The sequence below is a fragment of the Rhinatrema bivittatum genome, chromosome 8 (assembly GCF_901001135.1).
Source record: "Rhinatrema bivittatum chromosome 8, aRhiBiv1.1, whole genome shotgun sequence".
Lineage (NCBI taxonomy): Eukaryota > Metazoa > Chordata > Amphibia > Gymnophiona > Rhinatrematidae > Rhinatrema > Rhinatrema bivittatum.
The window spans coordinates 94,996,771-95,068,859 of record NC_042622.1 but is presented as its reverse complement, the minus strand read 5'-3'; the positions used below and the strand labels follow the sequence as shown (position 1 = coordinate 95,068,859).

Genomic DNA, 72,089 nt, shown 5'->3' with positions numbered 1-72,089 from the left:
CTTTCTTTCAACCATAGATTCTGATTTTATAAGGTTAGTCTGTACTTCTTTAATCTGTTTAATTTCTTTTTCATTTTCTACCAGCGATTTTTCAACAGCTAAAATTTTTGACTCCAAAGAATTAGTCTTTCCCATATTTTCTTTAACAACATTTGTCAAATCGATTATGGCCATATTCATTGTAGTCAGGGCCTTCCAAATTTCTTCAATTGTTATTTTTTCAGGCACTCTTAAGGGGTAATTCAACATTACTTGTATGCCTTTCCCCTCTCCTCCTTTATCTAGAAGACCCTTAACGCTCGGCTCAACGAGCCTAGATTCTGCCTCTCCCTCCCTAGAGTCTGAATTAACAGAACTCACCGAAGCAGGTCTGGAATCCATACCTCTTCTCTGGGAGTCTTCTAGTTTTACAGCTGGCAGAGTCGGCGTCTCCTGTATCTGCTGTTCCACCCCCCCTTCATTCAGGGGTCTACAGGGCATAGAGGCAGTTGTCGGCTCGCCGGGGCTGAGAGATATTTCTTCAGCCAGGGTGTATGGTGGCGGCTCTCCGCCATTTTCACCAGCGGCCCCGCTCTCCAGCACAGACTGCACTACTTGAAAAGCTTCCTCGATTCGCGTCTGACAGTAGGAACTCTCTGGCGTAGAAGCAAGAACCTCTCGGATCCTTGCTTTTCGTTTTGTATGTGGCATCAGTAGATAAGAAAAGAGTCAGAGGAAAAACTTATAATAGATTTTAAGGAAAGATGAGGAGCTCAGTTGCTTCCGTGCTCACGGTGCGGCGGCCATCTTGGGTCTCCCCTCTGCTCAGCAGTGCCTTATTGTGCTGTGTTTACATCCACAAAGCATGGTGGATGGCTGTTCGTGTGTTACATTGGAAATGTCACAGCAGCCACCAATAGATCCAGGTCAGGGTCTGTCTGCATGGAGCTATCAGTCTCCCTCTGTTGGGCCCATTCACAATGTTCCTCTTTTTGTTTTATTTTCTTGTCCAGAACCAGAGTATTTTTCATTGCTCATTTCTTCTGAAAGAAAATCTCTTCCTCCAGAGGTCACGCTTCAGACATGCTTGCTATATTTTTAATTCCATCTGTTGCACTAGCTGTAGTGAGCATCAGTTGGCGAGATACCATTAAAGGGCCAGTGCACTAAAGTGTGTCAATTCAACTGGTAATGCATATAAATGTGGTGATTATCAGGTGTACATCAGGTGTACGAATGGCTGATGTTAATGAAATGCTAATGAGTTACACGTTGCCATGTACAATAAAGTACATGTATACATACGAATTGTAATGGAAGAACTTAATTAAGAACATAATTAAGAATTGTGTAGTTATGTTTTATACATTAATGCACATGTGAATAATTTTGCATACATAGTGTGCTAATAGGTAATGAGCATTTTTGCATATTTTTGTATCTCATTATCCAATTAGCAAAGAGTTCACATTAACACTATCGCAAGTTAGTTTAAACATGTTGAATGAATTAATGATAACCTAAGTGTTATTGTGCTTGCGTCATATAAATAAATAAATAAATGAATAATGGTTGCAATAGTGTTAATGTGCTGTAGGACAATGGTCCCTGTAGAGAGAATCCAAAGTGGCTCACACTGAAATGAACTGAGGCAGCTGTAAAAATCTGGATTTGGATCTGAACTGGTTCCCTTCCCAATGACTCTAAAACAGAGAGAAAAATCCAAGTCAAGGAGTAGCCCCTATAGCCAGAAGCCAAAGTAAGTCACAGCCAGCATGGCCCATCTATATACTATTTTTTTTTACCCATTTTCTTCTTGCTCTTTCCAGCTCACTCAGAACTGGGGCTGGAAACTGGCACCACGAGCCTTTACCCACAACTACTCCTTGTTTTCCCACTTCCCAGTACACCTAGCAAGACGCCTGGGCCCTGAATGTAGCCACTAGGTGTCACCCTTGACTGATGACCAAGACATGAGGGGATGTGAATGCTTCCATCATAGTATCCCCAGCCCCAGCTGAACTAGACAGCAGAAGACCCAATTCAGGGACTGCACCGGGGACTTTTCACTTGCATTGCAAAACACAGCCAATGAGCCAGCTTGGTTCATTCCTATTCTAACTAAAAGCATGCAGTGAATTGTGCTAGAAAGAAGCTGTACTACCTCCAGATAACTCCTCAAAAGGGACCCTGCGGGCAGACACTCCAGGAAAAGCGACATGTCGTAAGTGCATTCACAGAAGCTGGTGTAATAATAATAACAACAGCAACTCCCACTGGAAACCCACATCACAGACACACAGAAGGAAAAGGCTTGGACAGCTGCAGGTCCTGACCTGAGCATTACCTTGAGAAAAGGAGAATGTTATTTTGCCAGCAGGCATGTGAGACTCAGACTGGGAATCCCATGTAGAGCTTTCAGTCCACCTCACTAGGCGGGGAGTTTCCAGGCTTGGTCAGGAAATGGAGCAGGTCCCCACTGTTCCCTGCCCCCCACCCCCAAACTCTGACATGTTTCAGCGGGTGACAGTGACATATCTTATTCTTTTCCTCCCTCCACGACTCCTTCCAGCAAGCACACTGTTTTACCCATGCCCTGCACATGCCACACGGCTGCCAAATGTCCCATGCACAGCTGCAAGTCCATGCAATGCATCCTGGAACCCTGCAGCCTAGCCCTGAGAGCGCACTGGCAGGATGGCACAGCCTGTATATGCCAGCGAGGAGCCATGGGGGACTGGGGATTTTGTCATTTTCCCCCTTGATTTTAGCAGACTGTATATTCAGCATGAGCGATCTTAATCTGGTAAATCCTTGTCTGCGGGAACTCCCCTGGATTACAGGCAGGATCTAGGATCACAATTCTTTGGGCCCATCAATAGTATATACAAAGTTAAAATAAGGAGAAAATGAAAAGTTCCAGTGCTTGCTGTCTTTTGTTACTGTGTTATCCTACTCTTTGCATGCCCTCTGCTTTTGGAGGCTTACAATTATTTATATATATATATATATATATATAAAGGCATTTTTTTCCTTTAGTTATATGAAAATGTATTTTTGCTGCAGTCCAGCATTTTCATCTCCAAGTTCCTGAATTTCAAATCTGTTCATTTACAAACAAGCAAAAAAAGAGGAAGCTGCAGAATGTCAGTGTAATTATCATGGTCATTTATGATCAGCTATGGGGGCCATATAATTTCAATATTGTAGCTGCATTGCTGGGAGGAAATTTAACATACACTACGATTAAATAAATCTAAAGCATTGTCTCTGTCAAGCCTTTGATGAGTTTATAGCTCCAGCTAAATATACTTTGTTAAAAAAAACAACTGCATAACTGGTCTTTTTACAATGCCAAACTTTCTCAGCTTTCCCCCCGCAACTCCCTTTTCCCACACACATACCTGAGATTAAGGCACTGCCTAGCTCTGTTTAGGTTAAAAGATAACAGGATTAAATTGAACAATGAGTTTTAAGAGTGGGATGTAATAAGGTGTGACTTAAAACTGTGTGCTGAAATGCAGAGCACAGTTTCCAAACACACACACACACACACATACACACACACACACACACACACACTAAAAAAAAAAAAAGGACTCCCAATGCAGTAAGCTAATGCTACGCAACTGCACGGGAAATTTAAAAAGTATGATGACTTGAAAACGTGCGCACAAACCCAAGTTAAACTGTGCACCCAGCACAGGCTGAATGTGCATTTTAACTCGGGGGAGTAGGGGAGTCTTTTGGACATGGTTTAAGTGCCCAAAACATGATTTGTGTTTGCTTTATGTGCATAAAATATGATTTATTCATACAAAAATGCTTTCAGTGCAGAAGTCATTTTTTGAGCACATAAATCCTGACACATAAATCCTGACACCAGAACCGCAGATTCTGACACTAGCGTTGGAAACTTTACTCCACTTTTGACCAGGAGTAACATTTTCAGTGTTAAGACAGCAGGAGTTAAGCCAGCGCACCTCTCTGCATTGGGGATAATAGCTGATGCCGTCGTTTGCATGGGATTTCCGTGCAAGAGCGCTAAGCAGTGCATACAGTTCTGTGCACATAATTTTTGTGTAGAGAACTCCTTGTTGCATCAGAAATAAAGTTTGCGCGCAAAACATGTGCACACAACTGCAGGTAAAACTGCGCTCTGCTGAGTGCACCTTATTACACCGGGCCCTACATTTGGAGATCATTGATCTAGCAGCTCTTCAGGTTAACTCACATTGGGAGTTATAGAAATTCCAAATGGTATTTAAACTCAGTTACTTCACACTTTTGAGTGATTGCCCAAAAGCTTGTACTTGCATGCAAAAGCTGGCACTGAACACGGATAGTGGCTTTTCTGCATGAAAGACTGAGAATTGCTTCAGAGGCGAGTTTCAGCTGAGAGCTGGTAAGACCTTCAGCCCTATTCCTGGCTCATGTTCATGGCTAATTCTTAGGCTGGTCTGATAAAAAGGTATCCCAGCTTGCAAAAGGTCCAAGGTTCCCGAGGACCAGTAAGGCTGCTGGAACTCTGACCATAGAAACAGAGAATATAATGCCAGGTAAGCGTTCTGAGGTCCATCTGATCTGCCCTATTTCCTTCCTGGGGTAATGCCATACACCCCATTTTATCTCCAGTTTTCCTCTCATTCTTTCACAATGAAGAATTCTCGATGCTTACTTCAGCCTGTCTTGAATTCTTGTTTTCTGCTTATTATTTTAAACTTGATAAACCCGTCTTTTCACAAAATGGGGTACAATTACAAAATACTTAGAACAAATGTACAAAACATAACTAATCCAATAAAAACCAGATCAATGAAAATGCAGAATGAATACGTCAGAAAAATTGCACAAGAATGCAGCATCAATATATTTACTGTTGTTCTTTTTGTCTCTATCACCTCCTCGTGAGGAAATATTTTCTAACGTTACTCCTGAGCCTTCCCAGGGCCGGGGTATAGGGTAGGAGGCTTCCTAGACCTAGGCAAACCTTCAGCCTTGTGACCACCCTATTATCTTTGAGTTAGAGAAGCCCCTTTTCCCCTTGAGATTTTGATACTGAAACGTAACAATCTTCATGCTCCCCCCCCCCCCATCCCCCACTTCCCCTGTCAGAACAATCCTGTAGTAACACAAAAAATCATTGCTATGGATAAATACCAATTTACTGAGGGAAAGGAACTTTTTGAAAATTACCCACCCTAAACGTAAGCTGATGCCTTCCCTTTCAGAGCAGTGCAAATCCCAGGAGTAAAAGTACCTACGGACTTTGCACCCAAAAAAACCCGATTTGAAACCTGCCACATGCTTTCAAATATTAAACGGTTTTGTGCGTATTATCATACATAACACAGGGATGTTGCAGAAACCATGTTGCAGTGTCTGATGAATGTCATCTGTGATTTTTGGGGTAGAATGCAAAAAAATCCCCTGAACATCAGGAAATACATAGGATTTGTAAATGATAAGAAATCCATACCGCATTGGCTGAAGGTAGTCGCTGGCATGGCCCGCTGGTCTGAATTAGGATGTTTCCCCTTACTACTCAAAACCTTTTGTCACCTTGGTAACATTGACACAAAACCCTACCAAAACGTCACTCAAACCTTATAGGTAAGGGCACTGACATTGTTTTTTCATTTTGATTTTTTTGTTTCATTTTGTTCATTCAAAATAAAAAAAACAAACAAAAAAAAAAATCTTACAACAAAAACAATTATCAGGTCCCAGGCCTGCAGCAAACCCTCCCTACCCCCCCCCCCCAAAAAAAAAAAAAAGAAAGAAAATGCAAGGCCTTATCTGATGCCCCCAGCCTCCCCTGGGCACTTTTACTCCATGAAGTCTTTAAAATCTGTTTTAACCTTCACGGGGCAGGAGCGATTCCACCTTTGTCGGTATTTCAAGTGGTGCTGGCAGAGCGAGACGGGCACCATTATTACTTTCTTCCATTCAAATGGCACCAGACAGACTCATAAGGAACTGCTTTGTGGCAAGCACAGGCTTTCACCTTATCAGAAGGAAAGGAGACTCGGGACCAAGCAACAGGGAAGTTAACGTAAGGACCAAGGCAGCCGCTTTCAAACCCTTCCGTACCTAACAGTGGGCAACAAGGTGGCAGGACAACGTTGGTTTTGCATGAGAATGCCAGGGCGTGTGTTTGTATTTTCTGAGAGCGACCGAAGGCTGGAAACCCTCAGGGTAATTCAATCTTTTTTTTGAAACCCGTGTTCTAGTTCTGGCGCCATGATTATGTACACAGGACACACTTATTTATATGTTTACAATATGTGGAAAGATCTTTCCATCAATCACTTTCTCAAGATTCAAGCACACCCACTGCATGCATTTTCTGTTATTTCCAAACGAAATGGCTCCTCTTCTTTGCTGGTGTGGTTTTGGTTTGAATTGTATTTTTGTAGCCATGTAGAAACCATGCAGAAAAAAGGGTTTCCATTAAAAAACAAACACCGTGTCCCCTCCCCCTCCCCAAAAAAAATAACACACAACATAAAACTCGATTTCCTTCATGCTGTAGTGTACACCTGCCCTGAAGACATGTAACTTTAAAGGCACTTCCTCGCAGGGCTGCGTCAGTTCGTTTTATGTATCACTGTAGCCACGGTTTTGAAACATATCTCCCAGAGACAGGGAGTGTACAGCAGGCAAAGAAACACACCCCAAATAAACAAAACAAAAATAAATACAATCCACTCCTACTATACCCTAATTTCATGCTCCAGAAAAGCATCGTTGTTCTACCATCAACAAGGAACACCCAAAACCAGGTGGAGGGAAGGGGTGGCAGGTCTACTCCATGCAAACATATTTTTCCAGCACTGAAGGGTACAAAGGTCTGACTAAAGGTAGGACATGGGTCCTAGCGGCCTTCTGTGGATTTATATGTGTAATATCTACCCTAGGAGCATCCTGTGCTCTGGAACAGGGGCAGAGAGGAGTTCTCTCTGCTTGCATATAGTCCCTGTGTCTCCTGTGAGTAGGCATATCCTGTTACCAAAGATAGCATATCACCCAGAGGTTTCTGCATCTCCCTCACTGAAATGTTTGCTAAAACTCTGCTCGGGCCAAGGGTAACACAAACCGTTGGTTTTCAGCCTGCTGACTGATTGCTGTTATCGGTTCATTCCTGTGAGAGATAAGGTCTCACTATCTTGAGATATACAGTGAGAACCTCAGGGGCAAACGCTCACAGGCTCTTGGCAGGACTGTGCTCCGTTCATTCTGTCGTTGAGAGGCTTCTGAGCTCCCGTTGTCATTTTCCCAATGTGGTTTCTGCTTGTTTGGGCACAAACTCGAGAAAACAGGGCAAAATTGCCAGAGGCTGGCTTGCACGCCTCTCTGCTCCTGCACACTATTAAATAGTCAGGGAGAAGAGGAGAAGGGTACATTTACTGTACAACCCTTATGATCCACACACTCAACAATGTGTTTATGAGCAAATTCGAGCATCATTATTATTTGTAACATATTCCGTGAATGAGATATATAAATAATGCACATGAAGCAAACCATCTTGGCTAGAAAGGAAGCTCTTGAAAGAGGTCATGGTATGAGGCTCCAAAAAGGTAGACTGAGGAGTAAAATTAGAAAATATTTCTTCATGGAAAGGGTGCTGGACACATGGAATAGCTTCCCAGAGGAGATAGTGGAGGTAAACACAGTAACAGAATTCAAGAAAGCCTGGGATAAGCACAGAAAAGTGACGGGCACTATACCAAAAGGAAATTGGGCAGATGCTACACAAGCCTGATCCAGAGTAATGTTCTCTGCTTCAAGAACCCTGATCAGTGTCAGTGGCTTAGAGCTGCGTTGAGGCCTTTCTGGCCCTGACCCTTAAATGCAACTTAATCACTGTACAACTGAGCAAATTACTTACCCTCCCTGTGCTCAACCGTTTTGCTGCTTGGACATTTCTTTTCCCTTCACCGGAGTGACCCTCTGTTCCCTAAGAGTTGGTTCTTGCCCTTTTTACATCACCAGAGTTGGGGGGAAATTCAGAGTACCTTTATGAATATCTCTAATTGGTCTGTTGGAGGAGTGGAGTTTGAAGGGGATTTCGAGGTCGAGTTGGAGTTGGAGTTGATGATGGATGGATTTGTGTATTAGGGTGATTGATTTGTAAAGGATTCTAAAATTCACTGGTAACCAATGTAGGTTTCCAGTGAATTTTAGAATCCTTTACAAATTTATTTATTTATTTTATTTAGAAACTTTTATATACCGGTATTTGTGGGGACATCATACCGGTTCACATAGTAACTGAAAAGATTGGAAAATACATTGCAACAGGGGAATGTAACTGGGCGGGGGGAAGACCAGAAAGGCAGTAGGAAGGATAGGAGAACAAGAAGGTAATAACCAAAACAATTTACAATGAAAGTCTCCTTAATATAAGGAGGTCACCTGAAAGGGGACTGCGAGGGGGAGTGGAAGGAGTTATTCCGTGTAAGCATGGTTGAACAGGAGAGTTTTTAATTTCTTTTTGAATTTAAATGCACAGGGTTCAAGTCAATCACCCTAATACACAAATCCATCCATCATCAACTCCAACTCGACCTTGAAATCCCCTTCAAACTACACTCCTCCAACAGACCAATTAGAGATATTCATAAAGGTACTCTGAATTTCCCCCCAACTAAAGCCACACGCCTTTCCTCTACCAAACACCGAGCGTTTTCAATAGCAGGTCCATCTATTTGGAATAACATCCCCTCAAGCCTCAGATTGGAACCCTGCCTCTTAACTTTCAGAAAAAAACTTAAGACGTGGCTCTTTCACCAAGCGATTCTCTGATCCTCCAGACAATCACTAGTCGCCATTATTCTCACCTGGTCCAATGGTCTTTTATCCTCTCGAACGATAGACGCTGGCACCTCCAAGTTAAAGCACCTTAAGCTTTAACCCATATTCTTTATTGTATCATGTTACAATTACTTCCTGCCTCTACCTTCTTCCAGCTATTTAAGCTTCCAAGTTTTTACCTCTTGTTAAATGTAACTTTGCCTTATTCAGCTCTATTGTTAATTACTTTAGTTTTTGCTTCAGTTATACCCTTGTTCTATGTAAACTGATCCGATATGGTTATTACTATGAAGGTCGGTATAAAAAAAGTGTTAAATAAATAAATAAAACCAGAGATGGCTGGACTTTGTAATCTGGGATTCATAAAGGAATTCTGAACGCTGTTGGTAGGGAAGGCCAAAATGTTTTCCTTATAATAGAAATGTTTTTCTAGTCTGCTGATTGTATTCTTTTGTATTTTGTGTTTCTTTTGGCTTTTTTTCCTGGCTTTTTCTTTGCATTCCCCTCCCTCCAGCCCCTCCGGATTCTTCCTCCCTAGGTCCCAGTTCAGCCTCTCTTCCTCTTGGCCCTGTCCTCCTCCCTTCCTCCCTCCAGCCCCTTCCCCCTTTCAGTGACAAACACTGAGTAATGTAGGAGTATTAGAATAATCTGGGCCAGCTTGAAGGACAGGGCAAAATATAATCCACAAGAATCCTGGGAGTCGTTTTCCTAAATCATGAATACTTTGGTTGTGTTAGAGACTATTACTAGTAGTCCACAAATATGTCACAGATAATAAGCTGCACAATGTTTAAAGCACACAACCTTTGCCTAAGGCCAGGGGTTGGCAACTCCGGTCCTGGAGTGCTACCAACAGGTTTGGTTTTCAGGATATCTACCATGAATATGCATGAGATATTGCCACAGAATGGAGGCAGTATGTATTCAAATATATCATGTCTGTGGCACTCCAAGCCTGGAGTTGCCTACCCCGGCCTATGGTATTAGGCAAAAAAGGGCTTCCCAAACTTGTCCTGGGGACCCGACAGCCAACCGGGTTTTCAGGATATCCCTCCCCCCCCCCCCCGCCATGAATATGCATGAGATAAATCTGCATGTGCGACATCTCCATGATATGCAAATTTATCTCATGCACATTCATGGTGGATATCCTGAAAACCCGACTGGCTGAGGGGTCCCCAGGACAAGTCGTGGAAGCTCTGAGGTAAAGACCTGCAAAAAAATGGCTGAGCCCTGTTAAAAAAGAAACAAAAAGGAAAACTTTATGGAGAGGGCGAGGGTAAGGAGGGGTGGACAAGACATGCTCTGTAGACATGAACATATGGTTAATAGCTCCCTGCTGCTTTTTAACAGGGTACAGGAGGTCTCACAGAAGTTAGCATGTGTGAACTGGCGACCTGCAGACATCTAATAGAAAGTCTTTATTGAGTTCTACACATAGCTGGATTTTTCTATATTTTGACATCTAATAGAAAGCAGTGTGTCTGGGGGGGGGGGACTATTGGAGCTGGCCACTAGTGTTACTGGACATGGATATCGAACACCTAGCTGGTCTCAAAAGCGCATGTGCAGCAATAGGTTTGAACTAATCTGCCCTTGGCGTCAGAGATAAAGGGATAAATAAAGCCAGCATTAATTATAGCTGCTTGCATCACCAGAAACTGGAGTAATTTTGCTTCAGGCCCCAACGTGTAGAATTTTTCAGCCATTCTCACGAGTAATTTCTTTTTCCTGAGAAAAAGGAGATGAAAAAGGAAAAAAAAAAAAAAAGATCTGTGTAAACAGAAAATGTACAGGCATGCCCGAATGAATCAGAGCTTCTTACCTTCTCCTGTTTGAGGTTTTACTGCACCTGTTTCACACAGTGCACTTGGTAAATAAAGTCCTGCCTGCCAATTTCAACTCACAAAGGGCAGAAGGCGAGATGGCGGCCTGGGGTTGGCTTTAGAAAAGCAGCCTTTCAGAGTTGTTTTGTTAGTTGCACACGCTCTTACATTCTCCATGCACAGCCTCTGACATCACAATTTAGAGAGGTTTTTTTTCTTTAACTTTCAAAAATATGGTGGTGGAAAATATGTGACTTCCAGAAATCAGGAGAATGAACGTTCTCTTAGCAAATAGGGGATATATTATATTGACTTCCAAAAAACCGGGATAATGCATCCAAATTTGAAAATATGTTTGTTTGTTTTTTTTATCATGAAAAAGAGAATTAAGTTAAACTCCTGTCTCAGTGCTAAGAGGGCTACTGATAGAAGATCTGAATATTATCCAGACATTCTGTCAAATTCTGCCTCCAGGAATCACAAGATTCCTGAACCAGCCTCCATGGCAGAAAGCTAGCCAGATTAATTAGATTCATAGTTGTACATAGATATTCCCCCAAACTCCCATCCGTGTCAAAATCTTGCAACAAAATCCTTTTTGTGCAGGCAGACACCAGAACTCCTCAGGAAGCCCAGCTAAACCCTGGCTCATCGGAGAAAACTGTGGATCAATAGCAGGTACAGGCTACCAATGTATATGTGCCTTGGCCCCAAAGAGTCAAGGAAGGAGGAAGGATGGAAAGAGAGAGCAAGGGAGGAGCTATATAAGCTTAGTTTGGGCAGGGTGGGGATAGGGATGTCAAGAATCCACTCATCTAAACCTCCCAAGTCATAGCAACATAAGGGCCGATGCAGTAAAGTGTGCTCAGGCTGAGCGCACTGTTAGCCCCCGTTTGGCCACGCGTTTTCTATGCGCTATTTTTACCCCAGTAAGGGATAATAGAGAGTGGAAAACGCGCGGCCAAACCCCCCCCCCCCCCCAAACTAATAGCGCCCGCAACATGCAAATGCATGTTGATGGGCCTATTAGTTATTCCCGCGCGATACAGAAAGGAAAATGTGCGGCAAAGCTGCACATTTTAATTTCAGCCGGCACCGGGAAAGTGTACAGAAAAACAGAAAAAAACTGCTTTTCTGTACACCCTCCCACTTAATATCATAGCGATATTAAGTCGGAGGCCCCAAAAATAAAAAAAAATTAAAAATCTGCCCGTGGCCCGTGGGTTGGAAGACAGGCGCTCAATTTTGCCGGTGTCCGTTTTCCGAACCTGTGGCTGTCAGCGGATTCGAGAACCGATGCCGGTAAAATTGAGCGGTGGCTGTCAAACCCACTGACAGCCGCCGCTCCTGTCAAAAAGGAGGTGCTAGGGTCACGCTAGTGTCCCTAGCGCCCCCTTTTACTGTGGGTCCTAATTTGCATATCTTTCTTTGTTGAATTGCGCGCCCAGGAGAGTGGCCTGGGCGCGCGTCAGGAGAGCTGGCGCTCGCCGGCTCTCCCGCGCATCTTACTGTATCGGCCCGATAGTAAGGAAGGCAGAAAAAGACAAAATGATCCGTCTAGTCTACCCAGCAAGTTTCATAAGGTAGTAAATGCTGCTTTGTGCAGTTACCCCTATGTCTCTGTTTAGGATGTGACTGCCACTCCATGCTGACTACCCCCCCCCCCCCCCAAGCTTTACATCAGTGGTCCCCAAACTTGTCCTGGAGGGCCACCAGCCAGTCGGGTTTTTGGGATATCCTCAATGAATATGCATGAGAGAAAATTTGCAAGCACTGCCTCCATAACGTGTAAATTTTCTCCCATGCATATTCATTGAGGATATCCCAAAAACCCGACTGGCTGGTGGCCCTCCAGGACAGGTTTGGGGACCCCTGCTTTACATTAAGGGTAATAATATTTATAATCAGACATGCTGCTTGAACATGCTTTGCTTTTGGTTTTGGATGCGGAAGCAGTCCTGTGCTTTTTCCCTGATGTCGGCGTATCAATACCCCAGACATAGAAGTTGGGGCCCAGCATTGGCTGTCATCTGAATCCAATTCCCTTTTTTCTCCCCTGCCATTGAAGTGGAGAGCGATGTTGCAGTTGCACCAAAAAAGGCTAATCAGTTAATGGTAGTAATCCTATACCTTCTGATTTAGGCTAGTCGCTGCCACTCCATGCAGGTTACCCCCATGCACCCTTTTCTTCATTTCCAAACTGCAAACTTTAGGGATCCACAGTATTTATCCATGTCCTCTTGAATTAATTTACTATTTTCACCCTCACCACCTCCGAACGGGATTCCAGGCATTCATTACCCCCTCCATGATCTGTTGTCCCCCCTGGAGTTTCATTTTATGAACACCTAGTTCTACTATGTGCTTTCCAACGGAAAAGGTTTGTTGTTGATTGTGTATCATTAAAACCTCTCAGGTATCTGAAGGTTTGTATCATATCTCCCCTGCACCTCCTCTCTTCCAGGGTATGTACATATTCAGATCCTTCAGCCTCTCCTCATAAGTCTTCCAATACAGACCCCACACCATTTTTGGTCACCCTACTTTGGACCACTTCCATCCTATCTCTATCTTTTTTGAGATATGGGCTTCGGACCTGAACACAGTATTCTAGGTGAGGCCTCACCAAAGACCTGTACAAAGGCATTATCACCTCCTTTTTCTTGCTACTTATTCCTTTCTCTTTCAGCCCAGTATTCTTCTGGCTTAAGCTATCGTCTTATCACATTGCTTTGCCTCTTTCAGATCGCTAGAAACTATCACCCTAAGGTCCTTCTCCTAGACCATGCACATTAGTCTTTCACCCCCATCACATACAGCTGTTTTGGATTACAGCACCCCAGATGCATGACTTTCCACTTCTTGGTGTTGAATACCAGCTGCCAAGACTTCAACCACCATTCAAGCTTTTGTAAATCACTTTTCATTCTCTCTGCTCCTTCAGGCATGTCCACTCTATTGCAGATCTTAGTATCATCCACAAATAGACAAATTTTACCTTCTATCCCTTCTACAATGTCATTCACAAAGATATTGACCAGAACTGGACCCAAAACCGATCCCTATGACACTCCACTTTACACTGTTCTCTCATCAGAGTAAGTTCCTTTTACCATTACACACTGTCTCCTGTCAATCAACCAGTTTGTAATTCACACCATCACATTGTTGGCCATTCCCAAGCTTCTCATTTTATCCACAAGCCTCCTATGTGGGACCGTTTTAAAAGCTTTGCTCAAATCCAAGTAAATCACATGATCAAGCGCTCTTCCTTGATCCAATTCTCTAGTTACCCAATCAAAAAATCAGTCTGATTTGTCTGACAGGACCTTGCCCTTGGTGAATCCATGCTGCCTCGGGTCCAGGAACCCACTGGTTTGAACATAATTCACTAGAGTCTCCATTCATTTTCCCATCACTGAGGTGAGGCTAACCGGACTTCAGTTTCCAGCCTCCTCTCTGCTACTACTCTTGTGAAGTGGGACCACAACCACTGTTCTCCAATCTTGTGGCACCACTCCTTTTTCTGGCACATCTCTGAGCTCCCTCAGTATCCTGGGATGTACCTCATCCGGCTCCATGGCCTTGCCCACTTTCAGTTTTCCTAGCTCTTTGGATTTCCTTTAGAAACAGAAAGTATGAGGGCAGATAAGGACCGTGGAGCCCATCTAGTTTGCCCAATTCATTTCCTATTACAAAGCCATAGACCCCAGTGGATCTCTGGCTTCCCCCTCAATTCTTCGAGGGATCCTTTGTGCATATCTTAGGCTTTCTTGAATATGGTTTACTGTTTTTGCCTCCACCATTTCCCCTGGGAGGGTCTTTCCATGCCTCCACCACCCTTTCTGTAGAGAAATATTTTCTGATGTTGCTCCTCAGTTTACTCTCTTGGAGCGTCAGATCATGATCTCTTTACTCTTGAGCTTCCTTTCCCCTGAAAAAGGTTTGCCTAATATGTTTTTTGTATAAAGTGCTGCTCTTCCTTTTCTGCCTACCCTGGCCTTCCTGAAAAGAGTAAGATACTCTCTCAGTTGTGGGACTCATTCAGCCACATTTCTGTGACAGCGCCCACAATATCTAGATCTACCTTTGTCCCTAGAGCTTGTGCCGGGAATTTTATTTCTAATTCTATGAGTATTCTTCCTTTACTTGTCTTCTCTCTGAATATCCTCAAACCTGCCCCTCTTGTCCTCCTTGTTGTTTTTGTTGTTGTTTAAATTTGTGGTCATCATTTTTAACCAAAATATGATTGCCTTTAGTCCCTTGTATAAGTTTTGATTGCAAAAAACTCCAAAACCATGCAATGTAGCATGTAGAGACACCTTCGGGTGGCTCAACCAAATGTAAAATCATCCAGGACTTGTTTACGATGATTCAAGCAACCAACCATACAGGTAAGTGCAGTTTCCTTTGTTTTACTTTCAGAAGATGATTGTTATGTGTAATGTTCCATGCTTTTCTCCAGCTGTAGATGCACTGGTCTCAGGTAGCTTCTGCAAGGTTTACATTTAATCAACCTGCCCAACCGTCCCCAGATCACCATTTGAGAACGATGCTGAATGTCAGATGACAGTCCTCAGTGGAAGAAATCACAGCAGCCATTGTAGGAGAAGGAAGATAAACTCTAGTGAAAATACAAACATTTCAGGAGAGAGGTGAGTAGACGATAGCAATGGGGAGGTGGTAAATGTCCCTAGGAAGAGTCTTCTGGTTTTGCTTTCATTTTTTTAAAACATGTTTTGCATTCCACATGCTTAATTCATGGCAATTTATAAGGCAGTGGGAAAGCATTGAGAATATTAGAGGATGACAATGTTTTAAATGGAATCAGAACTAAGTCAACATTTTCCAGGCCATCGCTATCAAAATCCATTCTAGCAGAGTGTGAAACTCATGGCATTACCGGAATACTAGTATTTCAAACTGGAGTTGAAATGGAACAAGAGAGGTGGTGAAGGCAAAAACAGTAACAAAATTGAAGAAAGCCTGGGATGAGCATGGAGGATCCCTAGTTATGAAGAGGTAAGGGGAAAGCCAGAAAGATCAACTGGGGTCTGTGGCACTGCAACAGAAAATAAATCGAGCAGACTAGATGGGTCTTATGGTCCTTAACTGCCCTCATATTTTGTACTTTTCTGTTTTAGAGAGGATCATACACAAGTATTCTATAGATGATCACTAGGCTTGGGAAAGGAGAGATAACATTTAACAGCCTAGTTAAAAAGTTGTAGCTGGTAAATTGTCTGAAAAAATAGAATACCTCAAACGTTTTTCATGTCAGATTCCAAAATGCATTTTTTATTTGTATACTATAAATTTTGTATGATTATATTATTGCAATTTGATTTATTGCAGCCTGCCTTGAGATGAAAGGGAAAGGTGGGACATGAAACAAAGTAAATAAATAAATAAAAATAAACATTAATATATTGTTTCTGTAAGTGAGGACACTACCGCATCATATAGGCTAATTATAAAGAGCTCAGCACAAGAAAGCATGGAAGAAGCCACAAGGCACAAGAGGATAAAACTAAAAGTGAATTTGTTGTATGAGGAAGGTCTTCTGGATTTTTCTGTATTGTGGACATAACTAATGCTATATGTCATGAAACACATCTGATGAACTTAGGAAAACTGCCTGACCAACTATGAAAAACTTGGAACCTTACTTTTTTTTTTGTTTTAGTAGTTAAACAATGCAATTGATTCTTTTTCTGTCTGGGTGATTAGCCTTGTTGCTGACTTCTTCGTGCCATACAAATGTACTTTTGGTGCTTTCTTTGTGCTTTCTTTGTTCTGAAAATTGAGACACAGTTGCACAGGGTCAATTTTTCGAGAACAGGCGATATTTTAACTTTTAAAAGACTGTTTTTACATCGAAAAGAGGCCTCGTACATAATGGGTGTCATGCTTCACCTTTTTGTTTTTCACAGAAAGTCTTTGGAGCACTTTAATCGGTGTTTTGTAAATTTGCACCCAGGATAAGGTAATCTCAGGTTTGTGAGGATCCAGAGCAAATAAAACCATGTGTGGAACTCTAAATAGTTACTCAGACATTTTGTGTAACTGCAAATTATCACTGGTCACATTTTTCTGACAGTATCGCTAAGTACTCACTTTTTAAAGCAACTTTTGCGAGACTGAGTTTTGTTTTATGGCAGAAATGTGACTCAGATTGAAGGGTATCAACAATCGGCAAATAATTCCATTTTCTTCAGTGTCGATGCAGCTCCTAGAACTCTGCACATATGGAAGGGAAGGAGGACGCCTTTGTGAATAGTAATGACCTGATATTATGTGAATGTATGAAGTAGTGCTGCTTGAGGTCATGATGGAAGGCATTGGCTGGCTGGTGCTAGTATACCCCGAGTCACATAGCATGCAGTAATGAATATGTTTATAGCATTAAAAGTATTCAGGGCCACTGCTTTTGGGGCATCTCCTATAGGACAAGACTACCAACCTTGACAGTACTGTGTGCATGCGCCATTACACAAGCACTAAAGGAGCTTTGATAACAAGGAGAGAACATTTGGTCCCAAAGCTTTCCTCAATTCATGTTAATCTGCATTGCAGGAATAAATCTAATTTATACAAGCACACGCATCCTGACTTATTGTAATTGTATGTACCATGCACTTTTGAGCTGTTGGATTTCAGCCCTAGACCTGGCCCCTGGCATCTACTTTTAATTTCCATCCCATTTGCTAATTGTACATCTTCAGTCAACAAAATGTTCACAAAATTATTTCATAGGACTAAAACACATATGTTGATGAAAAGATTTTATTTCAGACTCTATTTACAAAGTCACAGAAAGTGGAAATGTACCTTTTGAATAAGGCTTTAAATGGTCTGTGGAAAAGCCAGGCGTTTGAAGCTTAACATTGCCAGCTATTGAGAAGAGCAGTTAGCATGAATTAATCAGGTTTGACTGTATCTTGTGTGTGAGGACCTTTTGCTTTGAGGCTCTGTACAGGTCTGGGGCTTCCACTCTAAGGGGTAGATTTTTAAAAACGGCGTGTTCGCGTACTTTTGTTCGCGCTCCAGGCGCAAACAAAAGTATGCTGGATTTTAGTAGATACGCGCGTAGCCGCGCATATCTGCTAAAATCCAGGATCGGCGCGCGCAAGGCTGCCGATTTTAGGCAGCTGGCGCACGCCGAGCCACGCAGCCTGCCTCCGTTCCCTCCGAGGCCGCTCCGAAATCGGAGCGGCCTCGGAGGGAACCCTCTTTCGCCCTCCCCTCACCTTCCCCTCCCTTCCTCTACCTAACCCAACCCCCCCCTACCTTTGTCCGCGGATTTACGCCTCCCGGAGGGAGAAGTAAATCCGCGCGCGCCAGCAGGCCGCTGGCGTGCCGAGACGCAACCCGGGGGGGGTTCCGGAGGGCGCGGCCACGCCCCCAGACCGCCCCGGGCCGAAACCACGCCCCCGGGCCCGCCCCCGAAACGCTGCGTCCCGCCCCCAAAACGCCGCGTCGATCGGCCCCGCCCCCGACAAAAAACCCCGGGACTTACGCGAGTCCTGGAGCTCTGCGCGCCCCGGCAGGCCTATGGAAAATAGGCGCGCCGGCGCGCAAGGCCCTGCTCGCGTAAATCCGGGCGGATTTACGTGAGCAGGGCTTTTAAAATCCGCCCCTAAGTTAGCATTTTGCCTCGTGAGATCCTGGGAGTGGAAGCGGGAAGCCATATGTTTTTTGGCATCCTGTCTATGATTATTCATGTTGGAATCATGTACACACAGATATAAGAGATCTTAGTAACAGTGGACCCAATATTCAGTCGTATCTAGCTAACAGGCATATACAGCACAGTGCAAATGCATGTTGATGGCCCTATTAGTTATTCCTGCGCGATACACAAAGTAAAACGTGCAGCCAAGCCGCACATTTTACTTTCAGAAATTAATGCCTGCCCAAAGGCTGGCGTTAATTTCTGCCAGCGCTGGGGAAGTGTACAGAAAATCAGAAAAAAGTGCTTTTCTGTACACCCTCCGACTTAATATCATAGCGATATTAAGTCGGAGGCCCCAAAAGTAAAAAAAAAAAAATTAAAAATCGGCCCATGGCCCGCGGGTCGGAAAATGGATGCCCAATTATGCTGGCATCCGTTTTCCGAACCCGTGGCTGTCAGTGGGTTTGAAAACCGACGCCGGCAAAATTGAGCATCAGCTGTCAAACCCGCTGACAGCCGCCGCTCCTGTCAAAAAGGAGGCGCTAGGGACGCACTAGTGTCCCTAGCGCCTCCTTTTACCGCAGCCCTAATTTGCATAGGCCACCCTCCGGAATCGCGCGCCCAGGAGAGTGGCCTGTGTGCGTGCCAGGAAAGCGGGCGCTCACCCGTTCTCCCACGCGTTTTTCTGTATCGGCCTGTTAGTAACTTAGCTGGATATATTCAGCTATGCCACTGAATATCCACATATAAATAACTATTTAGCCAGATATGTTATACGGCTGGTCTAACTTATCCAATTAACATAACCAGATAAGGGTGAATATCACAACTTATCCGGTTTAGTTAACGGGATAAGTAGCGCCAGCCTGATCTGCCTGCGGCCCGCCCACTTTCTATGCAGCTATAAGATAGCTGGATAAGTGACATCCATTTATCTAACGGCCGCTGAATATACCCGGATATTCCTACTTATCTGGCTATCGAGCACTGAATATATGCCGCCCCTTTTCTAGAGGAATTTGACCCGAAAACGGTGATGCATACATTGATCACATCCTCTTTAGATTATTCCAATTCGTTATTCTTGGGCCTGCCCATTTCCACCATCTGCGCTATGCAGCTAGTTCAAAATGTAGCTGCACACATTATCGCTGGGATTCCTTTTCGGAATCGTATTTCTCCAACTTTAGCCAAATTACATTGGCTTCCTATTGTTTGGCACACTAAAAATATAAGATTTTAAAGATGGTGTTTAAGGGAATTCATGGCCTTGCTCCTCCCTCTTTCAATGTTGTTTTGAAATTGTACCAGCCAGCCAGGAATTTAAGATCAGAGGAAAAGAATTTACTTCAAGTCCTTTCTTTTAAAGAAATTCGATTGGATGAATTCAGGGGACGCTCTCTTTATATTCAAGGGCCTACACTCTGGAATTCTCTCCTAAATTTGATTAAAACTGAATCTTCCCGGTTAAAGTTTAGAAAGGCAGTTAAGACATTTCTTTATGAATAGGCTTTTGTAAAGGTGATTCGAAGAGCTAATACCATTGGAATTGTTGTAGAGGAGTTATGGAAGGTCAATTAAGAAAATAGAGACCATGAGGTCCAAGTAAAGACAGTGTGAGGGCTTTTTTTTTTTTTTAGTGATATTTTTTATATTAGTTTTTATTGTTTGATATTGTTTTTATGTCTGACAATACTATATCCTTTGTATTTTTATATTTTGCTTTTATGAATGTTTTATTGTAAACTGCCTAGAAATGATGATGGGTGGTTAAGAATTTTTTTTCAAAATAAATAAATAAATAAATAAATAAATGTTGGCAGATAAAAACTAAAATGGCCCATCCAGTCTGCCTAGCAAGGTGTTTGAGGTTGTAACTGCTGCTCTGTACAGATTTCCCTAAGGGTAAGGACGCCCAGCTAGAGGCAGGACACAGAAATTAGAATATCATACACTGTCACAGGAGGAGGCAAGAATATGGATCAGAAGGGGAAGGAACTTGGCTGATTCTAGATGATCATGATATGCCAATGAATAAAAAGACAATTGCGCACCTTGGTCACTGTCAATCTTACTTGTCTTCTAAGATCCTAATGTGCGGCTTTGATCTCCCAGATTGTCAGACAAATAAGAAGATGAATGGGAACAGAGGAGGAAAAAAGTGTAAAAAGAGCCTGATAATTTCTGATTTTATCATTTTTGTGTAATGTCAAAGATTTGCACCGAGAAAATGCGTGATGAAAATTTGGGGTTAACACGCAGACCACATCACCTCAGATTCGCAATGTTTCTGAGGGACTCAAAAGAAAATCACATCATTGAAAATAGAAGGCATTATCCCTTTCCAGCAGGGTAATAGTTCACAGAGCAAGCACAAGTCCAGAAGATGGCTTGTTTGCAGTTCTTTTTCCTAGCAACATATAACAGCAAATACAGACTGTCACCTGTCTTTAATGAAAAAATATTAGCCCGCTTTGAAAGGGCACACTGACCTCTAGAGGCATTATTTTCCTCAGTCTTAGAATTTAGGAATTAAAATCCTCTGTCAGTCACTATACACTTCCTTGGGGTCAATTGTTTTCTACTAAACTGACTATGCGTTGTCACATACATCTCTTTTCCTCTTGTGTTGGGTGTATGATAGTATCTGAGGTTTTACAACTTCGGTATCAGGCTGAGGGTTTCAGTAGAGATCTCAATCCTTTATAAGGACACAGTAGCTCTCCTATAGAGTTACAAGACCCTTTTGAGAACTTTTTTGCAAACTGTTTTTCAGAAACAATTTCTTCCATCACAAGTCTATGGGACATTTGTTTGTAAATAAGGCACAGGATGTTTCCACTATTTAACTCAGTAGCAGGGCTAGTCCAGGCTAGTCCTTTCAGTGAAATGAACAGGCAAACAATTCTATCCATGTTATGCGCCAGGATATGTTGGATATGATCTCAGTCTCTTAAATTTTACTGCTAGGGCATACACTGGTTCTTATAGCTGGTGGGCCTAGAGGAGATTTTTTGTTCTTCCATCTGACTGGTTGAAATCTTCCTCAATAGCCTCACTGTGAATATGATGAAGACAAGGACAGTATCAGACTTCAAGAGATATGGGAAAAGTACAGAGGATCTCTGAGGAAGAGGCAAGGTCTATAAAGCTAAGCAGGCGATCTGATGGGCCATAAGGTCTTTACTAGGAATTTGTTGTTTTGGGTCTTTTATTGTTTTTATTTAGACTGTTACTGTTTTCTTTTGGTTCAGTTCATTTGCCAAACTGAAAAATATATTAAACAAGCCCTCCCAAATAACAAAACAAAACAAAAAATGGAACTAATAAAAAAAATGAGTCTTCCTAGGCCAAAACTTTCCTGGGCCTGGCGCCAAAGCTAAGGCCCAGCCTGGGCCCAGTGACAAAGCCTAAGCCTGGCACTGAGACTGAGACTTAGGCCAGGCTCAACTTCAGAAGCTGAAATTTGGGCTGAGCTAGGCTTGGCACCAAGGCCTAGGCTTAGGCGGAGCCTGGTGCAGAGTCCTAGGCCTGGATCGGGCCCAGCACTGAGGCCTTGGCCCAGGCCAGGACTTGCATTGAGGCCTAGACCTTGGATGGGCCCTGCTCCATGTCTAGGTCTGGGCCGGACCCGGTGCCAAAGCCTAGGCTTAAGCAGGGCCCTCCAGTTGCTCCTGCTCGGTTCTGTTGCTTGAGAAAGTCACTGTCCACCTGGAGGTCTGTGCCAATGTGCCTTCCATTGGTGCATTCATTGCCATTTTGATTTATGGCTGTATATTTCTACTACTGTACATCAAAATGGCGCTGTCTGCACAAGAGGAAAGTGCCAAAGTGACGTCACATTGGCACCATCCTCCAAGTGGATAGCGTCAGTTTTCAGTTGCTGGGACCTTGGCAGGAATGACTGGGGGCCCTGGGACCATGTACTGGACATGTATATGTTTTGGCCAGGAAGTCTCAGCTAGTGCCACCGAGGTCTATTCTTTTTTTGATTTCATGAATATGAAAATATCTGAACATTTTCAGAGTATTTTCTTAGGAGGTATTTTCAGTTCATTCCATTCAGAACGAACTGAAAATGGCCTCATTTGAGACATTTTTGGGCATTCATTACAAACAAATGCACATCCCTAGTGTTTATCTGCCGTTATAATCTATGTTTCCAGGGTCCAGCCTATGAGTGCAAAGCTGTATTAAAGTGCAGGGACTGAAAGTTGATTGATGTTATTAAAACACTTTTCAATATTAATTTCAGTCTCCTGTAGTATTCTCTGTGCAAGTTTCCCCATTTTCAGTCCATTTGGTCCTGCCGAGCTGCTTTTCTGTGCTCTTCTATGCCTAATGACACACCTCAAAGACTCCTCCATCATGGTCTCCAATACTTTCCCAGTTCACTCTCTATACTGTCAGAGAGGGAATCTTATTTTTCACAAAATAAAACAATTGGTATGTCAGGTCTAGGGAGAACAACTTCTCTACTACTTTGTGACAAATGTCAAATGTGAACTAAAAACATGGCTCTTCAAAAATGCATCAACCTAACTTAAAACAACAGAATGTAGAGACCTACAATAGCAAGAAGGACAAGAGATACTAATGATGCATGAAAACAAATTAACGAGATTGTAAGAATCTCAATTCAACGTACATAATAATATGTGAAATTTATTTTATTTTTGTAGTTCACATCTTATGTCCTTGATCTTAAATTAATATGTATTTGAACAATTCAATTGATAGTTGTTAATGCCTGTTTATGAATACTTCCTACGTATCCCGTCGTTATTCACTGATTTATAACTATGAATGTCATTATTGTAAACTGTTGTGATTTTTACTTGGAATGGCGGTATATAAAATGTCTAAATAAGCAAATAAATAAATAAATAGAAGCCTAAGAGGAATGTGAGCTGAGTGGGAGCTCTTGGTGGGTTGTGCCTGGTAGTTCTTGATGTACATGAAATCACAGTCATTATGTTTGAGGCTGGTAGCTCTTGTCAAGGCGCATTGTTACACTGTTGTATAATTAACTAATTTAATGACGGAATGAAGAAATTTGTATATCATATTTAGCCTTTTTATGACTGTCTTAGACTATGGGGAGGATAATCTTTGGAGCCATTGTCACAGGTAAATGGTAATTTACTTAGGTAAATTGGACTGTCTGAACATTTGCCTCCCTCAATCTGGTTAAAAGTGTGTGTGGAGTTGCACACTGGGCACACTGTTAGCCACATTTAGGGGAGCCGTGCCCAGGAGCGTGCTTTGGGCAGGATCAACAATAATGAGCATAGATCATATTTTCAAGTCTACGCATGTTAGTTTCCTTACAAATTCTAGCTGCACAAAAAGCAGATGCAGGTGTCCAACAGTACTTTATAAGCACATTCTTCAAAAAATGGTGTGGAGTCTGCGGACAGTTTCACAAGTGCCCCTTTACAATTCTTAGAAATACTCTTGGCAAATAATAACAACTTATTAGAGAAACCTCAGTTGCATCTATCTGCAGACTATTCCGGACACTTAATCTACCCACAGCTCTTACTGGAAGATGACTGGTGCAGATGTGACTGATGGCTCCCAGTATGGATGAAGGTGCTCTGAAAAGCAGACCAGACAGGAATGCACCAGAATATTTACTTTAAACAACCCCCACCAAAATATGTAAGACAATTAAACAACTGCCAAAATTTATATTGACAGTATCCAGGATGTATAACTTTATCAGCTTTATCAGCCAGTGGAACATAGCATGTCCTGTACCGAATGCTGTCTTTCCAGTAGCCTGTTTGTGAAAAACACCTGCCTGATACAATATCTTTCCATAAACACCACGGAGCACCTTCCTCTCCTCAGGGGTAGGATTATTGCCAAAGGCTTCTTAGATTAGCAATCTTTGCTTCATGGTATGTCATTTTCTGGCAAGCTCTCATGTTATGGAACAATTAGTATTTGTTTTGAGCATGAAAATGAACTTTTCAGTGGTTTTGTGGACTTTGCACATTCCGGTTTCCAAGTTCAGTTTGGAGAAATTGATGTTCGGTTTTGTGATATTATTACTTTTCTTGTGTGCATCAGGAGACCTTGCTAGTCAGAATTCTAGGATTCTGGTGGAAGCTGAAAACCCTCTGGAAAAAAGACAAGGCTGACAGGGATTTTCAACTGGAGAAAGAGGACTAGACAATCTAGGAGAGCATTCCCTGGTAAATAAAAACTTTAAGACTCTTACAGGCCGATGCAATATAGTGTGCTCAGCTGAGTGCATAGCTTTACACACGCTTGGATGGACGTGCGTCCAAAACTCCTCATGCAATAAGGGGTTTAGCATGTCCAAAACACGCATCCAAATCAGCCAATAGCAAATAGCGCTCATTCCATGTAAATTCATGTTGATGAGGCTATTAGCTATTATCCCCCAATGCAAAAAATTTCCACGTGGCCACGGAACCCATTTTAATGCTCAAATTTAATGCCTGCCTAGGAGCAGGGGTTAAAGCATGCGGTGCTCAAGGACTGATGAAAAAAAAAAAATCCTGCTTTCTGTGATTCCTCCTATTAGTATCCTAGAGATACTAAATAGGAGGAACCACAGAAAGCAGAATTATGTCCCGCTCAAGGGCTTAACAAAAAAAAATCCTGCTTTCTGTGGTTCCTCATAGGAGAAACCATAGAAAGCAGCATCCCCAAGGTCTGGCCCAATTGCAACCCCTGCCAGCAGTGAGTGTCGGGCACTTGATATTAATTTATTCACTCCACTTCACTCACATGTCAGTGAAAAGGACCAATCAGGAGCAACCCTGCCGGTGGTGGGGAGGCAGCTCTGGCCAAGCTGTTCTAGACGCTCAGTTACTTCTCCTGGGTGCCCGATGCAGAGCGCTAGGGACGCACAAATTACCCATTGCATGTCTCTTTTAGCATGGCAGCTCATTTGCGTATTGCACTGAGCACTCAGGACAGGTGGATGTGCGCTTGTTCAAAAAATGTATGCCCCGTTTGGCTGCATGTTTTTTACATGCTGATATTAAATCAGCCTGTTAGGGGGTAATAGTCAGTCGCTGGCCAGCTTGCAAACGGGCCAATACAGTAAAACCCGCGGGAGAGCCGGCGCTCCGAGGCGAGCGCCCGCTCTCCCAACGCGTGCCCAGGCCACTCTCCTAGGTGCGTGATCAAGTATTTAAATGAGGGCCTGAGGTAAAAGGAGGCGCTAGGGACACTAGCGCGTCCTAGCGCCTCCTTTTTGACAGAAGCGGCGGCTGTCAGCGGGTTTGACAGCCGACGCTCAATTTTTCCAGCGTCGGTTCTCGAGCCCGCTGACAGCCATGGGTTTGGAAAATGGGCAGGCCTTTGGGCAGGCGTTCATTTTTGAAAGTAAAATGTGCTGCACATTTTGCTTTCTGTATCGCGCGGGAATGTCTAATAGGCCCATCAACATGCATTTGCATGTTGCGGGCGCTATTAGTTTCGTGGGGGTTGGGCACGTGCTTTCGACGTGCTATTACCCCTTACTGTAAAAGGGGTAAAGCTAGTGCGTCAAAAACACACGTCCAAACCTGGGCTAACAGTGCGCTCCACCGGAGCGCACTTTACTGTATCGGCCCAAAAGTTAGACGGATAGACTTATATGGATAACTTTGGTGGGATATTCAGCAGCACAGCCACACCATAGAATATATCTATCTCAAAATGAGTCTGATAAGCCTATCCAGCTAACTTTAGGACTGCTCTACAGCATGACCAGAGTTAGCCAGAGAAGCCGGAATGCCTCCAGAATGCCCCAATGTTATCCAGCTAAACTTTAGCTGGATAAGTGAAGGAAATATTCAAAAGTTGGCATTTAAGGAGATAACTCACTTTTACCAGAGAAATACTGCTAAATATGGACCTCGTAGAAAATGTATTATGTTGGGTTGATCTTTCAGTCTGAGAACATATGTGTGTGTGTGGGGGGGGGGGGGGGAGGGGGCAGAACAGAAGAATTGATATTTGAACTGGCAAGGTAGGAAAGTTAAATGCAAAGTGTTCTTGTGCCTTTTTTTTTTTTTTACTGTATTCAGTTTTGTCTGTACCATTCCACATCACCAATTTGATTTGCCTTAATACTCACTGACATTTCAACGGTTAGTTAAGTTTCTCTTGGAACTGTCTTCCAACAAGCCAAGTTTCCGGATTTATTTTTCCGTAGGTCACAATGATTGGGCGAGTCACTGCTGATTATTCTCAAAACAGATTTCTTGCCCTTTTGTTTTCATGCTGATGGAAAAAGAATACCAGAAAATCGTCAATGCCTAGATCGGTGACACTAGCAACCTTAATCTCAGACAGTCACTACATGCTGCTCATATGGTGAAAAGAGTTTTAGTTAGTCAGATAGTGACATTATCAAAAGTTATTTTCTAAAGTAAAATTGTTTCTCTTTCTTCTCTGGCATTCTCAACATGATCTCCAGAATGCCACTTCACCCACAATGGCCGACAGAAGAATCAACTGATTTCCAGCACCTCCTCAAGGGGGTCTCCGGATTTAGGATTTACTTTTTGGTGATTAGGCACCCTGACTCCATGGATTGCAGAAATAAAGCTTATCCTCTCCTTTGCCACAAATGTCGGAAATCACAGTAGCAATAGGAATAGCACAATCCTTTATAGCACTGTAATACATACAGATCAAGAGTGATTTGTGGAAATGTTTATGATATCAGGGGACTGAGCATAGTAGAGTTCAGTGCAGGAAGAGATCAATGTGTTATTGGAAGTATAGAAGCTCAGTGTTAGTCTGCCATGAGCAACTTCTACATGAAGATAATGAAAAACAACCAACTCTATCTCTGTGAGAAGGATTACAATCCTGTTGGATTAGAAATTGACTTTGGGTTTATTTGTTGGTCATTAGTGGATAGTCCTCCACTGACCAACAAACAAACTCAAGTACTAATGCTTGGACCTTCCTTTATTGCCTATAACAAAAAAAAATCTAAATTTCAATACAATTTTGTGTTTGTATTATAAATACATTGCTTGCAGAAATTTGATTTCTGACCAATGTTAAATCAATGATGCTTCGGATGTCACCTAGGACACAGCAAAGACAAATTAGCAACTCTGCTCATGGATTCTAGATTTCCAATTTCAAAACGTCTAATGTTCAGCTATTGGAACTGCTGGTGGTAGATTGTTCATTACAATTCCTTTAAGTTTCTGCTTTCTGTTCATGTGACTAATGATTTCTCTCTGTTTTTGCCTTTGACTGTATTTAGATGCACTTACTATCTGGCATTGAGATAAAAGTAGTACTTAAATGGTAGTTTTTGGTATGAATGTGTTATAATCTTTCTTTGTATGTTTTAACTATAGTATATTGAAAAGAACAGGATATCACAGCTACTTCAAGGCTGGCTGTTTTGTAGACATGCCCGGGCATAACCCATTCTACTGCTCAGTGTGAGCACTGAGGAGACAAAACTGCAAACTAGATTCATGAGGCACCCCTATTAACTAATATGTGCAGAGACTTTGCATTGTTTAATGCTGATGGAGACTCAATGCAGAGAAAACTCTGGGAAGCTCCATCAAAAAACAGAATGCATGAGATAAAAGTACAGGAGATGCCAGCAAAATGCTGGTGTCTTGGGAGGGAGAGAGGGTTAAAGACTTTTGTTTTCCTTCTGCTCATATGGGTCACTGTAACCGGCAAACAACATTTTTCCAAAATAGCTTTTAAAAGAACAAGGCACAGTTTGATTCTTTACAGGCTGCAATGCCATTTATGGGACCTCTGCTACACGATTGTGAGATCAATTGTCCACCATCTTTGTCTGATTTTCATGTTGGTCCAATAAAAGGTATTCCAGCCTGCAGAGTACCGTCTGTCCCAGGAACAAAACGGCGGCCAGCATACAGCAGTACAGGGAAAAAAATCCAGGCAACATCTCTGCATAAATGGGGAGAGCGCACAGAGCCATTTCCAGGATTCTCCTTCCCTAACATTTTCTTCCACAGGGGAATGGATACTTAGGGTTCTTCTTCCACCTTTGGCAAGAAACTCATCCGCCCTATACTCAGATTGCAAGCTCTAAGAACATTGTAACCATATGATTTGTCTTGCATAGTGCTGTGTAAAATGATATTACTGTGCAATTATTACAAGAAATGTATTATTATTGTATAAGCAAGCTAAATACAAATGTTGGTTTAGTTGAGTTTCTAGAAGAGACAGAAGAAAGGAGGGAGTCTTTGTGGATTTGCCTATTTCCTACAATTCAGAAACATATCTAGTGGGATGTGCAAAGGGGAACATCTCATAGCACTGGCCTGGCTCCGGAAGGAGACTGAGCAGCTCATGGTATATCCAAATTTGTCCCTCTCTCAGGCAACACATGCCACAGTTCAGCACTGAGAACCTGCTGCTGAGTTTCTTGTAGCGGGAGACTGGATAACAGTGCCTCTTGGCAGAGAAAGGTTTTATCATGTGCTTCGCTGGTTGAACTGGTAGCAGGCACCTGAGGAAGAAATTATTTTCTGTGCATTGTGAGGATGGGCTGGGTTGCAACATGTTGGATTAATGAAGGGTGTGAATGCCAGGGGCCAAGTACTTGCATGGGACATGAATGGAGAGAGATTTTTCACCTGCTGGTTTTCTAGGCAATGGCACGATAAAATGCCTGCTCTCGCCCAGCTGGAATGGAATCCTTTTCTCTTTGACAGCAGTGTGAGCTACAAAGAACCACGTCTGCTCGCTAAGGTCATGAGGCACCCTTGGAATACATTGACAGAATTCAGCTTTCCCAGAAAAGTTGAATCCAAACATCATTAACCATTAATGGTCAGTGTGTGCGCGTCCCTTCTTCAGAAGGAGACAAACATCAGATATACATAGCATATGCTGTTTTTGCAAAGCAGCACACAGGTGATTTTGTGCCAAACAGATGATTAAAAATAATTAAGCCACTGATATTAAAAGTGATGAGACTGAGATCACGTGATGTGGTAAGCGTGACCGGGCGGCTCTGGTTAAGCTCCAGGGCTAGGACCCCCCAATCCTCCACAATCCGTACATATCAGGTGATTTCGGGGCAAAACTGAAGAGCCACTAGGTCTGGTCGCCTATGTCTATTTCAAATTATATGCAAAAATCGCCATCGGGGATGCCGCCGAAGACCGCAAAGCGCGATAATGAAAAACCCCACGGCCCCAACCAAAAGATGGCGGTGGCAGCTGGAAAGAGCAGCGGCAGCGACGATGTAGATAGCGGTTCGCCCCGGCACCCCAGCATGCAGGAACTTCAAGAGGCGTTAGTGGCAGCCTTGGAGAGTAAATTCTCTGGGCTTTCGGAGCAGCTGAAATCCGTGCAATCTACTCTGGCGGAATTTACCCCGAGGCTGGATCAAGTGGAGGGCAGGACCAGCGCCCTTGAAGATGATGTGCTGGCTCTCACCACTCGAGTGGAGGCCTAGGAAAAATCCTTGGCTGAGCAGAGAGATAAGACGGACGACCTAGAGAATAGGTCGCGCAGATCCAACCTGCGATTGATGGGAGTTCCAGAGGAAATAGCCGACCAGAATCTGAGTGCCACGCTGAGAGACTGGATTCCCGAGGCCCTGGGCCTGACCGACATCAGGCACACGTTTGAAATAGAACTTGCGCACCGGCTTGGGGCCAGATTAGCAGACGCGAGCTGAGATCCTAGACCCCAAATCGTCATCATTAAAATTCTAAACTTCCATTATAAACATTGTGTACTGCAAGCGGCAAGGAAGGCCACAGACCTGCAACTGCAAGGCCATCGCATCCGTATGGTGCTGGATTACTCTGTACGGGTTACAGCACAGAGAAGGACCTTCTTTCCAGTGTGCAGTCTTCTAATTGAGAAGCAAGTCCGCTTCACACTTCAATTCTCGGCAAAATTGCGAGTCTTTAGAGAGGGGAAATAGACAATGTTTAATTCACTAGAGTCAACAAAATCGCTGCAAGGCGATTTAAATAAGTGAAAGATGGACGTGAACACTGAGGTTTGCCATACTGTGGTTGACACCAGGTGGTGGTAGGGGGGGTCCTATCACCCTAATACATCAGCTATGATCTCCACTCCAGGCTCTAATGGCCTGGGCGGGAACCCTAGAGGTAGCGGGGAAGGGGAAGAGGAGGGAAGGTTGGGGTAGGGTACTCACTACTTTCCATGGGGTCTGACGGTTCAAGTATGTGTGCGTGGGATCTGGTCCGGTTTGTGTGGGAATGGGCAAGGGGAATGGATGAGGGCATTCGTAGACAGTATCGGAGGAGGGGGCGAGGCTGGGGGCTTCCTCCTTTAAGTTGCCTAAGTAGGAAACGATCTGTAAAACATATACTAGATGTACCATGATGGGAACTACTTACAGAATTGTATCATGGAATGTGGGCGGTCTGGGCAGCCCCATATAACATAAAAAGATATTCCAATATTTAGCGCGTCTCAACACCAGTGTGGCTTGTATCCAGGAAACCCACTTAAATTTGCTGGAAAGCAAAAAATTGTGTAGGGAATGGGTACCCACTTGCCATTTCGCCCCTGCAGTGGGAAGGAAACGGGCGGTGGCAATCTTGATTAACAAAAACACATTATTTATAGTCTCCAAGGAAATCGCTGACCCAGACGGATGATTTATTATAATTGTTGGCAAGTTAGAAGGGCAAGCTATGACTATATGTAATATTTATGCTCCAAACACCCTGGGTAGGAGTTTCTTCCAAATCCTGATTAATACGCTCCTGGAGCATATGCAAGGGAGTTTGCTATTAGCGGGCAATTTCAACTGTGTATTTGATGCCCTACAGGATAAATCCGGGGTCTCTGCCAGTTTCAAGGTACCAGTGAAGTCTGAGATAACGTTAACTTGCCTGAAACTGGACCTACTAGATGTATGGAGGGTTTTAAACCCAGACTCCCATGAATACACCCATGTGTCATGGGCACACACTACAATGTCCCACATTGATTATATTCTAGTAGGTACAGCTCTATTTTCCAAAATTGAAGAGGCAGATATTGGTGCCATAGCAGTGGCAGACCATGCACCGGTGTGGATGGGGTTTCGATTGTCCGCTGAAGGTCAAAAAGCTAAATCTTGGTGCTTCACTGGGCACCTAGGAGATGACAAAACCTTTCACACATACCTCATTCAAAAATGGGAGGATTTTGCTCGGAATAATAGTCAACACCTTGAGCAGCCGACGCTTTTTTGGGCCTCAGGGAAGGCGGTACTCCGAGGGGACATTATAGCTTTTACAATTAAAAAGCGTAGGCAATTGCTGAGTTCCATCCTAAAATTAGAAAAGGAGCTACAGGGCAAAAAGAAGGTCCTAGCACAGAACCCCTCCCAACATAACAAAGACGCGTACTGGGCATGTTTGCACCAACTAAACTCCCTTCTTCACCTCAGAGCCCAAAAAGCGTTAAAAACCTCTAAGCACTATTTTCACCGATTTGGGAATAAAGCCGGGAAATTGTTAGCCCGACTGGTAGCCTTGAAACAACAAAAAATTTTATTAGCAGCCTCCGTTCGAAAAACGGACAATTAGTGACAAAAACCTCTGAGATCTGCGGGGTGCTCTGAGATTTTTATGCAGACCTCTACGCTGAGGATAGAGCAGGGTCTTTTCGGGATGAAGATGAATTTTTCAGTCACTTAACCCTTCCTCATTTAATGGATTCCCAGTTAACTTGTTTAAATAAACCCATACTTGAGCAGGAGGTGCTTCAAATCATAAAAGCTAGCAAGGCTCACAAGGCCCCAGGACCAGACGGGTTCACCGCCGATTTTTACAAATTTTGGGAGCAAGGGTTACGGGGCCCCTCTGCCAATTTTATAGAGAAGCTGGGTCTATAGGGTGCTTTCCGTCTGACTTCAACAAGGCTTATATTACTGTACTTCTCAAATCAGGCAAGGACCCCTTCCAGGCAGCGTCGAACTGGCAAATATCGCTTTTAAATTGTGATTTAAAAATTTACACTCGCATTCTAGCGCAGCGGTTGAGCACGGTACTTCCAGTCCTGATTTCCCCATATCAAACTGGGTTTGTTAAGAACCGTAACCCAGGTGCCAATGTCATCAAGCTCATCTCAGCAATTGAGGCAACTAAGGTCCAGGACTCCCTCTCAGTGGCGATCGGATTTGATTCTGAAAAGGCGTTTGACAGAGTAGCGTGGGACTATATGTTCTCTGTCTTACAACGGTATGGGTTTAAAGGAGAGATCCTGCGCCGGATCACTATGTTATACCAAGATCCGGAATCCTTCCTTGTGGTAAATGACTCTATCTCCGAGGCAATTAAAATTCAGCATGGGGTCCGTCAAGGCTGCCCGCTCTCTCCCATTTTATACATATTATCCTTGGACCCCTTATTGAGGAGACTGGGTAATTCGGAAAAAATACATGGGTTTCAAGGGACACACCAATCTTTTACCGAGGCCGCCTTTGCGGATGACATATTAATCTTTCTAAGTAATCCAATGACTGCTTTGACTGAAGTACTGAAGATTCAGGCAGAATTTGGGAGATTTGCTGGCTTGAAAGTCAATAAAGAGAAATCTGAGGCCTTAGATATCTCTGGGAAATTACAATCGTTTGGGAAAACATTTTTCTGAACTGACTTTTAGTTGCAAATTTGTGGGTGGATGATTGAGAGGACCAGGAAAACTCTCATGTGAGAGGTTCTACACTTCTCTCCCGGCTTGCTGACACCCGTATTAGTAATGTTAATTGGCATTACTATCTCGCTATAAGTATTTGCCATTTATATTGTACTTCTGCTCTGTCCATGTTTGGTGGTTTGATATTGTTTTCTTGGGTAGCACGCAGGCTCCATAGATTTTGAATATTCAACTCTTGGCCAGGTCTACTTAGCTCAGCCTCCTTGGACCTAACCAAGGTTTCCCCATCCCTACTCTCACCCCTACAAGTAAATGGAGTCCGTAGCTCAGGCCTACCCTGCTGGGCCTCCCTAGGTCCCTCCCAGTCCTCCATAAACATATGCCAGGGATGGGGACCTCCTTCACCAGCCCCTACTTACCCCCTTCCTGAAGGTGCAGGAAGAAGAACGATGAGTTAAAGTGAAACCCATTCACTCCAGCCCTGGTGCTTACATCTTGGAAAATGGTGCCTGCCACCTGGAGGACTGAACGAAGTCATCACTTCAATACCTGTCTCCAGTGTGGCCAGTGCTAATATTATTATTTATTTTTTTATTTGTACATTTTATATACTGTCATTCCAAACAGATCACAATGGTTTACAATGGCTTTATGTGTAGCCTGTCTTCAGTGTGGAAGGTGCCATTTTTAAAATGCAAGCACCTGGACCAGAGTAGGCTTTGCTCTGGCCCTTACCACATGAGGCCCAGTTTTTGTTTTTATTGGGGGTTTAATGGGGTTTGGAAATGAATCAAAACAAAAAAATGATAAAAAACCCCCCCCCCCCCCCCCACCAATAAATAAATAAATGGACTGAATCGAAAATGTTTGGATTATCGATCTCTACTTTTCATAGGTAGGATTGTTGTTTGTGTCCTGAGAGTTAGCACTGTTTTGATATGGCAGGATTGCTCAGGATTTTGTATTTCACAGTGTGCTTGGTAGTAGGAGATATTATGTTGCTGTTATTGAAGTGATACAAAAACTTTGGTTGTATTATAAATTGAAAGGGGAAACATCCTAGTTCTGCTCTGTACTTATTGATAAATGAGGGAAGGGACAGGGGGGCTTCTGCGGCTGAGGGATGTTTGGTTACAGAACTGAAGGTACAGGATTGATATTGGAGTTCTCTTCCATCCTGGGTTTATACTGGGGTTCTGTTCCACCCCAGACTTTACTATCATACAGACAAATAGACTAAATGATGAATTCAGATATTGTAATGGTAGTTTTACTGAGTGGTGGAAACTGGCACAGAAGGCCTTTAGGACATTTTCCCACCCACAGGGGTGGGAAAATGTTCCTGCCTGAAGCTGTCTGCAGATTGCTTAACTTTATCTTATGTTATATAGGGATGATGATGGAGACCATCAAATTGACAGTTTGCCTGGTGCTCCAAAACCCTTTATTGTGACCCTGACAACATGCTTAGCAATGCCACTGAAAGAAAAGGCAAGAAGGTGGGTATGGCGGGGTGTGTATGACATCTGGAAATGTTGCTTTGACTCACCCATCTCTATACTTAATTTAGGTGCTGGTAAATCCCCAGGCTACAGTTACCAAACCTGGAAATGAACATGGGGAAATAAACTAACTGCATTTTTAATTCTAGCCCAGAGGTAGCTATACCCATATTTCTGTTTTAATAAAATGCTTATTGAAACAGGAATATATAGAACATGCACTCTGGGGTCAGTATACTCAAGTTTTCTTCCACTTTGTGTCTTTAAGAAAAATTCTTAGTCCATACAGCCCAATATGTTCATTATGGTTGGTACAGGCACTGACCTCATCACTTTTCTTTTTTTTTTTTGAGTAATTTTTTTTATGGGAGCAACTGCCCAATAATTCCACAATAAACACAATAAAAGCAGAAATGCACAGATCCAGATATTGTGAAGACTACATACATCGTATCTGCATTTTGTTCCTCTTTTAAAACACCAAACCAATGAACCAGCGACAGGAATATGAACCAAACATCACAAACAATTTTCCCAACAATTTTTTTTCATGTTTTTTCTTCCCCCCCCCCCCCCTCTACCCATTCCCCCCCCCCCCTGCCACCGCCCCCACCTAGGATACTCTTTTGAAGGTGTAGTATGTATGAGTGATAAAAACCAGAGATGTGGAACAAGGGGATCTAATAGGCAATGAAGAAGACATACATGGGCCAAATAAATAAATACTGGACTATAGTAGAGTCATCCGCAAGGATAAACATACAAGAGCTCATGAAATCTGCCCTTGCGGGTGTCAGATTGCATGGCACATATACTTATACATATCTGCAGATCACAGGAGCAGACTCCCCTCCTGTTGCCTCATATTTTTGTTGGTGTCAGTTGTAATTGCAGGTCTTTGGGCAAAGTCGTGAGGTAGTCTCCTCATATCTCCCGCAGATGTGAGATCTTTCTGGAAGCCAGTGAAGTAGCAGTCATATATTCTATGTGGAGAAGATGGTGCAATTGTTTCAGCCAGACGGACCAAAGCTCTGGTGATTTCTCCATCCAAGAGGTAAGTATAGCGGATTTCGCAATCAGGGCCACTTTATCCAGAAACAACCTTTGGGGCGATGAGCACCATGCCATCTTCTGGTCATAGATCCCCAACAGCCAGATGTCCGGATCAAGGGGGATCTGTTGCTTCCATAGGTTGGTTAGTTTAGTTTGCAGAGACTGCCAAAAGGTCCGCACCAATGGGCAAAACCAAATACTGTATACCAAATCTGGTTTTGGGGTCGCACAGCGAATGCAGCTGAGTGAGGACACTAGACCCATATAGTATGCTTGCTGTTGTGCATAATAGGCATGATGAAGCAGCTTATACTGTTTATCTCGCAAATTTACATTGTCCACAATGTGATACAGTCTCTCGAAACAGGTGAGGAAATCCTCATTTGAGACCGACGTATGTAGGGCACGGTTCCATGACTCTCGTATCTCCTGTAATTGTGGGTTAGGACATAAATCCAATAGATCTTTGTAAAATTGAGCGCATTTTAAGCGCTTGCCATTGCGTCCCATCAGCAGGTGTTGTAAGAGAGTAAAGTGAGAAAGAGCTGCATCTGCCCCCAGCAGCTCCTGGATATAATGTCTCAATTGTAGGAACCCGTAATGGTCTTTGTTGGATAGGGAAAAGCGAGTTCTCAGCTCTTGGAAGCTCAAGAGGTGACCCATACCATCGCCGGAGCTAAATAGTTGTGATATGCGCTGTAACCCTTTTTCGTGCCACTGTAGAAAGAGAGACCGATACTGACCGGGCCTAAATAGCGGACATCCCGTGATCTGCAGACATGCCGTATTTCCTGGCAAAATGCCCAACTGCAAACAAATAAATTTCCAGGCTTTCCTCATAGGGAGGACCACCTTACTCCTGACTACATGTGTAGGTAGAAGATCTGCTTTCATATGCAATATGGCATTTAAGGACCAAGGAGCTACCCACCCCTTAGAGTAATCCAGGGGTGTGAAGTATTCTGTCTTGAATATGGTGCAGCAGGCACGCACGATTGTCTAGGGCTAAATCTGGGCAATGAAGGCCCCCCTTATGCTTAGGATGCATTAACATAGCAAGGGATATACGCGAGCGCTTACCCCCCAAATAAAGTGCCGTATAGCTTTGTTGATGTCTTCAACATCTTTGTGGGTGAGCCATATAGGCAACATTTGGAACAGGTATATCCATCTTGAGATTTCCATCATTTTCAACAATTGAACCTTCCCTGATAAAGATAAGGGGAGATCTTTCCAGGACCCAAGATTCCTAATCAACTTTTGCTTCAATGGTCCCACATTAAGGGCGTAAAGCTGGTTAGGATTGGCCGGAATTCTTACACCCAAGAATTTCAAATCTGGAGTGACCCATTTTAGGGGAAAATCACCAGTCCACTGACCTTTAAATTTCCCAGATCTCTCTATAAACCCATTTCTTCTATACTTGCAGAGGTTGAGAGATCCAGCTTGGAGTGACCACTTCATAAAGATAAGTTCCCCCTGATGAAGACTTTATGAAATGTCGGCTGATGTCGAGGTATTCATGTGTTTTGACACGCGTGGGTCTCTTTGATTACAATCGTTTGGGAAAACATTTTTCTGAACTGACTTTTAGTTGCAAATTTGTGGGTGGATGATTGAGAGGACCAGGAAAACTCTCATGTGAGAGGTTCTACACTTCTCTCCCGGCTTGCTGACACCCGTATTAGTAATGTTAATTGGCATTACTATCTCACTATAAATATTTGCCGTTTATATTGTATTTCTGCTCTGTCCAGTTTTGGTAGTTTGACAGGAGTTGAATTTTATAGGATGGAAGAGTGGTGGGAAGGCTGCAGGGAGACCCTCTTTTTTTAAGGTGGCAACAAATACAAAAATGCCTGAAACCTTTGGGGTATTTTCATAGGGGGCTATTTACGGTTTGTTCCATTAGGAATGGACTGAAAATGCCTTATTTGTTGTGGTTTTAGCATTCATCTCCCTAATGAAAAGGCAGCACTGCAAATATTATACTGACCCTAGATCACTAATAAACCTTTTATGGGGAAAGGATAACACTAGATTGCTACAGATCCTTCCACAGAAGCCCTCACCTCAGTCACACATGCAGAATACAAACAACAACCTCAACAACTAAGGAATAAATGACCACAAATTTGAAATTTGCAGACAAAAAATGAAATGGGACCCTGAAAAAGCAGTGCAACCCTAGGAAAACACAAACAGAAATGCATTTTCTATTTTATTGAGCAAAATACAAAGATATAAGAGATGTACATTGCCAAAGCTTACATATTCCAATCACTAAAATGAAAATAATTTTTTTTCTACCTTTGTTATCTGGACCTTTTACTATTATTTTTTTTATCACATTGGTCATGGTCTTTTGATCTCTGTGTTTCTCTTATCTACCTCCTAACTCTTTTTCCAGAGTCTCGTGTCCATTTTCTGTTTCTTCTCTTTCTTTCTGTTTTTTTTTTATTTATTTTCTCTCCTACATCTGTTTCTCATTCTGATTTTCCCCTGTTCTACATCTCTCTCTCTCCCCACCCAACATTCCCTTTCTTTCTATCCCTCCTGTCCAGCATCTTCCATCACTACTTCCCGCCATCCCCTGCCTAGCACATTCCATCACTCTATCCTCCCTCTCTCTGTCTGCCCTGTCCTGCATCTCTCATCACTCTATTTTTTCTTCTAGCATCTCCCTTCACTCTCTTCTTCTGCCCCCACCCAGCATCTCCTATCATTCTCTCCCCCACTCCTGTCCAACATCTCCCATCACTCTCATCCTTAAATCCTGCCCAGCATTCTCCTATGGCCCCATCCAGGCTCCTCCCAGCTCATCTGGCTTGGTTTAGTTGATCCAGGGGGATCCCAGTCCTATGTGGGTGGGACAAATGGTGTTCCTGCTCAAAAGACACTTTGGCTGACGAAACAGCAAAGCAAAATTGAAAGTAAGCATGAGGCCTGTCTATGATCTTGTGCATGCTTAGGCCCTGGAGCAATCCCGCCCATGGCACGGCTTTCCTGAGGGGTGGGGTCACCACAGGGTCTGGGCACGTGCCGGCACAGAGACAGGCCACAGGCTTACTTTCTATATTTATTTTTTTTTGGTTGTTTCTTTGGCTGCAGCAGCTTTTGTGCAGGCACATCTTTCACTCCTCCCTGTCTCCCACCACAGTCCCAAGGGGAATGGAGGGATGGAAATCAGGTGGCAAGCCCTATTTCTGAGGGGAGGCACTTGACACCCTTTGTACCCTCATGGCAATGCCACTGCTCAAGAGAAGAGACAAAGGCAAAAAGCTGGGGTTCTGATCAAATTTCTCTGATGTTAAGATTTAACACTTCTCATCCGAGTCCTTTCTCCAAAATACCAAGCTGCAAACTTGGATATACGATAGTGGAAAAGTTTGGATCACATGTAGAGCAAACCCAGAAGAGGCTTATTTCTTAGGGATGAAATGATCCTTTCTTTGTCCTGGCATGGAGAGGGCAAGGAGCTTGCTCCCTCAGAGGCACTGGGATTTAATCTGAGTATAACTTCAGAGGATATTGTAAGGATTTATGAGGACAGGGTGTGAAGGGGCAATCTACTTATTTGTAATGGCCTGAAGGGAACCAAGAAGGTTTGTACACACTACACAGTCACACCTCTGTTGGCTTGTAGGGGCAGCTCAAGACAGTAAAGAGCAGGCTATCCCCTGCAAAAAAATAATATCTAAAGTGGGGCAGGAAAACAAGTCTCCCACCATTAGCTGTAAATCAGCCTTGTACCTGCCTGCAGTGTTGCTCTCTGCTGTCTTTTCTCACGCTCTGGCTTGGCACTCTCTGCAGGTGCGCCGGCCCCTTCCGGCGTGTAGCCACAGAGCCAGGCAGGTAGGCAGGCAGCGAGGCCCCCACCGCGGAGACCCAGAGCCTGCACACTGCAAGCAGGGGCAAGCTCCTCGCTCGGTTCCCATTGCAACACAGGCTGAGGAGGACTGCCGGGAGGCATTTCCCACACATTCCCAGGACCTTTCATGTAAAGCAGAGAGAGAGAGAAGAAAGAGAGAGAGAGAGAGAGAGAGAGAAGTCATCTGGTTCAGCCGTCCAGGAGAGGGAGGCTTTGGGGTGGAGGTGGAGAGCTGAAGGAAGAAGGGGATGAAAGAGAGGGGGGGGGGGGGTTGTCCTCACTTCTAGCTGATCTAGGGCTTACTCAAAAAGTATTTGCCTTGTCAGCAGCTAAATAAAAAAAAGTAATTTTTTGGCATGGTGCTAATTAGGAAATCGATGCTCTAGAAATAATAGCAATTTTACTTTATTATTAATAAAGACAGAGATAGATCCTTTAGGTAGTGTGTCCCCCACATGCTCCTCCATTCCTAGATTGGCTCCTTTTATTGAAACTATCTTAGCTATTATTTTGATAACACCTGCAAAAATGCCATTCCATTTAAGCTTCCTGAATCTGAAGCTGCCTTGATTGTTATTGCCACTAGTACAGTTTCCATTGACAGTTACCTCTTCCATAGAAAAGACGTTCATATTAAGGACATCGTGTCTTGCCATGTGCTCTGTGCACATCATTTTAGAGTAGCCAGGTGACCCCCATGAAGAGTATCCAGGTGGGACTGGGTTTGGTTTTCTACCGCGTAATGCAGTTCCATGCTGAACTCTTGTGCACTACAGGAGAGCAGGCAGAATCCCATTATCTGTGAACCTACAGACTGACCGGACAATGCAGGAAGGTGCATTCAGCCGAACCAATGCAGGAAGGACTTTTACGCTCACAAAATGGGGCCGATGCAATAAATCTGCATAGAAAGCGGGCGCTGACTGTTCGGCGCCCACTTTCTTAACACATCCCAGGTGCCCCCCAGGGGGGGCACCATGCAATATTTCAATTAGGGGGTCGCATTAGTAAGGAGGCACTAGGGTTGCTCGTGCGCCCCTAGGCGCATCCTAGCTAACACGAACCCGATTGGCGTCGGCAGTCCGCCATTTAGGAAAACCGACGCCGAGTTTATCGGTGTCGGTTTTCCTAAACGCCGCACAGCCTGTGGGTTCAGGAAACAGACGCTTGTCATTCGAGTGTCTGTTTCCTGCACCGGACTGCCAGTGGTTTGTTTTTTTTTCTCTATTTTTTTAACTTGATTTAATTTCACTTTTCCTTCTACTTAATATTGCAATGATATTAAGTAGGAGGCAATACAGAAAAGCAGTTTTTTCTGCTTTTCTATACTGGTTTAAGGAGTGCTCAGCAATTAACGCCTGCTCCAGGTGCCAGATGTGCATCCTAGATGCACCTTTTTTTTTTTTTTTTGCGTCTGGAGTGAATGCTAATAGCCTCAATCACATAAGAACATAAGAAATTGCCATGCTGGGTCAGACCAAGGGTCCATCAAGCCCAGCATCCTGTTTCCAACAGTGGCCAAACCAGGCCACAAGAACCTGGCAATTACCCAAACACTAAGAAGATCCCATGCTACTGATGCAATAGCAGTGGCTATTCCCTAAGGGGTAGATTTTAAAAGAAGCGCGATCAGCCTACTTTTGCTTGCGCATCAGACTCAAGCAAAAGTACGCTGGATTTTAGTAGATACGCGCGGAGCCGCGCGTATCCACTAAAATCCCTGGATCGGCGCGCGCAAGGCTATTGATTTTGTATAGCCGGCGCGCGCCGAGCCGCGCTGCCTAACCCGTTCCCTCCAAGGCCGCTCCGAAATCGGAGGGGCCTCGGAGGGAACTTTCCTTTGCCCTCCCCTCACCTTCCCCTCCCTTCCCCTACCTAACCCACCCGCCCGGCCCTGTCTAAACCCCCCCTTTACCTTTGTCGGGGGATTTACGCCTCCCGGAGGGAGACGTAAATCCCCGCGCGCCAGCGGGCCTCCTGCGCGCCGGGCCGCGACCTGGGGGTGGGTACGGAGGGCGCGGCCACGCCCCCAGACCGCCCCGGGCCGTAGCCACGCCCCCGTACCCGCCCCCAAAACGCTCCCGACATGCCCCCGAAACGCCGCGACGACCGGGCCCGCCCCCCGACACGCCCCCCTCCGAAAACCCCGGGACGTACGCGAGTCCCGGGGTCTGCGCGCGCCGGTAGGCCTATGTAAAATAGGCTTACCGGCGCGCAGGGCCCTGCTCGCGTAAATCCGGGCGGATTTACGCGAGCAGGGCTCTTAAAATCCGCCCCTAAGTAAACTTGATTAATAGCCGTTAATGGACTTCTCCTCCAAGAACTTATCCAAACCTTTTTTGAACCCTGCTACACTAACTGCACTAACAACATCCTCTGGCAACAAATTCCAGAGCTTAATTGTGCGTTGAGTGAAAAAGAATTTTCTCCGATTAGTCTTAAATGTGCTACTTGCTAACTTCATGGAATGCCCCCTAGTCCTTCTATTATTCGAAAGTGTAAATAACCGATTCACATCTACTCATTCAAGACCTCTCATGATCTTAAAGAACTCTATCATATCCCCCTCAGCCATCTCTTCTCCAAGCTGAACAGCCCTAACCTGTTCAGCCTTTTCTCATAGGGGAGCTGTTCCAGCCCCTTTATCATTTTGGTTGCCCTTCTCTGTACCTTCTCCATCAAAACTATATCTTTTTTGAGATGTGGCGACCAGAATTGTACACATTATTCAAGGTGCGGTCTCACCATGGAGCGATACAGAAACATTATGACATTTGCCATTTTATTCACCATTTCCTTCATAATAATTCCTAACATTCTGTTGCTTTTTTGACTGCTGCAGCATGCATTAGGGGATTCATTAGCGCCTATTCAACCCGTGTCCGACTGCCGATTATACAGTGCGCTCGGCTGAGTGCACTGTATAGCATAGGCCTCAATGTGTGTTCAAAAATGTGCGGTCAGCTTAGCGCCCGTGCAGGGAAATGCCTTGCTAATGAGGACATTAACTCTTTTCTCCCAATGCAGAGAGGTGAGCTGGAATAGCTCCCTTTTCCCTAGCGCTGGAAACGTTACTTCTGCTGAAAGGTAAAGTAACATTTCGAGCACACATTAGAGGAAGGCTGGAGAGGCTGAGGCAGACTGATGGGTTAACCTTTTGCAGTGATTTGCCACACGAGTCCTGGACATTTCAAAAGAAAGACATAAGGAGGTCACCAATTCACACTCCCACATACTGTTGCGCTTGTGTAACTTTAAAAACAAATAAACATTTTGCAGGCAGGATGTATTACGGTAATATTGTATTGCTTGGGGGCAGAGCTAGAAATCTATGGCTAAAAGCTAGATAAAGGCTAAGAAAGAATGAGCAATGCTCCCCTCTCTCCTGCAGTCCTCGGCTCCTATTTGCCAATCAGCTCTTGCAGGCCGCTCCCTCCGAGTGGAGGTTTGCGTTCAGCTTGTGCTGAATGCACATTTTCCTGTCTGCGCCCTCTTTTTAACGCCTGATACATTAGCATAACATTACCTCACCACGTCGGGAATTAAATAGTAGCTTGTGCCTTAGGAAACTGCGCTTATTTGCAGCGCCCAGTTTGAATGCACAGCTTTCTGCATCGGCCTGCGAGTTTTTGCCACAGAGAGAAGATAAAGCACATTGATTAGTCATGTAATACTGTCATGGAAATTCAAAGAAGGAAAACAGTCTGTTTCAGCTGGAAAGGTTTGCAGAGCCCAGCCAAGCACATGTGTCCCGTCAGCAACGGAAACTGAGTTCAGCAGCATGTTATATCCTGTACTGATGAAATTATTCATATCAGTCAACCCGAGCATTTTATTCCAGATGCAGACCCCCCTTCCCCCCCCCCCAGTCTTGGAAATGCATCCAAGGTGCTGAGTAAAGCTGCCAGATTAGCAAAAACCAGATGCTCAGAGAGCCCCCAACTCGTCGGGGACAGGAAGAACCAGACCTGTGTCACCTGGCTGAATGGAGCTGGAGTCCTGCTGTTCCTGGAGCACAGGGGCAATGGGGTAAAACCCAGGACTGGCTTACCCCACTCCTGATGACACGAAGCTAACTGGTCACCTCAGGCAAAAACCGTTTCTAGATAATTCAGTTGGCAGTTAGAACAATTAAAACCATTCTTAAAATAAATCAGTAAGCCATAAACTGGGGCACTGCCATGGTGATTCTTTGCCAAAACTCCATGCAGGCATCACATGTAGACACACACAGACTGTTTTTGACTTACAGGCATGAAGGCATAGAATGCCTTTTGAAAATGAATAGGGGCCCAGTGCATGTAACAGTAGGCTGTGTGTGTGCTGTGCTTACGTTTACTTGTAAGATGGCATTCTGATGGGCAGAGATGGGTTTGGGGTAATTTGCAAAATCATTTATATGCTTAAAACTGGGTTTTGCGTGCGTAAAATGCATTTTATGTGCATAAGTAGCCTTTTGAAAAATGTTATCCTATTTGCTACTTTTGTGCATGCAAATCCATTTGAAAATTACACCCATCCTTTCTAGTTTGGAAAGTATGCATGGAAATCTACACCCATGAAGTTACACTTGCTCAGGAGCATACTGGGCACACTTGTGAATGTACATAAACCCATTTTAAATAGTCAGGCTAAAAAATCAGCAGTTATGAAGTACCTGCAGACTCTAGCCCTATGTGGGTTGTTTGTTAGATACCCTCATAAAGTATAAATATAATACGGACAGCTGAATAATGGATTTTCATCAGAGCGGGCAAAACTCTGATAGAGCAAAAGCACGAATACAGCACAAACACCTGAACAGCAGATCTTCATCGGAACCATATGCATGTATTATATGGATATTTGCTAAGTATGGCTACAGCATACAGGGTTAAATGGACCATTTAGGGAAAGAAGCTCTGTAAATCAGGGGTGTGGCCAGATTAAAAAATTCTTGCCTTGATCCCAGAAAGTAGAAGAGTATAAGATAAAATAGAAAGAAAAGCAGGAATACGACTGACAAGAAGGCAGTAAAGTAAGACCAGGTGAAATTTGGAGACTCAGCTAGTAGTGATGCTTTAGGAAGCTAGAGTGAAGAATGAATGGCTGATCTGCCTAACATTAAAAGGCTATCTGACAAGTCATAAATAGCAAAAGGGGGAGGTGACACCAACAATATTATTCTTAGAATTACTCCATGATAGTTCATATCTGTGTCTCATTTGCTGATTTTGCTATGGGGTAAACCACATTTTTTTTCACTCTTATAGTTACTGTCTAGTGGATATGGCTATCTGTAATAGCTAGAAATTTAGCAGAAATATAGGCACTCATGTAACTGAGTCTATCTGGCAGGCTATGCAGGGGACCTTAGAGACTGACTAGTGATGGCAACTATTTAGATCCGACCTTGAAGATAGAATCAAACTAGCAGCCAGATCTGCCTAGCAGCAGGGCTGGCTCTAGAGTAAATGGTGCCCTGGATGAAAATCGTTGATGGCACCTCCATGTGTAATATATGTGTGTATATGTGAACCTGTGTGCATGTGTGAGAGTCTATATGTGTGTGTGTGTGTGAGAGAGTTTGTGTGATAGCCTATGTGTAACACATAGACTGTCTCTCACACACACATATGTTCATTCTCTCACATACATTTTCACTCATGTATATGAGAATGAACATGTGTGTTTGTGTGTGTGTGTGTGAGCCTGTGTGCATGTGTGAGAGTCTATATGTGTGTGTGTGAGTGTGTGTGATAGCCTATGTGTAACACATAGACTGTCTCTCACACACACATATGTTCATTCTCTCACATACTTTTTCACTCATGTATATGAGAATGAACATATGTGTGTTTGTGTGTGTGTGTATGTGAGCCTGTGTGTGTGCGAGAGAGCCTGTGATACACATAGGCTATCTCACACACACACAGAGAAACATAGGCTCTCACACATACCCACACACATTATGCATGAAGGCGCCATTCCCTCTCTTTCACATATTCACATTCCCTCTCTCTCTCCCTTATACACACATACTATCTCTCTCCCTCACACATACACACACACACACATAGGCTCTCATTCTCTCTCATTAACACACACACACATACACACACACACACACACACACACACACACTCTCAGGACCTCCCCGTTTCTTTGAGCCACAGTAGGATGTGGTCCGCTGTGTCTCTGCTAGGCCTCTCTTCAGGCCATAGCAGGATGAGATCTGCTGCAGCCCTGCTGAGCCTTTCCTCTGGTTTAGGACAAGTGATACGCACAGTGCCCCAGGTGACTACCCAAAGGAGAGCACTACCTGGCAGGCTGCAGAAATGCAGACGATAGTGTAACCAGGCAGGCAATGAAGGGGACTTAGAAGGCTGGATATTCAGACAACAAAAGAACCAAAGTACAAAAGAAAATAAACCACCACACCTCTAGTTATCACAGTAACATTGAAGTTGCACTGAATTGAAAATCACAGTCATAATAGGCATCATCGATAGTGTAACCACTTTAATGCTCTGCCTTATATTTAATCATAGGTCATTCAAATGGCAGAAATGTCCCACATTTAACTGATACACATTTATTTTTTCAATTTTTTTTTTGCAAGTAAAAATCACATCACATTTCAACTTATCTGAAAAGTCGTTGTAAATCCAATCTCACCAAATGCTATTTGGTGGTGATAATTGGAGTGGATATTCAGTGCGACATTGCACTGATTATTAGGGATGTGAATCGTTTTTTGACGATTTAAAATATCATCCGATATATTTTAAATCGTCAAAAAATCGTTAGGGCCACGATACAATACCAATTCCCCCGATTTATCGTTAAAAAATCGTAAATCGGGGGAAGGGGGAGGGCAGGAAAACCGGCACACTAAAACCCCCTAAAACCCACCCCCGACCCTTTAAATTAAATCCCCCCCCCCCCCCAACCCCCCCCCCCAATGCTTTAAATTACCTGGGGATCCGGCGGTGGTCCAGAATGGCGGCGGTCCGGAACGGCCCCCTCAATAGAATCGTGTTGTCTTCAGCCGGCGCCATTTTTCAAAATGGCCGCCACAAAATGGCGGCGGCCATAGACAAAAACGATTCGACGGAGGAGGTCGTTCCGGACCCCCGCTGGACTTTTGGCAAGTCTTGTGGGGGTCAGGAGGCCCCCCCAAGCTGGCCAAAAGTTTCCTGGGAGTCCAGCGGGGTTCCGGGAGCGATTTCTTGCCGCGAATCGTTTTCGTACGGAAAATGGCGCCGGCAGGAGATCGACTGCAGGAGGTCGTTCAGCGGGGGTTCCGGACCGCCGCTGAACGACCTCCTGCCATGGTTTTAAGAGCCATGCCATGGTTTTAAGAGCCCTGCTCGCCTAAATCCGCCCAAATCCGGGCGGATTTAGGCGAGCAGGGCCCTGCGCGCCGGTAAGCCTATTTTACATAGGCCTACTGGCGCGCGCAGAGCCCCGGGACTCGCGTAAGTCCCGGGGTTTTCGGAGGGGGCGTGTTGGGGGGCGTGTCGGGGGCGGGCCCGAACCGCGCAGCGTTTTCGGGGCGTGTCGGGAGCGTTCCGGGGGCGGGCCCGGGGGCGTGGCCGCACCCTCTGGACCCGCCCCCAGATCGCGTCCCGGCGCGCTAGTGGCCCGCTGGCGCGCGGGGATTTACTTCTCCCTCCGGGAGGCGTAAATCCCCCAACAAAGGTAAGGGGGGGGGTTTAGACAGGGCCGGGCGGGTGGGTTAGGTAGGGGAAGGGAGGGGAAGGTGAGGGGAGGGCAAAAGAAAGTTCCCTCCGAGGCCGCTCCGATTTCGGAGCTGCCTCGGAGGGAACGGGGGTAGGCTGCGCGGCTCGGCGCGCGCCGGCTACACGAAATCGATAGCCTTGCGCGCGCCGATCCCGGATTTCAGTGGATACGCGCGGCTACGCGCGTATCTACTGAAATCCAGCGTACTTTTGTTTGCGCCTGGAGCACCAACAAAAGTACGCCTATTCGCGGTTTTTGAAAATCTACCCCAAAAGAATTGTACAAAATTTTACCATTTTCTCCTTGTCCTGTTCCTAAAAAGGTTTTTCAAAATTTGAACAGCTCCAGCTCTTCTTTTCTTTGGAGAGGGAAAGTCCCACACATTAAGTTGGCCATCCTGCAATTCACAAAATGTTATGGAAGATTTGATATTCCTGATTTATATTTGAATTATTTGTCTGCACAATTGCTTGGAATAAGGGGGTGGTGTGAAGTTATGGATACTTCTCCCTGGGTATCTTTGGAAAGATATCAAGTTGTTGATATGGAACTTAGTATGTTGTTGACTCTTGTTCCTTCTTCTCCCGCTTATCATAGAGTGGGTAGATGCAGTCCAATAATATCTCATACTCTAAAAATTTGGCAAATGTTTAATAAACTACTGGACTTGACAATGGATGGTCTTTCTTCTATATCCTCGTAGATACATAACCCTTCTTTACCTTTGGTAACTATTTCTGTTGACACTCATGACTGGAAGGTCAAGGGTCTGAAATTTTTAGATCACATATGGGTTGGACAAGGCTGTATGTCTTTTGAAGTCCTATGTGCTAAATATGGAATATCCCCCCATACAAAATATATTTACATGCAATTGTGTGGAGATCTAGTGGGTAAGGAGGGTGATGTTATAAACTTAAGACCATGATTGGGACTGGAGCAGTTACTAACAACCTCTATTTTTCATACTAAATTTCCCATTTATACATCGATTTACAGGACAGGATTAAAATGCTTGAAACTAGTCCTGCACTTATAGTTAAATGGAATACTGATTTGTCCCTTACACTTGACAATGATGATTGGGGTGACATTTGGTGTGCCTCTTTAAGATTGTCCAGATGTAATAAAGTTCGGGAACTGATGTAACATCTCTTATATAGAACATATAGGTATCCCCTTTTATTTGCAAAATTTAGTGCAACAAGTCTGCTGTGTTGGAGAGGTTGTGGTATACCAGCATCCTATCTACATATGTGGTGGGATTGTCCGATAGTAACTACTTTTTGATTGCAGGCGCAAGTCTCCATTTTGCTTATCACTAATTTCGGTATCTAATTTATTGCACCCCTTTGTTTATTGGGTCAATGGGAAGAGGATCCATTAAATAATTGGACTTGGATACTTATTGTACATTTATTACATGCTGCAAGGATCACTATTACTCACTTCTGGAAATCGAAGACAGGTGGTATGGTGATAATGGAATGTATATCTCACGCTCTTCATGATAAATTAGTGAAATATGAATCCATTTGGGAGGTTTATTGGGAATGGAGAAATGATCATGGTATGGATGAGTAATAGGTGCAATGTATTCTCTAACTGTCTGGTTTTACTATGTTTATGTTATATTCCATATATGACTCACATGTTTTATGATGTGTAAATGATGTCATTTTCACTCTTGTGTATGTTCATGGCTGGTGTTTCTAAATAAAGAGATACAACTATTTTTATTTACCATTTTCCTGAAGAAGTCAGGGAAAGGTACTGGAATTTGATAAGATTCCCCAAAGCTGCACTATTAAAAAACTAGAGAATGCCTCTGAAGAAAACTTTCCCAATTTAAGTCACATCTGTAAATCCTCCAAAAGTATTCAAGCTGGGTCTATCAACTTAAATACACACTTTAAAAGGATTAGCTGTATTTCTGAACTTTAGAAGAACTCCAGGCCATATTGCTGGCTCGACTTAATAGTATGTTAATGTTTTTCTTCACAGGTTTTGCTTTGCATGCAAACTCAGAATTTGAGCAAGGAAAAACAGGTTAGAACAGTTCAATTTCAGCAATAAATCGCACATGGCTGCAGACCTCTCTGACCTTCATTGTCTTACAAGCTAGACAATTCTGCTACTGAGAAAACCTGATAAGAACTGTCAACAGTCCATAGTGAGGCCTCCAGTGAGACAGGCCCACCTTTTGGATGTTTTCTATGGAGAGGTAAATGCCATGCCACAAACATTCTTTTGATAGTTTTTCATGTGTTTTGTGAAAACCAGAGCAGCAATAACAATCCTTTTGTTCTATTAGCAGGATTCAGCTGCTGGCCACCGTGGTTGGCATTCTCTGCTCCTTGTCAAAGATATCTGGATATTTTGTGCCATCATATACAGACTGTCTACTTATATGTGCAAATAAAATGAATCAGTGATCTTAAGGTAGCGAAACATTGTGATAAGATAGTGGCCAGAGCCAGGATGATGCATGGATGTATAGAGAGAGGCATGACCAGCAGAAAAAAAAGGAGGTGATCATGTCTTTGTACATCTAGCAGGTCAAATATACACAAGCTCTTGAGCCTTGATTCTCTATCCTGGGGTAATTCCATGTTATAGATTCATAACCCTCTACCTTCTCTACTGTCCTTTCAGACATGCCCTCAGTCCATGTGGCATGCTTGGATGAAACCCATGAATGAGCCTTTTCTGTGGTAGCACCAGCTTTTTGGAATAGTCTTCCTGAGAACCTTCGCCTCACATCTTGCACTAAAATATTCAAGTCCTTACTGAAAAAATTCCTTTTTCAGCAGGCTTTTTTCAAGTAGGAATGTCATCTTACACATCTGCAATGTTACTTGCTCTGCCGGTTAATTACTTTGTTGTGACTTATTTTATGAATGTACATTTTACTGTAAGTCACCTAAAGCCTGGAGTCTGATGATTAATAAATATTTTAAATAAATAAATGTGGAATACCGTGTTCAGTTCTGAAAGCCGAATCTCAGTAAGCAGAGAGGCTAGAAGCAATTCAGAGAAAGGCAACCAAAACAGTATGGCGTCTGCACTAAAAGTTGTATGAGATGAGACCAAGGGACCGAAATATGTATATCTAGAGAAGAAGAGACAGAGGAGGGATCTGACAGAGACACTGAAATACCTGAAAGGATGGAAAAACCAAGGAGGTACTGGTTTTGGAATGCATCTTGGGAATTTTATATGCACATCTCCCAAAAGAGGATGAATCTCAACTGGGTAGACTGGCTGGGTCATTTTGATCTTTATCTGCCATTATTTACTATCACTATATGTCGGGGCAGTGAAGGAACCATCACCTCTAATCAGGGAGTAATTACTGTGTCCAGTTTATATCTCTTTACAAAATACTATTTATTTTATTTATTTAAAAGATTTTTTTATTCTGCTTGTAGTAGCATAACCATTCTAAGCGGATCACATGAGGAAACATAAACAGTAGCAATCATTAGACTATATGATAAGGCAAATGACAATAAAATCAAACAACATAAAAACAAGTAAAAACAAAAATATTTTCCAGAGGCTCATAGCATATTCGTTTTATCCTATGAATTCAACTATTGTTGTAAGCCCTAGAACAGTGATTCCCAAACCTGTCCTGGGGTCCTGCCAGCCAGTCAGGTTTTCAGGATATCCACAATGAATATGCATGAGAGAAAATTTGCATGCACTGCCTCCATAACATGCAAATTTTCTCTCATGCATATTCATTGTGGATATCCTGAAAACCCGACTAGTTGGGGGGGGTCCCCCAGGACAGGGTTGGGAACCACTGCCCTAGAAGAACATTCTGAGGTCCATTTTCAGTCAATGTCTGGTCAGCAAATATCCCAACTTTGCTGGGATATTCATCAGCTCAGCAGCGCTGTTGAGTATACCCAGTTATCTTAAAGACAGCCAGATAGATTTAACCAGCTGGCTTTGTTTGCTTTATGACACTACCAGAGTTTGCCGGCCAGCTTATATCAGTGTTGCGATTCCGGGCCGACCCCGGAATCTCCTCCTACCTCGTCGGGAGGCCAGACGAGCTCCCCAGGCCCTCAGGGACGCCTGCCGCAGCAGGCCCGGCGTCCTCCCACCTCGCCCGGGCCTGCAGCTCCTTCGCCTTCTGCTCCCCTGCCACTAGCCAAACTACCCACGGCTCCTGAGTTGGCAGAACTCTTCGTCCATCATGTCTTCCGCCTACACGGTTTGCCTCAGCATATCACCTCAGACCGTGGGCCCCAGTTCACGGCCAAGTACTGGCGGGCGCTCTGCAAGAAGTTTGGGATTCAGGTAGACCTGACCACGGCGTTCCACCCCCAGGGCAATGGCCAAGTGGAACTCACGAACCGAACCCTGAAAACGTTTCTCCGCGCTTTTGTAGGGGAGCAGCAGGACAACTGGGTGGCTCTCCTCCCCTGGGCCGAGTTCTCTTACAACCGACATCGACACTCCGCTACGCTACAGCCTCCCTTCCAGCTAGTTTACGGAAAGGTTCCTAAGCCTCCACTGCTGTTACCGGTATCTACCTCTTCGCCCGCGGCACAACTGACAGCCAGCCAGATTCACCGGCTTTGGCATACCACTCAGGAGAAGCTCCACCGCGCCGCCGCCCGCTTCAAAGCCTACGCAGACAAGTCTCGGCGACCCGCTCCAGTGTTCCTGCCCGGATCGAGGGTTTGGCTCAGTACAAAAAACATCCAGCTCAGGATCCCTTCCATGAGGCTAGCCCCTCGTTACATTGGACCCTTCCGGGTAGCCGAACGGGTTGGCGCGGTTTCCTACCGCCTACGTCTGCCCTCTACTCTTCGCATACATGACGTCTTCCATGTCTCCCTCCTCAAGCCGGTGGTCCTCTCTCACTTTCGGCCTCTGCCTCCGGAGCCCGCCGGGGTTGCTTCTGATCCTGGAACCACGTACACGGTAAAGGAGGTCTTGGACATTCGATTCCATCATCGTCGCTGGGAGTATCTCCTCTCGTGGGAGGGATACGGCCCCGAGGAGAACTCGTGGGAGCCCTCCACCCACATTCTGGATAAGGACCTTCTTCGCCGGTTTCATGAGGCGCATCTGGAGAAGCCGCGGCCCCCCGGGAGGGGGCGTAGGAGGGGGGGTACTGTTGCGATTCCGGGCCGACCCCGGAATCTCCTCCTACCTCGTCGGGAGGCCAGACGAGCTCTGCGCTCCCCAGGCCCTCAGGGACGCCTGCCGCAGCAGGCCCGGCGTCCTCCCACCTCACCCGGGCCTGCAGCTCCTTCGCCTTCTGCTCCCCTGCCACACCGAAGCAGCCGGCGTCCCGCAGCGGTAGGCTCCGCCCCCTAGACGCGCGCGCGCGTCTCCCTTCAATATTTAAAGGGGCTAGCGCGGGAAACTTACAGGGACGCCCCTCGATGACGTCAGACGCTGCAGGGTACTTAAGCCCTGCAGCTGGAACCAGACCTTGCCTTGCAACGAGGTTCCCAGGTGTTCCCTGCCTCCAGTTGCTGTCTTCCTGTTCCGTCTGATCTCCTGTGCTTCCTGACCCTGGTCCGGCTTACGGCGATTCTTGGCTTCTGACTCTGGACCGGCTTACGACTACTCTTGGCTTCTGATCCTGGTACGGCTTTCGGTGTTCCCTCTGGCTCTGGACCTCGGACTGGCTTACGATGACTCCTGGCTCTCGGACCCCGGTTTGGCTGACAACGATCCTTTGGCTTCTGATCCCGGACTGGCAAGCGACGATCCCCTGGTACACGACTCCGGCCTGGTGAGCAACAACCTTGGACTCCGTCTGATTCCGCCCCCGCGGGCTCTCCTAAGTCCCAGCGGCCGGGCCCCTACGGGCTCCTCCTGGGGGGGCGCCGGCTTCCAGGGTGAATCTCCTAAGTCCCAGCGGCCGAACTCCTACGAGCTCCTCTCGGGGGAGGCTCGGCTTCCAGGGCGAAGACCACCTCACCACTGTACCAGCTCCACGGTTCCTTCTTTCCTTGCCACAGCCCTTGGTCGCATAGGGCCTTCCAGGGTCGCCTTCCAGCCACTCACAGCTCCGTCCTTGCTGCCTTCTGATCGGGACCTCCGCTATCACCCTACTTAGCGGCTCACCATCTGGTTCCGATCGGTCCAAGGGTCCACGAATTCTACAATCAGATAATTAATTCCACTCCAAAACGCTCTTGGAATGCCTCCAAGTTATCTGGCTAAGTTTCATCCAGCTAACTAGTCAGTCAGATAATGTGGAGGCAGTCAGCAACAGTGGGATTTTCAAATCCTGTCATTTGTCCAACTAAATCCCAACTTAGCCGGGCAAATGATGCAGAACATCAGCCTCTCTGGTTCCTACACACTAACAAGTTTTTCCCATTTTGTGCATTTCAGGAAAATGGTTACTACAGAGGCCCCTCTGTTTGCAAAGTCATTCTGCATGGGTGAAAGTGGTATTTTTATAAGCAGAATCCACTATACAATAACTTAGTACAGGGTCTGCAGCACTGAATACCAGTACTGTTAAGTTTTGTAAAACTTCTGGTCATTAATACTAGAAATGGTTCAGTATGATAAGGAAGATAATGCCTGTAGTGAGAGTGAAGTTTCTCAGAAAGTAAGTAACATGATACAGTTACCAAAATACATATAATGCTCCTCTAGTCATCATTCTTGGAGATGCTATGAAATTATTAAATTGGCATACTTCCCCCTTCCTCCCCACCCCTGACCAAATCCTGAGCCATTCACTACAACAGACATTTTGAAAAAGTGATTTCGTAATGAGGAATATAGTCACAGCAAGCTGAAGAGCTATTTATTTATTTTAAAGTATTTATTCCCACTCTATCCAACATTCAGAGCAGGGTCCATCAAAACATCCATAATCTAAAAGCAAACAATTACGATTCAGACATGAAGAACATACACAGCCTGCATGATCAGTTAAACAAGAGAAGAGAATAACACAGCTAAGCTAGTAAATAAACACTCTAACCTTGGAGTTGGAAGGCTTACTTAAAAAGTGCACCTTTAGCTGTCCACTTAAATGATTGTGCCCAAGTGATCTTTCTCAGAGTGTCCGGCAATTAGTTCCTTGAAGCGGGTCCTGAATTTATTTATTTATTTGTTTGTTTATTTATTTATTTAAAATCTTTTCTATACCGTCGCTAAGTTATCTACCATCGCAACGGTTTACATGTTGGCACATAAATTAATGTATGGAAAAGCGTACTTTAGTACATTCTAACAGGTGCCATCAAAGGTTCAGTTACAATAAATCATTAAAGACAAACAATTGTTTAGTGAAGTAGGTCATGACCGGGTGTACCAGGAAGGTACTGTTTACGGGTAAAATTCATTATTCATAGTGTTATAATTATGTTTATAGTGATGTAGAGTTCATAGACCCCTCTACTGCACGTTTCTACATGTTGTGCATTGGTGCTCTTCTGCCTATTCCTGAATGTTTTCTATTTTCCCGTCTCTTTATAAAATGCTTGTTTAAAAAGCCATGTTTTCAAACTTTTCCTAAATGTCTTGAGATCTCTTTGTAATCTGATCTCTGTAGGCATTGTTTCCAAAGTGTTGGGCCAGCTAATGATAAGGCCCTTTCTCTCACTTGGGTTAGTCTTGCCGTTTTTACTGAAGGAATGGTCAAGAGTGCTTTATTTGCTGATCGAAGGTTTCTGTGTGGGACGTGTACTCGCAATGCTGTGTTTAGCCAGTCCGATTTTTCATCATGTATTAGTTTATGTATGGTACATAAGGCTTTGTATTTTATTCTGTGTTCTATGGGTAGCCAATGTAATTCCACTAGAGTTTCTGTTATATGGTCACTCCTTCTTTTTCCAGTTAGTATTCTGGCTGCTGTGTTTTGAAGTATTTGAAGTGGTCTTAATGTTGTATTTGGGAGACCTAGTAAAAGTGCATTGCAGTAGTCAGTGCTGGAAAAGACTAGTGCTTGAAGTACTGTTCTGAAATGATCTGGTGTTAGTAGTGGTTTCAGCCTTCTGAGGATCATTAGTTTTGCATAGACATCTTTTACTTTCAGTGATATGTGCTGTTTTAGATTGATTTCATGGTCCATTATTATTCCAAGGTTACAAACTTTTTCAACTAGTTCAATTTTCTGGTTGTCTTTGAGGATTATTGGAGTTTGGCTGATTTCAGTATTTTTCCGTTCTAAGTATAGAAATTCTGTTTTATCAATATTAATTACAAGTTCCATTTGGTTTAGTAGTTGTCTTATAATGTTTAGGTACATGTTAGCTAGGTTTAACGTTTTCTCTAATGTGTCTTCTGTGGGTAGGATTAGTTGAATATCGTCTGCATAAATGTAATGTATGATTCCTAGTCCTGCAAGCAGATGGCATAAGGGCAGCATGTATATGTTAAAGAGGGTTGCAGACAGGGCTGATCCCTGTGGTACTCCAGTTTTGAGACTGACTTTTTCTGATAATACATTGTTGACCTGGACTTGGAAAAACCTATTCTTTAGATATGAACTGAACCAGTTTAATGTTTTGCCATGTAATCCGATTTCTTCTAGTCTATTTAGTAGTATTTTATGGTTCACTATGTCGAAGGCTGCTGATAAGTCTAGCATTATTAGAATGTAGTGTTTACCGCTATCAAAACCTCTTAGAATGCTATCTGTTAGTGAGAGAAATAGTGTCTCAATGCTGTAGTGTCATCTAGGTGTTCTATTAGTTTGGCTATTAAGGGAAGATTTGATACTGGGTGGTAGTTGTTCAGGATAAGGTGGTGGCTGTTTTTTTTCTTTAAGATTGGTTTTATAATTGCTCCTTTCAGTATATCTGGCATAGCTCCTTCTTCTAGGGATAGGTTTATGATCTTAGTTAATGTATGGGAGACTGTGTTAGCTGATTTCTTAAGTTCAAATGTTGGTATTGAGTTGATTTTGTGTGGGGCTGGGTTAATGTTTTTTAGCATGTGTTCCACCTCCATCTCGGATATCTCAGTAAATAATGACCATTGTTTTACATCTCTTTTTTGCATTTTAATTTCTTGGTTGGCAGTGTTTGGAAGTTTGTTTCTTAAGTTAGTAATTTTGTCATTGAAAAGTTTGGCGATTTCATTACATTTTGATTCTGGTAGATTTTGAGGTGATTCTTGTTTGTCATTGGTTAGGTTTGATACTATTGAGAATAGGGTTCTTGGATTGTTAGCAAACTTTTCTATTTTATTGCTGAAGTATTCTTTCTTAACATTGAGAATTAGTTGTTTGTAAAAAGCTAGATGTTTTCTGTATTTGGTTAGGGTATCGGTTGTTTTGGTTTTTCCTCCATCTTTTTTCCATTGATCTGAGAGTCCTTTTTGCATTTTTTACTTTTTCATTATGCCAGGGGTTGTTTTGTATTGCTTCTCTTTTCTGTATTTATTTGATAGGGTTTATTTCATCAGCTATTTTTTTGGTTGTGTCTAACCATGTTTCCGTGGCAGAACTGCAGTTGCTGTAGTCAATATTAGTTAGTTTTTCCTCTAGTTTGTCGTTTAGTTTTTCCATATTGAAGGGTGGTCGATATTTAAATTCTATGGGTTTATGATTTTGTTTGATTTGCGGTTTAAGGAATTTTATGTTGGAATGAATAAGGAAGTGGTCTGACCAGGGAATTTGTGTGTAGTCAGTTTTACAGTGTTCTAAACAGTTGTGGTTGATGAAGGTGAGATCCAGAGAATGTTCGGCTTTGTGTGTTGATTTGTTTGTTATTAGTGAGAAACCTAATGCTGTCATAGCGTCTATTAGAGTTTGGCATGCGTTTGATAAAGGTTGAGCGTCCATGTGAAGATTAAAATCTCCTAGTACTATGGTTGGTTTAGAGATGTTTAAGTGTGTAGTAAGGAACTCAATTAGTGGTGAGATATTTAATTCTAGGAGGCTTGGTGGGCAGTAGATAAGGCATATTTGTATATTGTTATTATCAAAAATGGCAATTTCATGATTTGGGGGGGTGTTATTTGTATCATTTTACATTTAAACATTTTTTCAATAATTAGTAAGAGACCTCCTCCGCACTTATTTATTCTTGGGATGGAAAACACTTCGTAATTTTTGTGTGCTATTTGATTTTTTAGAACTATGTCAGTTTTTTTAACCACGATTCAGTTCTTGCAACAAAGTTTGGTTTGCTGTCACACAGTAAATCCGTAAAGATTGGGAATTTTTTTGCGACTAATTGTGCATCTACTAAGATAAATGTTAGCATAAGTAGGTTGTGTAATGCAGAATTTTTAGAAATTGGGGTCTTTTTTATCTGTATAAGATTATTGTGCGGGGATTTCTTTGTCATTTTTGTTCTATAACTAGGATTGTTCTTTAAATAATTGTTTCCATATTTACCTTTGTTTGTGCAGATGGATATTGGTTGTTTAATTGGTAGTTCATCTTTCTTGTCCATGTTGCAGGTTGACAGGTGGGTTGTATAGTTGTTCTCAGTTCCTTGGTTTCTCAGGGGTGTACAAAGGGGCATGCTCCTTTGTTGCGCCACTTCAGTGCGTGACGCCGGTGTGCGATGCCAGCGCGCGTCGCCTCCGTCTCCCTCTCCGCAATTTAAATCCCCCCTCTTGGCGCACTTGCCGACGTCGGTGATGTCAGCAGCGTCAGCCAAGGGGAGGGGTGCGGCAGCACTTCTGGGGTTCTCGGGGGCAATGCGGATTGTGTTTCTAAGGGAAGAAAAGAAGATAAAGACCGACAAGGACAGAAAAGAGACAAAACAGGAAGAGATGAGGTCAGGTAGGAGCACGGCAGCACCGGGAAGGGAGGCAGGTAGAGAGGGAGGGAGGAAAAAACAAACAGAAGCCATTGGTGGTTCTCAGGCAGGCCCTGTCATGGGTCTCTGATAATCAGGCAGATCACAATTGAGGAGATCTCAAGCAGCCCATGATGTATCCGTGTTAAAGACTATAGAGGATTATAAAATCTCAGCACAGCAGAGATCCACGGAGGCACATTGTTATTTAGTAATTTATGGATCAGGGTCAAAATCTTTTATTTAACCAGTCTTTGCACTAGAAGCCAGTGCACCATCCGAAGGACTGATGTTGTTCTGTCCCCAGCAGTGGGTACATGTTTGTATCTATCTATATTGTAGTTTAACTGTGGTTAGTGCAGTCCTCCCTTCTGAGGATTCTTAATACTGAAGCACTGTTTGTAACCTATGATAAAAATCTGTGAGCCTTTGTCTTTAAGAGGCCCCCCCCCCCTACTTTCTCTCACCATCAGGAGAGCTTGAATCCTATGCAACCTAACTTAAGTTTTCCAGGGTGCCTTATAGGTTCAAAGGACTGCCCATCATGCTCACCCTGTGTTACATGGTTCTTAGGCTCCCTGCCATTGGACCCTGTCCCTTGCCTCTAGCTTGTGGAGATGCTTCTTTTGGCAGCTCTCAACGAGAGTCAGTTGCTCCAAGCTTGCCTCTGACTAACGCTGCACTCTGTGTTACCCCTTGAAATGGATTGGGTTTCACCTTCCCTCTTATTGCCTGTTTCTGTGGGCTAAATCAGCCTCATATTCCTCTCATCCTTCCTACCTCTATAATAACTAACTCCTGCAACACAAGAAACTCCCTCCTCCCTTCTCCTGTCATAATTCAAGTTACCAAATATTCTTGCCTGGGGCTTGTGTCTGAAGTGCCACAATTGTAAGTAAATGTTTACTTGTACAATAAACAATTTCAGACTTACAGAATCTTTGTCATGAGGACTGATTGGGGGGAAAGTTTAGCTGCCTGGATAATAAAACACGGATGTTTTATCTGAGCCAGAACAGATGTAATGTGCTCCTTTCTACCAGAGCCCGTCAGCAGACTTGCTGCATCATTCTGTTCCAGCTGCAGTGTCCTGAAAGTACTCATTGGATCTCCAATAATGAACAGAGTTGCAATAATCCAAAGATGAAAAAAAAAACAGTGCTTGCAATACCGAATGAAAATCACAAGGGAGAGCAAAGGCTTCAGCTGATGCAGAAGATGTAGTTTAAGAAATGCACTCCTTATGACTGTTTTCACCTGTGTACGAAGAGAGAGTTCGGATTCCAACCAAACACCCAGATATTTTACCAGTGAAATAACAGGTATAAATCACCCTTCAATCTGAATTTCTGAAGGTGCAATAATCAATGCAGAATGATTCATTAGTACGACAACAGTCTTGTCCAAGTTCAATGCTAATTTATTATGAAATAGCCACTAATTAATGGCTGACAAGTATATTGAGAGAGGCATGCACTCACATACATCACAAACACATTAACAGCCAATCAGATCTACGTGAATTATAAAAAGAAATGTCACGTTTATAGAGACTTCATCCTATTACACTGCTAACAAATCTTCCCCTTTAGGTGAGTGACTCTCTTTCTCTCTCTCTTTTGCCAAAATGTTAGATGCATTGAACAGCCTCCCCTTACAGGTTGTGGAGACAAGGATAGTATCTGAATTCAAGAAAGCATGGGACAAGCACAGGGAATCTCTGAGGGAGTAGGAAGGAGCAATTGGTGTGGATGGGCAGACAAGATAGGCCATATTTTTTCTGTCCTCACATTTCATTTTCCTTTTCATTTATTAAAATTTGTTGATCGCTTAACACAACAAAAATGTGGCCTAAGCGATTTAAAATAAAACATTCATAAAATAATTTCAAAAACAAACAACAATGATAACACATGCACATTTACTTTTCCCCTCCTCAAAGTTCTCTAAATTCAAAGGATGCCACTAAGAGATTAAGATATCTCCCCAGTTTCCTTCCCAGAGCTCTCTTATATGGGTTTCCAGGTGCTGCCCTGGTGTCCTGCATCCCTTTCAGGCTTGATTACAGTTCTGTGCTGAATCTGAAAAGATGCTAATTCCGAAACCCTGTGTGATGAAAGAATTATCGGAAGAACTTAGGAGGCTAATGTTTCTAAGATAATGTAATCGACCCTCTGGTCACATTACCATTAAGCCCTGGGTGATTCCTGTGTTCAGTTAGTGCAGTGAGAGTTAGTGAGAAGGGGAGGCAGCATTCTGTACAGCCCCTCCTTTTGAGGGTACTGGAATAGCCATCCCCTTTGTGAGGTTTTATAAGCAGCTCTCTCCTGAGATCTCGGGGAGCAGTGTGAGTTACTTGTGAAGTTATTGGAGGGGTTAGGAGCCTTAGGCTGAGTTGGATTTTTGGGCCTGCTCTGAGGACTGCTGGGAGCCTGCGAGTTAGGTTGGGGTTCTGCCCTGCTTATCCATTCCCTGGTGGGTAGGGTCAACCTCCTGGGTTATTTTGGGGCTTTTTATTTGTAAGAAATCTGATGAGACCCCTGGACACTGCTTGGGAAGAGGGTGAGGGGGAACCCTCTCTCTAGGAGTCTCAGGCTAGGGAAGACCTATCCCTCTGCCACCTCAGTGAGGACAGAGGAGTGGTAGTGACCTGCTGCCAGGACCTTCTGGTGTTCACCTCAGTTGGGGAAGAAGAAACTGCTTTACGAAGATCTGGGAGGGAGTTTTAGCTGCCCATTAGAAGGAGCAACCAGAGCTGCTTGTTCCAGAGTGGATTCCCCCCATGAGGGATTTGTCTGAGATAAAGAGAATACGGATGTGGCATACTCTCCCAGTCTGCCCACCAGATGTCACTGTCCCTGTGATTTAACACTCTAGTAAGGAGCCATCCATATCCCTCAGTCCTTCCCACCTGGAGGCTCTGGACTGGATGCATGAACACTATTTAGCACAGCCATTTTAAGACACCATGGGTTTAGTTTGAGGAAGCAGTCAAGGAGTAGAGAAATATTTTTTCCACACTCTGGTGGGGCCTCCCAGCTTCACCCAAAGGAGTTTATTTTAGACGTGACACTTCCCTGCGCACTCCCTGCCAGAAGGTCCTTCTCTTATTAATTTACAGAGAGATAGATTTTTACGCCTGATACCCTTGAGGAGCAAAAGGGCTCTCACCAGGTGACCAAAGACCTGTGAGCCTACTCTAAACCCTAGGTGGGCAAGCACCAGAGATGAATCCTGCTGCGAGATACAGTGAAGGCAGAAGAGATATCCAGTTTAACCTTTAAAGTATTTTTTTGGACTTTAGCAGAGTGGGGGAAGTTTCTGGATCCCCCTTCCCCACTGGGATTTCAGAGCAGAGAACTTGCCTGATCCCACTGACTTTTCCCCAAGAGAAGTTCCCCAGAAACATCAGTGAATAAAGGATGAATTACTAAAGAAGGAAGAACAAGAGCAGGAGACTCCATCTGGGTCACTACAACAACAGGACCAGGACAGGCTGGGTGTCTGAGAAGATGGTGCTCAAAGATAAGATTTTTCAGTAAAGCTGAGGACACCTCCACTAGGATTGCTGCACAGCCGCTGGGAGAGTTTGTACATTTAAGATCACCATGGGCTCTACCCAGAGGTCTGGTAAAAGGACCCCTACCTACCTGTACCACCAGTCAGATGTAAATTCACACTTCTGGATAATGGGCTTTAATTTATGCGTATCAGTCAGTAAACTGTTATTTAACACCCAGACCTGGTCCTGTCTGAGTTACTACAGCCCCTCACCTCATGGGGAAGCACCAAATGATTACACGCACACACACACACACACACACACACACACACACACACACACACACACACACTGGCAACCTTTTCTTATCATCTGGGACATAAGTGAGAGCTTCCTCCCTTAAAAAGAGTCGCCCCAGTGATTATAAGTCAGCGTGGGATGCTGACTTATAATCACTGGGGCAGTGATTATAAGTCAGCATCCCACGAAGATATAAATTAGTTGTGTGCCCTATGAGGCAACAACCCTCCAGAAAAGGGGTTACAAGGAAGATCAACTAACTGTGAGCAAAGAACCACTGAGATCATTGAGGCACCCATCAGGAACCTTCACCCTGGGGAGAGAGAGGTCTGTGACTCTCTGTGCAGAGACTTGTGATTTACTATCTTTACCAGTTTTGGAAGGGGGTTTTCCTGCCCATCAAAGGATACCCTGCCCACCTGGGAGCTCCACTTAGCCACGCCCTGGAGGGTGGAGGTTTCCCTTGCCCTGGTAACAGAGACATTTGCACAGATACAGGCCGATGCAATAAAGATCGCGGGAGAACGTAGCTCCGTGTTGAGCGCCCGCTCTCCCGGCACACGCCCAGCCCCCTCTCCTGGGCGCGCAATCCTATATTTAAATGAGGGGTCGCGCTAAAAGGAGGCGCTAGAGACGCGTAATTGTCCCTAGCGTCTCCTTGCCCCAGGAGAGGTGGCTCTGTCACCTGCTGTCGGCGGGTTCAGGAAACCGATGCTCAATTTTAGGAGCGTCGGTTTTCGAACCCCCTGACAACGATCGGTTAGGGAAACGGACACCGCTAAAATTGAGCTTCCGTTCCCCTAACCGGACCGGCCAGCACATTTATTTATTTATTTACTTTTTTTTTTTGTTCCTCTGATTTAATATCGCTAGGATATTAAGTCAGAGGGTTTACAGAAAAGCAATATTTTCTGCTTTCTCTACACGTTTCCCGGCTGCACATAAATTAATGCCTTTACTTGGGCAGGCACCTGAATTTATGGGTGTAAAATGTGCGGATTGGACGCACATTTTACTTTTTGAATCCTGGGTGAATGACTAATAGGACTCATCCACACGCATTTAAATGTGATGAGCGCTATTAGTTTGCAGGGGATTTGGCCGCGTGATTTCAAGGCGCTAAACTCCTTACAGTATAAGGGGTAATAGACGCCCCAAAAAAGAATCCAGGCCTTGGGGGTTCAAGAGATTGCATTCGAGCTAACCTGAGGTCCCGTTCCAAAGAGACAGAAAAAAATCTTTCACGGCCCCATCGGAACGCAGTCCGCTCCCGAGGATGAGGTTACAGTAAGATACAAAATGGGTGTAAAGCCTCAGCAAGTCGTGCCCCTGGCCAGGGCCTGATGTAGGCGCCCATAGGCAGGATTGGAGAATGGGAGGTGGGAGACCCTGGAGATCAGATAGTGGGTGAGCTGCCTCTACCTCCACTGCCCTCCAGAGTGCCTTAGCAGTTCGCCTATGACGTGGATTGCTAGAAAAGGCTCCTCCTTGGCACAGATGCACTTCGCTTTGGCCAGGTATTTGGCACTTTCAGAATTTGATGCCCTCGGCAATTCCTATGCTGCCTATGCCTAAATCTTGGCCTGCCCCGATCGCTCGGTATTGGCCCTTCTGATGCATCTCAGGCTGTGATACCTTTCACCTGGACTAACGAATATGATTAAAAGATGTTTTAGATGAGCTTTCAAGATTACAGAGGAGACACAAGGGATTTACGTAGTCTCTCTCCAAACCTCATCTTTCAATCTCTTATGTTGGGTAAATAAAAGATACCACAACGGAGAAAGATTCCAGTTTTCTCCAGAAGCTCGCTATTAAATACTCTCAGCAATCCCTCCCCTGATCAGTAGAAAACAGTCAGTCTTGCTAAAAGCTGATCCTTTGGCTAAACCAGCCAGGATTTCAGAACAACAGATGTTTTTGGCTTCCAGAACTCTTACAGGGATTGGGGTAAAGGGAATGCCATTCACCGCAGTAATCATTTGTCGTTTCAGAACATGATCAATCCAAATATGGGTGATTAGTGAGCCCTTCAGAGGGTGCTTCTCGGGGGGGAAAAAAAGGGGGAGTCAGTGCCACTAAGCTTAACATAGGTCACACATGGCAGGAATAGCCTAGTGCTTAGAAGAGTGGGCTATGAACCAGGAGACCAGCGTTTGAGTCGCTCCTTGTGACCTTGGGTAAGTCACTTTACCCTCCATTGCCTCAGGTACAAAACTTAGATTGTAAACTCTCTGGGGATAGGGAAATACCTACAGCACCTGAATGTAAACTGATGTGATATCTCAGATCGAATGTTGGTATATAATAAATAAATAAATGATAATAAAAAAGGGAAGTAGGAAGAGAAGCCATACAAAACAGGAAAACACAAAAGGAAGCAACAGAAAGCTCCATGTCACAATTGCAGACAGAAGATCACTGTTGTAATTATATGCAAATTGCTGCCAGAGGCAAATAGCACTGATACTGCAGTGAGATAGTTTTACACAGCTCTCTGCACCATGCAGTCATTCCAAGATGTTCATGTTATTGCTCAAAAATGCTACCTATTACAAAAAAAAAAAAAAAAAAAGCATGTTCAGGGTTGGTGTTCAAATCCTTGGACATGAATGTTACAAGTGGCACTGGGCATTTTATTCCTTAAAGTCAGCTGGCAGGAAACCTGACCCATCCTTGCAGCTACAGCTCAAAAGTCTGCTTCTGGAAGCCAGAGCAGAGGGTGAAGTGCAGAGATGGAGATGGGTTATGCTTAGCAAACCTTAATTTTCAGGAACTTCCTTAAAATAATTTGCTAATAGCACCCATTACTTTTCTTAGCTTAGATAAATGAGCTTCTCAGAAACTGAATAGTAAAAGCGAGTACTGTATTTGTTGATCCCCCTACTTATTCCACAACCTGCCCCAATCCTACTCTTTTTCTACTTCACACCAATACCTACTGAGCTGCTAAGCCAGGTGGCTCTGCCCGGCTTTTGTCTTTATGGCTTTCAAAGCCACCATAGCAATTTGGCCTGCACAGCTTAATAACTGCAGAGCTTCTTTTGTTGCCTAATCAGGAAATTACAGCAGCGCGTGTGATCTGCTGACAAGGTAATGAGGTGCAAACAGTTATTTAGAGGGGGCTGCTGCTTATTGTAAAGCCCCCTTTAAAGCATGAGCTTGCTCATGAGCTCATTTGTTGCTAGAGATTTCCGCGTTCCCATTGACTGTACCAGAGACCAGCTCCAGAAGCCAATGGTGGGATTTCCAGATTTTTAGACTACAGGATCCTTGCAGTACATGCAGCACAACAGATGAAGAGAAGTCAAGTCTGCCTTTACTTTTTAATTAATGGGGTTTAGATGACCTTGCTGCTATGAGATTTATGGATTCAATAAATGATGAGTCAGACCTTTAGGCTGGTAACTTTACTAATCTTGTCAGGTTGCTTTTTTTCTTTCCAGGAGCTGGGAATTTGGGAGTTTTTCATCTTCACAACCTGTAGTTTAACCCATGAGTGCCCAAGATTGTATAGCATAGAATTCACTGGTTATATGGAACATAAAATCTCCATGCCTTGTCTGGTTTCTTTCAAAGGCCTGGTATATCCATGTATCCCTTCCTTGAGGCAGGCAGGTTCCAGTCCCTGCCTGAATTGCCCTGGTTCTGAGTTAATTAACTAGCAGATGATGTAGTGGAGCAACCAAGATGAGAGCCCCATTGTGTAGGGTTGAATAGACCCCCCCTGGGATATAATAGCCTCTTTTTGGGCACAGACAAACTTACAGGCAGAGGAAACCACTGGAAGGTGTTATGGATCCTAGGATCCAGTTCAGATTGAGAACAATACTGGTGGTTCCAAAGTATCTGTTTATTCACAGAAGCAGAATAATTTCCAAAGTCCAAATGCACAGCTAATCCACAGTGAAATTAGTACTTTCAGATTTGCTATGAACTAGCCACAAGGTATTCCTTTTCATACTGTCCTTAGAGGTGAATATGCCAATGAGGACACAATTCCCATCCCCACGCCAAGGGTGGGGATCCCTAGCAACCTGAGTGTATGCACAAGTCTCCTCTCCTCAGTTCTTTCCCTCCATCTAATTATCATAAGCGTTTTCAGCTTTATCCTTTAGGTAGAATGTCTACTGGAACTTCCCAGAAGGCTAGGAAAATTCCTTAGATTTTCCCTTCTAGTGGCTTTTGCAGTAGGCCAAGATCGAGGAGCTGGAAATGCTAGAAAAACCAGGAGCACAGCATGGCAGGTATTGACTCTTCAGCTTCCTGTTGCAGAACTCTTCCAGTGACAAAAGTTACAAACCCTTAGGGATCTCATCACAAGTTTAGGGGCCGATGCAATTAAAATGCGAAGAACGCAGGCGCTGAGTATTCAGCGCCCACTTTCCTAATGCGTCCCCAGGCACCTCACCTGGGGGCGCCATGCAATATTCTGATTAAGGGTCACGCTGTCAAGGAGGTGCTAGGGTCGATTGTGTACCCCTAGAGCCTCCTTGACAGTGTGCGCCCGGGAGTGCTCGGCTGTCCGCGGCCGTCTGCTGATTTAGAAAACGGACGCTAAATTTATCGGTGTCCATTTTCTAAATTGGCGCACAGCCACGGGTTCGGAAAATGGACGCTGGTTAACTGAGCATCTGTTTCCCGAACCTGACCACCAGCATTTTTTTAAAACTTTTTTTTTTAATCTTTCATTCCTCCTACTTAATATTGCAATGATATCCAATGTGCAGATTGGACGCACATTTTTTTTTTTGAATGTCAGGTGAATAACAGCCTCATTAACATGAATTTGCATGTGATGAGCGCTATTAGTTTCGCCGCGCGTTGGATGCGCATTGTGGAGGCACTAATCCCCTTATTGCATCAACTGAGTGCACTGTATTGCATCGGCCCCTTAATGTCATGGATCTCCAGGCTTAACAGCAAAAGTTTAAAGGCATATACCTCTTTACAAGCAAGGTTACAGAATGATTAAGAGTATGATGGCTATACAAAAGAGTACCAGTAATACATCCAAGTCAGGGAAGGACAAAGGAGAATAGGACTGTCAACCACCCCTCCCTTGCCATAGGCAACCCACCACCACCACCACAACTACAACTGCAGCCTGAGCCTCCTCTTCCTTTCCCTTGTAGAACAAAACTTCTTACCTCAAACAAGCCTCACCATCAATTTCCTGGTCTTGCTCTTGTATGTAGCAATAAGAAAAAAAGGCTAAGTGAATGTTTGAGTGTTTATGAAAGTTGAGTGAATGCACGGATGTTTATGAAAGGTGAGACAACTTGTTCGTAACAATGGTTGATGCCTTGACAATTGGTGTTACCAGGTATAAGTTTGAAACTTGTGCTAATTCAACCATTTTTGTGGGTACTTATAAATGCCAGTCCTTTCACCTCTCCCTCTCTCTTCCAGGCTTCATGCGAATCCCAGATAGTGCATGCATCTGTTACTGTTGGTTAGAGTGAAATCAAAGAAATGCAGAGCTACTGCAAGGAATGGGTTTTCAGCATCAAGGATTCTGCTGCAGCCTGTTGGGCCTGCGAGCCCTCTCGAATCTGCTACCACCATTGCTGCTTATGAAACAGAAATGGACAAAGCAATCCCTTGTTCATCTTAGACAGGGGGAGGGTAGCTTACAGCAGAAAGGAAATTCATTGAAACTTGGTAGCAAGGAATCTTGGAACACTGAGTCACAGGAAGGTCACTTTATTTCTAAGACGCTGTTTCAATTGGTATTAATAATAATTTGTTCTCATGTAGGGATGATGGCTGAATTTCTTTTATTAGAGGAGCATTAGGGGAGAGTGGGAAGAGAGATCAGATGTAGCTGAGCTTTGGGAAGTCCTCGCCCCCTTGACTTTCATCTTCACCACAGAAGAGGAAATGAAGAGGGAATCAGAAGCCCCTTTGGCAGAGCTCAGAAGTCCAGTCTGGGATTTGTTTCTGTCTGTAGTGGTCAGAGGTCTTACAGGCCAATACAGTTAACCGGCATTTGGACGCGCGTTTTCGATGCTAGCTTTATCCCTTATTCAGTAAGGGGTAATAGCGCGTCGAAAACGTGCGTCCAACCCCCCCTGAGACTAATAGCGCCCGCAACATGCAAATGCATGTTGATGGCCCTATTAGTCATTCTGGCGCGATACAGTAAGTAAAATGTGCAGCCAAGCCGCACATTTTACTTTAAGAAATTAGCGCCTACCCAAAGGTAGGCGTTAATTTCTGCCGGCGCCGGGGAAGTGTATAGAAAAACAGTAAACACTGCTTTTCTGTGCACCCTCCGACTTAATATCATGGCGATATTAAGTCGGAGGTCCCAAAAGTTAAAAAAAGTTAAAAATAATAAAAAAAAAATGTAAAATGGGCCCGCGGCTCGCGGGTTGAAAACCGGACACTCAATTTTGCCGGCGTCCAGTTTCCGAACCCATGGCTGTCAGAGAGTTTGAGAACCGATGCCGGCAAAATTGAGCGTCGGCTGTCAAACTCGCTGCCAGCCGCTGCTCCTATCCAAAAAGAGGCGCTAGGGACGTGCTAGTGTACCTAGCGCCTCTTTTTACCGCGGGCCCTAATTTAAATAAATTAACTTACTGAATCGCGCGTATAGGAGAGTGGCCTGTGCGCGCGCCGGGAGAGCGGGCACTCGCCCGCTCTCCCACGATTTTTACTGTCTCGGCCCGTATGTGAGCAGAATGCACCAGTCTGCAGAGTACCATTTTCCAGTCAACATTGTAGTAGCAATGCAAACTGTATTTGTAAAGCAGAATTTTAACATTTTTCAGAAGGCCATAGATGCAATGTGGGCACAATTCAAACATTTCATACATTCTTGTTTTTAGAGTTTTGAGTGTTGAAAAGGAATCTATCAAAAATGTCCTCCTATTTTGAACTTGGGCATCCCCCTCAACTATCAGCTTTACAAATTTAGCAGCAAACTATAAATAGGAAAAATGCAGGGACAAAACTGGAGCAAAACCTTGAGAAATCTCCCAAGAACAGACTGAATCAGTCAACATGATTGGCCAGTTTGGGAGAGAGGAGCTGTGAGGGGGGTCCTGACATACAACTAATTATCATTCCTGGGAACTCTCCGGATCTGGCCCGGAGACTCCGGAATTCTAAAAGAATTACCGGGTCTCCGGGCCAATACCGGAAATCTCCGGGTGCTGCAGCAAAACCAATCTGCTTGGACATGGAAAGAAGAAAGGAACGTCATTGGTCTTGCGTGGCTGAAAAAGGAGGAACTCGACAGTGATTTCTACCATTTCCGGACCTTTCGCTTCCTCGTGACACCACCTGCTCCTGCACAGCCTGTTTCCTGTATCCAGCCTTTTTCCCGCCCCATCCTGTTTGCCTTGGCCAATCGACTGCGATTTCCTGCCCGTGCATCAAATGAGGAGTAAGAAACAGGCAGCGTCCACTTCCGCAGCACAGGAGAAGGAAGAGGCTGCTGCTGCTTCAGGAGCCCAAGTTAGAGTCTGCTGTTGCTAATGTGTTTTGAAAGGGGGGAGGGGTGGGGAGAGAGAATGAATGAACATGTCTGTGAGAGTGAGTGAGTGTATATTTGTGTAGGAAGAAGAGATCTGAGAGTGTATGTAGGTGAGTATGAGAGAGCTGAGTGCAAGTGAGCATAGGTGTGAAAGTAAGAGGGCATGTGTGTATGGAAGAGGGAGAGGTGAGTGAGTGTGTGTTGGTGGGAGAATGGCAGAAGGCAAGGTGTAAATGGACATGTGAGAATGTGAGGGAATGAGCAGTGAAAGTGTGAACATGTAAGAGGGTTTATAAGAGCAAATTTGTGAGCATCCGGTCCCACTATGCAGTTGCCCTTTCTCCTCCCCCCCACTGTTAATCCATGGTAATGTCAGGGTGACTGGAAGTCAAAAGTTCCCAGGTACGCTAATCATGGCTGCAAAGTGTAACCTGTGCTCTGGGCGTTTACACCAGTGGGTGTTCCCCTGAGCCAAGATTGGTTCTCCCAGCAGCCAATCATCCATTGCTGTTGATGCACTCACATCTGGCAGGGTAAAATTTCAAAAGCTTCCATGGTATTAAACATTTACAGGTGAATTTTCAAAGGAGTTGCGCATGTAAATGCAACAAATTGTCATAGCAATTTTTTAAAGCCCATTTACATGCTTAAAGTTAACTTATGCGTATAAAACCTATTGCCAATTCAATGGCATTTATTATAGCAATTTTCAAAAGCCCACTTGTACACATAAAGTGCATTTACACATGTAAAACCCAGTTTAAAGAGTGTAAATGCTTTTGAAAGTCAAGCCCAATATGTTTCAAAGCGGGTTTGTGAAGGCTGAAAAGTATTATGTGTATACACCTCCTCCCTCAAAGAGATGTTTGACAATACAATAGTCAAAATAATAATACAATACAGCAATAGAACATAAAAATAAGTCACTATAAAATACATCCCTGACAGATAAATACAACAGGGAATAATTCAAAGTACACGTTTTCCTTTCAGTGACCTTATGAAAGTTTACCCCATGAACTTTAATGTGAAGACCTCGCTTTTGTTTTATTTTACTTTTTTTTGTGGTAAATCACTGAGGTCTTTTGCATTTTGTCAGCTCTCTCTGTTAATCATCCTGGTCAGTTTTTTGTTTTTTTTTGTGCCATCTTGTGGCCTGCGTGAAAAGGGTGGTGGCAAAGACCATGAGAAGTAGATAATTGCTTGAGTGTGAGTCCAGTGCAATCCTTTGCTAATTGCTATGAGCTGGGCAGCCATCCGGGAAGCAGAGGCACTCGTTTGCTCACTCGCCAGTGCTGTGTTTGAAGCTTTTCATCCATCCTCCAAGGTCTTCATTGATTGAGGAGCGCGGGGGAGGGGAGAAGGGCGAAACATCTGCCCTTTCTTGCCCTCATTATTGATTTTCCCACATTAATCCACCACCTCCCCTGATAACCACACTAATTTTTTTCTCTTGTCGAAAAATGACTCCAGCAGGTCAGTGGAGACTGAGAAGAATAACCTGTTACATGTTCCTGTGGTATCTATCTTAAGGCAACTCAGTTCTTTAAAGAATCAGCTTGCTGTTCTTCTGAAATCCGCTGCACCCTCTTTTAGTCTTATTGACAGGTCTCCTTTCTTTTCTGATCTCATGCTCTGTTTTTTGTTTATAATCTAATGTACAAAATATCAAGGGAGTAATGAGAATCACTAGCAAGAGAGTTATTATATTTGGTGAAAAAAAACATTTAAAATCTGGAATTAATGCTTATAGAACTGTTTGGATCTGTTTGGACCTTTAAGCTAGGATCTTAGGGTGATTCATCTATAGCAGGCTGGTTTAAGAATTTTGAATGAATGAGTCTGGTTTTGTTGTTTCTTTTGGTTTACTCTCAGGCACCTTGCTTCCGTCTTCATCTGTGGTTATCAAGCATACGTGAGTCTCTTCAATTTTACACCCCTTACTCCTCAGTCAGCTTGGGGAAAAAGGATGTGGAGGTGCTTCTCAGTTCTATCTTCATAAAGAAGCAGAATGCACTGCCAAGGCTTCTTCCTAAACTTCGTACATCAGGAACATGCTTCTTTCTGTGCCCTTCTCCTCCATCGCCAGTTCCCCACTCTGCACTTTCCCCCTCACTGCGCCATACACCTGGACTAGCCTTCCTGAATGGTCATGGCTCATAGTCTCCCTGATTTAACCATTTCTATAATAAAGTTTCTCTTATGTGTCCTGTCTGTATGTCTTGATTAGCTGGTAAGCTCCTTAGAGTGGGAAGCCTCGTTTCAGACGATGATGTCGCTCTTCACAAACGCTACCAAACTCTGTGCCGCTCGTGATCTCACCACCAAGCGCTGCTCTTGCTCTTGTAATACAAACGCAGACAACAGAAAAGTGCAGAACACTGGTAAGTCCTCTGCTTTTTCAAAAGGTTATATTTATTTTCTCATGCAAAATAATATACATTTCTTATCTCAAAAGAACTCCTGAAGTTCAAAAGAATTCTCAGTCAGCAAGCCAAAATGTCCCCCGACACGGAACACCGCGTTTCGCCAAGAAAGGCTGCTTCAGGAGAGACAAAGCGGTAACTGTGTCGTGGGCACTTTAGCTTGCTGATTGAGAAGTCTTTTGAACTTCAGGAGTTCTTTTGAGATAAGAAATTTATATTATTTTGAATGAGAAAATAAACAAAACCTTTTGAATAACCAGAGGACTTACAGTGTTCTGCACTTTTCTATTGTCTGCATTATATACGTGATTATATACGAAGTGTGCATTGAACTTGTATTCAAACGGCATACTGAATTATCTTCAATCGGGCGTATAAGCACGCTAAGTTTTCTGATAGACAAACATTGTTGCAGTATAAGCCTATAAAGGAACAGTCCAGATTGGTTTGTGTATTAAAACAGACCACTGCAATGTCAGTGGTCGCATCTGCTATTAAGAGACATTGGCACATTTTGTCCCTATACAAGGCATTCTGTGAACCCCCTTTAA

At 44.0% G+C, this 72,089-nt stretch overlaps 1 long non-coding RNA gene across 1 annotated transcript; it reads left to right on the top strand.

Annotated features, from left to right (window-relative positions):
* Nucleotides 1–15,065: 15,065 nt before the first annotated feature.
* On the top strand, nt 15,066–50,029 carry LOC115097966. The gene is made up of 3 exons (XR_003858377.1): nt 15,066–15,280; nt 49,078–49,297; nt 49,388–50,029. It is a non-coding gene; the product is annotated as an uncharacterized LOC115097966 (long non-coding RNA).
* Nucleotides 50,030–72,089: the final 22,060 nt, after the last annotated feature.